Source organism: Crinia signifera, chromosome 8 (assembly GCF_055691185.1).
Source record: "Crinia signifera chromosome 8, ASM5569118v1, whole genome shotgun sequence".
Lineage (NCBI taxonomy): Eukaryota > Metazoa > Chordata > Amphibia > Anura > Myobatrachidae > Crinia > Crinia signifera.
The window spans coordinates 56,249,760-56,311,118 of NC_139224.1; the positions used below are offsets into that span (position 1 = coordinate 56,249,760).

A 61,359-nucleotide genomic window follows, 5' to 3' on the forward strand; every position below is an offset into this window, starting at 1 on the left:
CCTTCGATGTCCATATCCAAAAATAAATTCAGGAGCTCAGGGGCCAAGGATACCACTAAATCTTTTGTATACCTCTCCCGGTAGGCCATCTATCCCAGGGTCTTACCTGTGGCTAATGCGTTAATTGCCGCCTCAACTTCATCCATCGTCAACTGAGAGTCCAGATGGATTTTAGCCTCAGGAGACAACTTTGGTAGATTCATTTAACCTGAATATTTCATAATTTCATCCTTTCCAATTCTTAATTTTGTTTGATAAACCTCAGTATAGTGTTTAACAAACACGTCTGCAATCTCTGGAGTTGATGTCAGCAGTTCCCCTGTGTCGGAATAGATATTTGCCACAATATTCAAGGGTTTCTCCCTCTTTGACAGTGGCGTAACTTGGGGTACTCAGCGCTAGCATTGGCAGGGGGGGGGGGGGAGCCACCTCCCTGGGGGTGCAGGGTCACAGCACATAGAAGCCACAGCACGCTGCCCGGCAAAGCATTCACTATAAATTAGAAGCATTTTCCCCCAGGCGCCAGCAGGGGGAGCTGAGAGGATCAGCTTCATTCTCATTAGTGGTGTGCCTCATGTTTTTCCTGTACTATGTGAGCTCCTCTTAGTGCTACAGATGCTGAAAATAAAGTTTAGCCGCCGTGCCAGAGTGAGGTAAGTCACTGTTATATGGAGGGGGTTGTGCATGCTGCTAGTGACTGTGATATATGCTGATTCTGGGGTATATGCAGTTTGTGCTGATATTGGGATATGCAGTTATTTCATACTTGCCTACTTTTGAATACTAGTTTCAGGGAGATTATAGTTGGTAGTAGAATTTTGCACAGCACCCCATTGAGGTGGCGTGTCATGCTCCACCCAAAGGGCGTGTCTTGTTCCATATATGGAGATATTGTGAAAAGAGTTTGCGAAAGTGGAACCTAGAATTGTTGGTGTGTACTGCTACATCTGTGAGGAATCTTTTAAAATGACTTATATCCAAATGTAGACGAGCCCCAAAGCAGTTAGTAAGAGCTACTATACTTGGTAAAGTGCTTGGAAATGGTACTGATGATTCAATGTAAATGTATCTATCTATCGTTCCTTTTTTCCCCAAAAGATGTAACAGTGTAATGTGGGCTAGGTGGAATGAGGGAGATTGCTAGACTAATGAGGGAGAGAGGGAGATTGCTGCTATTTCAGGGAGTCTCCTGCAGAATGCAGGAGGGTTGGCAACTATGAGTTATTTAGTGTGTGCTGATTTGGGGGTATATGTATAGTTGCCTACCCTCCTGCATTGTGCAGGAGACTCCCTGTAATAGCAGCAATCTCCCTCTCTCTCATTAGTCTAGCAATCTCCCTCATTTCACCTGGCCCACATTACACTGTTACATTTTTGGGAAAAAAAGGAATGAGAGATAGATACAGTTACATTACAGTCAGAGGCGTACCTAGATAATCGTGGGCCCCATAGCAAAAGTTTGTAAGGGCCTCCTATTTAGCAACTGATGGTGATAAACAGGGCTATTTTTGTGCAGGCTCCAGCAGGAACTGTGGCCCTTATTCTAGTTCACTCTTTCTGACAAAATATTTCTTAGATGGACAAAACCATGTGCACTGCAGGTGAGGCAGGTGTAAAACCCCACCCAAATCTAATTATCTCTGCACAAGTAACACCTGCCTCACCTGCAGTGCACATGGTTTTGTCCATCTGAGGAATATTTTGTCAGAAACAGTGAACTAGAATAAGGTCCACAGTTCCTGCTGGAGCCTGCACAAAAATAGCCCTGGTGATAAATGTATGTAAAACATACACTTAGACAGCAAAGATGGGCCCCCTTCAGCTCTGGGCCCCATAGCAGCTGCACCCCTTGCACCTATGGTAGTTACGCCTTTGATTACAGTATAGTAGCTCTTACTAACTGCTTTGTGGCTCATCTACATTTGGATATAAGTCATTTTAAATGATTCCTCTCAAATGTAAAAGTACACACCCACGCTTCTAGGTGCCACGTTCACAATCTCTCCATATATGGAACTAGACACGCCCTTTGTGTGGAGCATGACACGCCGCCTCAATGGGGCGATGTGCAAAATTCTACGACCAACTATAATCCCACTGAAACTAGTTTTCAATAGTAGGCAAGTATGGGTATATGCCGTTTGTGCTGATTTGGGGTATATGCAGTTATTCAGTGTTTGCTGATGTTGTATATATGCAATGTGTGCTGATATGGGGGTATATGCAGTGTGTACTGATGTAGGGGTATATGCAGTTATTCAGTCTGTGCTGATATGGGGGTATATGCAGTTATTCAGTGTTTGCTGATGTTGTATATATGCAATGTGTGCTGATATGGGGGTATATGCAGTGTGTACTGATGTGGGGGTATATGCAGTTATTCAGTCTGTGCTGATATGGGGGTATATGCAGTTATGCAGTTTGTGCTAATTGCCTTATTCTATATAGTGATGCAGTGTGATGTGTGAGTTTCCTGTGTGTGCAGAGAGTGAAATGTCAGCAATAGTGGTGTAGTGATGCAGTGTGTGCTGGGAGTGATGCAGTGTGTGCTGGGAGTGGTGCAGTGGGTGCTGATGTAATGTCAGTGATGGCAGTGTGGGTTGGCATTGTAATGTTGGTGAGGGCTGTATGCGCGCTGGTAATGTTCGATGGATGTGGGGTGACGTATATCTGCTTTGTATCGCAGACACAGACTAATCACATCCATTCCACTGCGCCGTTAGAAAGCATCAAGCCACAACATCACGCTGCCTCCGCGGGAGCCCCGCAAACCCTGAAGTGCTGCAGCCAGAGTGACAAGGTCCCTGCTCCCCTCGGAAGGTGGTGAGCAGGGAGATGTAGGGCTACCCAGCCTTTCATGGCTTCCAGCTCCCTTTCAGCATATGTGTGTGTGTGTATACATATGTATGTATGTATGTATGTATGTATGTATGTATGTGTGTCTGTATATATATATATATATATATATATATATATATATATATATAATTTTATTTAATTTATTTATCTTCTAAAATAATATATAAATAAAAAAATTCTAGTTACGCCACTGCTCTTTGATATATATGTCATGTATTTACCAGCTTTGTCTAGATTTACATATATCTGGTGAGAGTTCATCAACAATCTACAGCTAGCCATTTCTTGCATATGTTCCACCTGCTGAGCCGCTAGCCATTCTAGTCTGGTTAACTCTGTTTTATCCTGGATATATAACTGCTCCAGATCTAACATTCTTGTTTCAAGTATCGTAGCCTTTTCTCTACACGATCTTTTAGTAGACGCAATTTTCTTGATCATATTTCCTCGAAAAAAAAGGCTTTAATTGTATCCCAAACACACATAGGGTCATCAGTGCCAACATTAACTACAAAGAACCCCTATCTAGGCTGCAACCTCCTCCAGCTTACCCACCTGGCCAATCCAAGAAGGATGTAGCCTCCAATAACTATATCCAAGCTGGATCACCATGTCTAACGGTATGGTCATAGGAGAATGGTCAGAAATGTAGACCCATAGTCTACCGACATAACCTTATTTAATAGGTCCTCGGATTCAGACATTTTGTTTGTGCTAATACGAGACAGCCTTGATTTCTGTAATTTCTACTTGTTGCTGTCCATCAGTTAACAATTTTCTCAAACATATTAGCTCTTGACTTGCTTGAGCTGCTGCAACATTCTCTGCTTCAGTGGAAGAACGTGTTATTCATGATTGCTTCCTGCTTGTCCAACTGATTAGTCATTCCCCAAGTAGAAATAGGACTTCTGTCGGTAGAGTCTCCAGCCCAATCTGCATCCAGATATCTGATCAGATTACACTTTCTGCTTGCTGGAAGCTTGAGTCCTAAGCCGATGGTTCCCTTTAAATTGCATATAACCCTTTTCACGGCATTCCAGTCCATCTAAATTGGCTTGGAGACCTTTCTGCTTAGAATTGCTACTGCTGTAATGATGTCAGATCTGGTAATAGTGTCAAAATACAGCAATTTACCTAGTTCTTTTCTGTATTGGTGATTGTCTGGTAGTGGTGTACCTTCATTGTACATTTCCTTTAAGTAATTGGTCTCCATGGGAGTACTTGCTGGTTTTGCATCCTGCATCCAAAATTCCTCAATGGCTTCCTGTATCTTTTTGTCTCTTGTTTAAGGTAAAGTCACCATTTTCTTCTCTCGCTATTGGAATATCTAAATAGGGCCAGATTCTCTAAGCTTCAAAAGTGATAAAATGGAGAGTGATAAACAGCCAGCCAATCAGCTCCTACCTGCCATGTCACAGACAGTGTTTGAAAAATGTCAGACAAGAGCTGATTGGGTGGCTGTTTATCACTCTCCATTTTATCACTTTTGAAGCTTAGAGAATCTAGCCCAGAGTGTGTTATATTTCCTAGGTCTTTTGTTTCAAAATCCTTATTCAGAGTCTGCTGTAATTCGACTTTATCCCCTTCTTGATTGAAACATTCTACAAGATTGTCCACATACTGTAGATCAACAGGTAGACCCACCTATTAGCTTTGATGTATAAGGAGGGATCTGCTTTGCTTCTCACAAAGTCTTTCTGTATGAGTACTTCATTTATTTTTGTGTTCCAGGCTCTTGGTGCCTGCTTTAGACCGTATATTCTCTTCTGGAGCTTACATACTAGGGGGGTTATTCTGGTTGATTCGCAAGGCTGTGAATTTGCAGCCTTGCGAGTCCACCAAACTCCGTCTTGTGAATGGTTGGCTGGCGCGACCCATTTGCAAGCACAATTCACACGCAGGGCATGCAAATGGATGTTACACAGTCCACACACAGTCTATAAATTTCTTTAGAGCACAAGAGTGACCGAGCACAAGAGTGACCAAGCAGAGCTGTTTGATGTTCGTAAGCATGGGAGAAATGGCTCTAAATACGTGAGACGCCGAGCCTTTAAAGACTCAATGTCTCGTAAGAATCCGACGTGGGACTTTGCCGTTCGGCTGTGGGTTTCCAAACAAAGCTGGAAACTCGTGAGCACGGCTCGCGGAAGGCTCGGGGGGCTGTGTTCAGGGTGGTTCAGATTCCATGGAATCCAGACCGCTCATCTCTTGTTTAGACTTTGTGCTTGGGCCCTTTCAAAGGAAGCTTCTGTTGTTCTTCTTTCCATATAGAGCAGTCTTTTTTAAAATGTCCTACTTTCTTGCATCTAAAGCAGGGGTGGGCAATTATTTCAGCTGGGGGGGGGGGCACTTAACACTTCCAGCAAATATTCGAGGGCTGTATTCCAGAAATAGGGGGTGCGGTCACTCAAAAGGGTGTGTGTCTTTGAATGTATTGTAGCACACATATACCCATTTTACACATCATGCAACACAATAGTAGGCCCCTTATACTTGCCCCTTAGATAGTATGTCGCACAGATTCAGCCAAGTCACATTATGCCACATGTAATGAGTAAAAATTGACACTGAAGGAGTCAAAACTCACATTATTACAAACAGAATGAGCCAAAAGTCACATAAAACGAGTCAAATTTCACATTATGCCACACTGAATATGCTAAAATTCACATTATGCCACATAGAATAAGCCAAATTTCACATGGAATGAGTCAAAATTCACGTTATAGACAAAAAAAACACTATTGGGCACTAATTAAAATATATAGACACAAAAAAATTACTGATCCTTCTGATACTAAGCTAATAATGAATCATATATACCTCAGCTGCAGTCCTCTACATGTACAAGTGCGTGTACACACTTCTGCTATACACCTGGACCTACAATATATAGGTATAGGATATAGCAGAAAAATTGTAAAACCAAAAAAAATTGAGTTTCTGTTGAGCACTATTTAATATTTTCAAAGCACCATGGATGAATGCACTCACACAAAACACTTTTAATGATATTAATAATATACTATATTTATTTATAAATGTATATCAGACATTATCTAGGTGGCCTCCTAAATTACAATAAAAAACATTCAGATATTATAAAAAATGGAAAAAAACATTTGAAAAGTGTGGGCCCAGGTAAAATGTACCTGCTCCCCCCCCCCCCTTTCAGCGGCCCTGGCCCCTTACACAATATGCAGCACACCATAGTGCCCATTACACATTATGCCACACATCGTAATGTTCCTTATGCAATATGCTGCACACCATAATGCCCATATGACATTACGACATCACATTATGCTACATGTAATACCCCGAGTATTCCTGCATATACCCACAGTAGTAGCGCTGCTTATACATAACGACAAAAGTTCCCGACAGTAGTAGCGCTGCTTATAAATAATGCCCACAGTTACTGACAGTAGTAGCGCAACTTATACTGTACGTAATGCCCACACCAGTTGCCGACAGTAGTGGTGCAACTTATACATAACGCCCACACCAGTTGCCGACAGTAGTAGTGCTGCTTATACGTAATGCCCACACCAGTTACCTACAGTAGTAGCGCTGCCTATATGTAATGCCCACACCAGTTGCCAGCTGCAGTAGAGCTGCTTATACGTAACGCCCACACCAGTTGCTGTCAGTGAAAGCGCTACCTATACATTAGCCCACACCAGTTGTCGACAGTAGTAGCACTGCCTAAACATATGCCCGTAACAGCTGCCAACATTAGTAGCGCTGCTTATACATAAGGCCTATACCAGTTGCCGACAGTAGCCGCGCTGCCTATACATAATGCCTACACCAGTTGCCGACAGTAGTAGAGCTGCCTATACATATGCCCGCACAAATTGCTGACAGTAGTAGCACTGCCTATACATATGCCCACACCAGTTGCCGACAGCAGTAGCGCTGCCTATACATATGCCCACACCAGTTGCCGACAGCAGTAGTGCTGCCTATACATATGCCCACACCAGTTCCCAACAGCAGTAGCACTGCCTATACATATGCCGATACCAGTTGCCATCAGCAGTAGCACTGCCTATACATATGCCCACACCAGTTGCCGACAGCCATAGGAGAGGGGTTGAGAGGGGCCCTCCTCAGACTGCGCCAGCACCTTCTGCACATGGCAGAAGAGGTCCAGAATGTGTGCGACCTCCTGATCTGAAGACCTTTTTTTTTTACTTTTGTAAAATGTTAATAAATTTTTCCAGTTAAAGTTAGAAGTGGTCTGTGTGTTATTGTATAATTTTACAGTATAAGTATAAATAGTGGTGTTTATTTATGTAAGGTGCAAAAGGGATATACAGTATATATAGATGGGTTTAGTGCATAAAAGTGGTTGAAAGTGAAGGGTAATGTAAAGATGATTTGTATGTGTGTGATTGCAGGTGAAGAATAATTGATGATGTAATATGCATACAAAGAATGTAGTGAACTTAGCATGATGAAAGGGTTAATCTAAAGTGGTAGTAAAGTGTTTAATTATCAATTAGATAAATAATAGATGACCATTAAAAACAATCCCTTTTGAATGAGGTCGCCTAATTGCATAAGTGGGTCATGTTACAGATTTGGGTGTTCTGATAAGAGTGGTGATTTGTGCGTAAATACACCGCATCGGTGCGTTCGGCCAGGTTCCCGTCCGTTCTAACGCGGTAAGACCGAGCTTACGCTGTAAGACCGTGCAGAATCTGTGCGTGCCCAGTTTGCAAGGTTTGTATGTCGTCCGTACACACGGAAACAGTGACAGTGAAACAGTGAGTCCGTCCGAATGCGGAGGCTCGGGGGGCGTTTCTACGGACGATGTCCGCACAGCGTGGCGTGTGGCCCGCTACGTAAGAATTCGGGAAAGTACGCACCGATCAGAATAAGGGCCCTGGAGAGGATGGTCTTGCTCCTCTGTAGCTCCATCATCTATGTCCTGTGTAGCCCTGCCACCTCTGTTTGGGTAGCCCCACCCCTTCTTAGTCCCTGACGCTAACCAGGTGGTTAGGAGCCGGGAGAGAGCTCTGTGCTGCCGGCACCATTGCCTGCCATGCAGTGTGACAGGCGCAGAGGCAGCCACAGAGGACAGCAGGAGATGTAGAGCAGGGAGAGTACATCTACTGCCCGGCGCCTCCCTGCACTGCATCCTCTGCTGAGCGGGTAGCGCCGGCCCTGGCCTCAATCATAGGCACACACCAGAAAGCTCTATGTGATATTCAGAACAAGCTAACTGTATATGAGCAGCATTCACTACATGCTCCATCTCTCCTTCATATCACCTAAAGAACTCCATGTCTACACAGGATTAAACAAGTACAATATACATCACAGATACTAAACACATGAATTCATATTTTGAGATCGGTTGTCTGCGTACATGCTGCAATTATCTAGCCTTGGAGAGAGATAAAGTACACGAAAATCAGCTAACCACAACTATTCTTTTTCAAACACAGCCTGTAATATTAAAAAAACTGTCGAAAGTGCTAGGGAATGTGATTGTGTGATGTAGATCTCAGCAGCCACCACGGTACAACAAAAGTGCAACAATAGAGAAAAAGAACCGTGTGGTGCATAATCATACATGTGAAACAATGACAATAAAAAATTACAGTTTATTAAGGAATAAAAAACAGAATAAAAAGCAAAAAACATATAAATTAAATGCAAAATGATCAAATCAACATAAATATCCACCCGGGGGTATCAATTTAAAATGAATAATTCACACCTCAGTGATATTTCATATATGAGTAGAATTGTGTCACTTTAATGGCAAAGTAGGATATTCTCAATTCTTATATAGATTTTAATCTGTGTATTTTAAACTGTGATTATTTTTATTGTCATTGTTTCACATGTATTATTAAGCACCACAGGGTTCTTTTTCTCTACAGCCTGTAATATGTCAGTTAGGAGCTAGATGGTTGGTACTTTTTTCTCTCCACTCTTTCTCTAAAGCTTAAATGGGCCGCTATGTTTCTTGCACCATCTTATACACCATACTACTAATGCGATGTTGGGAATATTCAATCCCCGTGACGTGCAGGGAATGAACACAGGTTTAAAAATGAAAATAGGCATTTACATGACAAACGTTCATTATAAAAGCATGAAAGTGCTGATTTTACTGTTTATTCTACTGTGAATTTATGTACAGCATCTATTTTATGCTGCATAAATGTACACATTTGCTTGGAATGAATAGATCTAAATGGTAGTCAAAATAGCATCCCGCAATGTAAAATGATGAAATAGTTCACTTAAATATCCTCTATTATAGAGCTATCTTTAGATGTCTGTACTCAAGAAATGCGGTTAAACTCAGTAAATTGCTCTAAAATATAAAGCCCCATACACACTAGGCAATATTGTGAACTATATGGCCTTGTGTGTACACTCAATGTTATTTACAAAGGGTATGACTCATTGGATAAGCAGCAACTAGCTCAACATGCATGAAGGTCGACATGACTGAAAGTCGACATGGTGTTAGGTCGACAGGGTCATTAGGTCGACATGGGGAAGGTCAACAGTCTAAAGGTTGACATGGGGTTTTTCACTTTTTGGGGGGGGGCGTTGGCGGGGATCGGGTAATATGTATGGGGCTTTGAAGACTCCTGCACATATTTTAAGCTAATGATACAAAAAAGAAATATAGCGTATTCAGAGGATTCAGTTATTCTACATGCTTACAGAAAGTACTAAATATTAAAGAGATTTGATTTTGGTTTATCAAATTAGCACTATACCATATACAGCAGTGAGTGTGTGCACTAATGCTAATCCGTGTGCATTTACTGTCATCTAAATATGCAATCTATAGCACATTGGGGGTTATTCAGACCTGATCAATGGGCTGAAAGTTTGTAGAACCCTGCAATCAGGTAATCAATGCCCAGCCAAATGTTTTCACTCTGGCTCTGTTGCAGCCGTGTGATTAGCTGTAATTCCCTTCGCAAATGCTCACCATTGGATAAAAACACTTAGGCATGCCTGCTTTTTCCCTAATACCCCCAGTAAACGCCCATTTACAACCCCCAGATGCCGTCTTCCTGTCAATCAGCTGGGGTACAGCCAGTGATTAGAAAAGACACCGGATTTTAGCACAGGATGTTATCACGCTTGTCGCCTGCATACTGCGAGCCGTAAGCATTTGCAATCGATCAATAATCACCCAATCTGCAAATTCGTAGCCATGCTATCAGGTTAATAACCCCCATAAGGCCTATCTAGGCCTCTTACAACAAAGAGGTGGTTTTACCTATGTGGTGTAAAGGTGGCCATACATACACTTGTATGATTTGGGCCTATTTCACCTGATCCCGATGGATTGGCCGGAGAAATCAGGCCAAATCAGATGTGTTTGACATCCCATCCGACCCGATGCGCAGTCCCGTGCTTGGAGATTAAACCACATCACAGGTACTTTTTAGCAACCATGATGTATTGGGTCCGATTCTGTAGATGTGGCCAGTGGTGTAGTACCTATGTGCTGGTCCGGGCAGCGGGGTACTGGCAGCGGTGAGCGGCAGGGCCGGCAGCAGCAGATGCCGGGCAGAGGTGAGCGGCAGCAGTATTTTAAAAAATAACTTTCAAAAGACTGGCCGGCCGCTATTGGCTCAAATAATTCTCTCAGCCAATCAGCAGCTGCCCAGATGGGAGCCAGCCCTCACGGGGAGCTGCTGGGGGAGCTCAAGGGGAATCTGGACTGACTTTCCTTTGGATAACTTTAAGTATTGTATGGGGGCCTTAAGGGCAAGTTTATAGTACAACGTGGAAAAAAAACAACAATAGTCATGAATTACCAATCATTTTCTAAAAGGAGAAATTACAGTAAATAATATTTGGCAGACTATTTTGTTCTTCCTGCCCCATTCCTACTACAGAATAGATTTCCCACATGACATTCCCAATCAGCTCCTAAAGCGAAGTACACACTAGTAGATATATCTTCATATCAATTGTTCTGCAGATATATCTACAGACGGATCAGGAAGGGAGTTTTTCATACACACTGCCTGATCTGTTGTGATTAACATCAAAACTAGGCGGGGGCATTTGCGCCCACCCAGTGAGCTGTCAATCACTGGCAGCTCATGCAGCGGCTGTACATGCGGTCGGCAGATTGCCCATATACACAGAACGATGCACAAATATATCTTTAGATATATTGGGCATGGGCTGTGTTGCACAGCCAAAGCGATATATCTGTGAATGGTGCCGTTCACAGATATATTGAGAAGAAGTATTGAGTTTACCATCAGAGGAATTTTTTCAACTATTGACCTCTTCTTAAAATGAAAAGAGTCAGATCCATCATGTTTTCCCCAGATATTTGGATTGTGTCTATTTGATAAGACGTTTCCTTAAAGTTCTGTCGCATAATTCATTGAAGGTAAAAGCCACAGTTTATTACAAATGTACTCTTTGGTTTTTATGAACTTCTTTTTTATTTGGTTAAAAGTTATTAAAGATAATTTTCTAAACGCACAAAAGTCAAATAAATGAATATTAGAATACAAATTATACTACACTGGTCAGCACTCAGAGATTTCCAGGTATAAGTGTGGAAATCAGGGACAGTTCGTGACATGATGGTCCCGTGAAGGGTCTTCAGTGCAGTTTGCATGAACTGTCTTTTTGCGTGTGACATACATGTAAATGATCACATCACCAGCTCTAAGCAACACTTGCGTAATAAAGACTATATACAGGTTACGCAACGAATGAACATTTTTAGGTTCGCAAAGTTCAGAGAAATATATTTTGGTTCTACTTTAGACAGGCAATAACACAGGTTGCTATGTGAACATGGTCTATAATTTGCGTTGTCCTGCAGACAGGCAGTTGCGAGGTCCTCTATCTGCAAGTGGTGTATCACTTGCCATTACACCTGAGGCAGGCAATACAGAGGACAGCTATGTGCAAGTGGTGTATCACTTGCAGTGTATTGGAGTAAGGCACTGTAAAGGGGCAGCTCTGGTGTCCTCGCTTCACACACAGAGAGGGGTCCTGCAGTTCCGCGTTGTCAGATCCGCGAGTGTTCGCACCACCACGTCACGGGCTGCTGGAGGTGCCATCAGTTCCCGGGACCCCGGCATGTCCGCTCCACAGGACTCGGACGATGCCTATGATTTCCTCTTCAAGATCGTGCTGATCGGGGATGCCGGGGTGGGGAAGACGTGCGTGGTGCAGCGATTCAAGAGCGGTGTGTTTGTGGAGCGACAGGGAAACACTATCGGTGTGGACTTTACCATGAAGACCCTGGACATCCAGGGGAAGAGGATTAAGGTGAGAGAGAGACAGCAGCAGTTGTGGAACTACAAGTTCCAGCGTGCACTTCTCTTTGGAGAATAAATAAATATCTATTTATCTCCACAAAGTGTGGTATAATCTCTGAGGTTGCCTATATGATGTGACAGGTGTCTCAGGATACCCCCTGAAAACCAATGTGCCGAGCAGCCCATCTCTCCTGTTGTTGCTACAGTCAGGTAATGCATCCTGGAGAGAACTATCTGCATAGTTATGACCCGCACTGGGTTAATTAGGGCTCCCACCTCTGACGTCAGTAACTATAAAAATACTGTATGCTTTGTAAAGTGTAAATCCCCATTATGTGCTTGTGTGTGTGTGGTGTGTTATTGCAGAAAGCTTGCTGCTTCCGTTCCAGGAGGTATACAAGATGAACGTGGAGTTTCTTCCCTTGCACCGTATTGTCCGCCTGTAAATAACCTGTGTCATCTCTCATGCACTTCCATATACAAATGGGGTTATGTACACGTTGTGACTGTGCTAGTATGTGCTTGGCCCTCATAACAGGAAACCCCCTCCTCTACACTGCCTTGCGGATTAGGAAACTCTGCTGACTGCCTGGTTTTATCTGCTCTCTGAAGGGAAAGATTGGGGGATTATATGACTTAATTGTTTTTTTGGACAGCATATGAGTTCCTCATCCATGATCTAGGCAGGCGCTAGCCCCTGAATACCACTTTTACAGATATAATAAATTGCACAATAGATTGTGTAGTGGTGATCAGGGAAGGTGGGTACACAGGGCTGCCAGTAGCGACTCTCTTTACTGTGGCAGTGCTTGCAGATCGTCATATATTTCTGTTTTTTGTACTATCATTGTGACATTGATATCAGCAACCTTCATGTAACAGTGTCCTTAGTTTTTGGATCTGCCCCTGACATTTAATTTCATGGAAATAATGATACGAGTCAAATGATGTAACCTGGGCACCAAGATAACAGAAATCAGTGTCCATGGTGCGTCTTTTCTATGACTTTAAAGTATAAACAATGTTTCAAAACCACTTTTTCCTAATTTAGTATTGTTGGTGTCTTAGATATTTGCTATTGGACTTCCTGATTTTCTTGTTTGCTGGACAAGACAGTATAAGAACAGGTGTGGAACAGGTGTGCCATAGCCTAGTAGATCTGACACCTGGGGAGGGGGGATATAATGGTGTGATAACCAGGAAGTGCGGGACAAATTGATGTCTTGCATAGGAGCCCGTCTGTGGGAGGACAAAATAAGTTAACATGATAGCTTGAGTTCGGACCTGGCATTCTTCCAACTGCGCTATCATAAGAACAATATTGTGTACATTTCTAGGAACACCTGTAAAGGACAATGGATTATTGGTTGCTATGGGCAACATCCCATCTTTAGTAGAACTCTCATCTTGGTAAATTCCCGAACTGAGAGATCCTGTACATTGGGCCTAATTCAAGGCCCCCATACACCCCGGCAATTTGGGCCCAATTTCATCTGATTCTGACAGATCAGGCTGAGAAATCGCAATTGTATGACATTCATTTGGATCCGATGTGCACTCCTGTGCGCGTAAGATGGGCTGCATATCATGGGTGCTAAGCACCAGTGATGTATCGCATACGATACAGTGCGGCAGGGAGGATTGAAAAATCCCATTCTAAAGACTGGGTGGTCGCTGAGAGCGCTCTTGAATAGGATTTTTCAATTCTGACTTTTTTTGTGTGTGTGTTATACAAGGAAAGTATACAGAAGAAACCGGTTTAACATTGCCACTAAAGATGTGTCAGGATATTCTAGCTAGAGAGCTAGAGACTGTTAATCTGTTCTGTTCTGTATGGTAGTGTGGTCTTTTAAATGGTATAGGGCCAGATGCACTAAGCTTCAAAAGTTATAAAATGGAGATAATCAGCTCCTACCTTCCATGTCACAGGCTGTGTTTTAAAAATGTCAGGCAGGAGCTGATTGGTTGGTTGTTTATCACTCTCCTATGCGGCTAGCATCGGGTTGTGGTGACGGAGACCCCCGCGATACCTGTGATGTGGTCTGCAGGGGTCTCCGTCACCTCCCGGCGGCTGCCAACGTCCCCCTGCGTCTCCTCCTCCCCCCTGAAGCCGGATATCCTCCCGGCTGTGACACCCGTGGGGTGGGGGGGGAGATCAAAGGAGGACGGGAGGGGGGGGGGGGGCGCGGACGGCCGGTGGCGAAAGAAGCCCATAGGCTTCTATAGGGTATCGCCACCCTACAATGCGTTGACGGGGGAAATGTATATGTAAATGTAATACATAGGGAAATGCTGTAAAACGGGTGTTTTACCGCATTTTCCCGTTAGTACATCCCTCCCTTAACCATTATTAACGCTTCCTCCCACAACCTCAGCACCTGCCATGGCAAAAACCGCATATATTTTTAGCACTGTTACCTCCAGCACCCCAATGGTCCAAGCCCCTACGGTACTTGTTTCCTAGCACGGCCACAACGATCTTGATCTGGGGCATCACAGGTAAAAAAAATTGCGTCAGTCGCATCGCATGCGGGCTAAAAAAATCGCATGCGATGCGACCGACGCGATGCCTGCGATTTCCCATAGGGAACAATGCAAAATGCCTCAATTTACCCAAATCAACATAGGGAACAATGTTAAATGGGCCAGAGAGCCCAAAAAAAACCCCTGACCAGTGAAATGGCCCCCCAAATATAGTTAACGCCACCCCACGATCAACGTGAACCCGAAGCGTGGCGAGCGCAGCGGTACGCGTCCTCCGACCTTTTCATACCCCCACTATCCACGCCGGCGTGGAGTTGAGAATAGATAGTGTGGCGAGCGCAGCGAGGGGACGCGGATACCTTCACAGGTAATCGCGTCCCTTCGCGGGCTTCACAGGTATCCGCGTCCGCTCGCCACGCTTCGGGCTCGCTGCGCTCGCCACACTATCTATTCTCAACTCCACGCCGACGTGGATAGTGGGGGTATGAAAAGGTCGGAGGACGCGTACCGCTGCGCTCGCCACGCTTCGGGTTCACGTTGATCGGGGGGTGGCGTTAACTATATTTGGGGGGCCATTTCACTGGTCAGGGTTTTTTTTGGGGCTCTCTGGCCCATTTAACATTGTTCCCTATGTTGATTTGGGTAAATTGAGGCATTTCACATTATTCCCTATGGGAAATCGCGGGCATCGCGTCGGTACCATCGCATGCTTTTTTTGGCCACATGCGATGCAACCGACGCGATTTTGACTTTTTCAATGGGAAATCGCGGCATCGCGTTGGTCGCATCGCAGACCATTAAAAATTAACCGCGATGCCCGCGATTGTGGCCGTGCTAGGAAACAAGTACCGCCCCTACCCCTCTTACAATACCCTTCTCACCCACCATGCTCCCATAACTATCCACCCCATTTGCTCCAGGTAGTTACCCATTTGACCCCCCTGTACATGCCAGGCAATAGGGCTGCTGCCAGGAAATGGTAACCACACCAATGTAGTGAGAGGGCTTTGTGTACCAGGGCTGTCTACTTCCTCCTCTCAACATGCATGTGTAGTGGCAGGAGTGGGTGAAAGGTTGCCTGGCAGCTGTGGTGGGCACTGTGCTTATGGCAGCAGGAACTATGTTAACCAAGCAGCGCTGTTGTATATGGGTACAGAGTGTCTGTGAGGTCCAGGCAGCAGCCAGTAAGAAGAGGGGGCAACACATATGTGTATGTTATTGTCAGTGATGGGGGATGTTTGTCCTGAAGTGCAGTGCAGCCACTGTACACTGGTGACCCACGTTGGGCTGCAGGATACAATAGCTCTGCTGTACTAATCCCACTACTGAGCCCAGTGGTGGCCGGACATGCTGCGGCTGTGACAGTGGGCACGGGCGGCCAGTATGTGGCTGAAGCCCGAAGAGGTTTTGCTGAAGAACACGCTGCGGCTATGACGGGACAGCACGGCCAAGTTCACTGCCTGCTGTGCCCCGAGTGACTGTGTGCTAAGAGAATGTCCCTGCCTGAACTGCTCCTTGCGCTGCCGCTCCCACAACTCACCAACAGGAGGCCCCTGGCTGCAGAAATCCTGTGAGGCGGGCGGGAGGGCAGGGTGACCTTTTCACAAGCTGGGACTCATCAGCAGCCGGCTCAGCTCTGCATTTTAAACACCATCTGCACTTTTTTTCAAAGACTTCCGGAAGTACCGGTGCCACTATCACTAATGACACTGGGCCTGCCCTGTGTTCATCCTGCCACTTGCTGCCCAGCCAATCCTCCCGGAGTGTGTCCCAGCGGACCCGCCTGTTCCAAAAAAGTTCATCCCTGGTCAGCATTTGTGGGTAAAATATGTGATTTAGCGCATATTTGCGAACCCTGTACCCCCTACACACTGGTGGGTGGCATGCAGCGGGGTATGGCAGCGCAGGTGGTCCCTGTGGCTTATGTGAAGTCAGCGGCAGGGTCCCTGTGGCAGATGGTAACTAGTAGACCCTGCCACTGATCTCACATATGCCACAGGGACCCCCTGCCTGCCAGCACTACCCGACCCGGTGCTGCCATACCCCACTGCATGCCACCCACCAAGTCAAGCCACGGACGAGCGGGTGCCAAACACATGGGTGGCCAGATGGGAGGTGCAGGTGGGCAACAGTGATCGAGCCACCCGTTTTGCTCAGGCGAGCTACCGGCCGCTCGCGAGCGACGGGTTGGCGACCACTGCACTAGACTATATGCACAAAAATATCGTTAACAAGTGTGGTTAACCTGTATTTCGTTTAATAGTGTTCTGATGTAGGTTTAAGCTCTGTACACACGGAGCAATATGATCGCTGGCAATATATTGCTCAGCAATCATATTGCTCAGTGTCCGGTTTTCATCAGCGACCAGAGACGGTCGCTGATGAAAATGTCACACTGCTGGGAGAAGAGGCAAAGGGAAGTCGCTGGTCAGAGGAGCATGCTCCTCCGACTAGCGACCATTAGGGGGCTGAAAAAGGGAGCGCGCACCCGGCGATTTATCACCGGTGCACACTCCAATCGCTGGCAATATAGTCGCTCAACGACCATATTGCCAGCGATTTTTGCCTGTGTGTACACGCCTTAAGGTCCATACATACTGGGCGATTATGCCCAGCGTGTATGGACAGCGATGACCGCTGAGGGGAAAGCCACTCAGTGCATACACACTGAGCGGTACTTGTTTCCTAGCACGGCCACAATCGCGGCCATCGGGTGTAATTTTTAGTGGCCTGCGACGCGACCGACGCGATGCCCCCGATTTTACACCCGATGATCATGATCGTTGTGGCCGTGCTAGGAAACAAGTACCTACTGAACCACTTTACAACTGCCCCGCGCTGTCAGCAGAAGGTTTTGCATAGCGCAGCGCTATGCAAAGCCGTTCATCTGCTGGTAATACCAGCAGATGAGCGGCTTTCCCATCACTGCTCACCGCTCATCGCCGGGCCATATACATTGGGCGATCAAACTTCCTGTTTTGAGTGGCTTTCAGCTCAAAATCGCCCAGTGTGTATGGGCCTTGATTCGATCTGTTTCTTTTCCTTTAACCAGAAATACCCTCATCATTTTGTTGCTATACTTTCGTTTCCCACCTTTTAGGTAGAATTGTGCTTGTTCAATAACGCAAGGTGTCACAGACCTGAGTTACATAGGTTACCTCATAATACTAAAGGTCCAGTTACACCTAACTGTGGAGGAATGAGTAATGCAAAAACCCTCCCTTTATAGAATTACGTAGTGCCTTAGGCAGTAATACAGTAATACCCGGCATGAGTCAGCCTGCACTGGCTTTAATAGAGGAAGCACAGCAAAACAGTTGTCTTCTATTTACCTATAAAGTACACTAGGAGCTGGAACAGTGTTAAGTTAAACCTTAATAATAAAGTACGGTAAGTGTATGTATAAACACTGTAATTGCATTTGCTATGCAGCTGGTGTTGAGGAGAAAAAATACCCCAATATACAGAGATGTGTCTGACCATCTTCCTGTATCAGTTTCAGTGTAGATTTTTGGGGGTTTGTAAGTGAATTTGGATTTTTGTTTTTTAGTGTTGTGCAATTTCTTGTAATCATCATGTTCTGGTTACACTTAAGCTTTGGCTCATTTCTGATTAGTTGAGGTGTCAGGTAACACAGCTGCATAGATGGCAAGCTCTGGAGAGGGTCAGCATTTCCTGGAAGGTAAGTCAATATACCAGACCTATTGTGCTCATAATAATCTCCACCTGGGCTAAGATGTTTTCATAAGCAAATGCTATGTAAACCCCAGATGTTTCAGTGCTGCATGCTGAGCAATGCTGTTTTGTGACGTGGCGATTTAGGAAAACATGTTGCATTTATTTGATTTACAATTTGCTGTTAAGTGGGGTGTGGATCGTATTGTGGACCCGACTTAGGTCAACAGTCATTAGGGCGACACTGTTGGGTCGACAGGCAGCAAGGTCTACCTGTTTTTTTTTTCACTTTTTTTTTTTTACCCGAATGTTGACACAGTCGACATGGACACAGTTGGAAGTCAATCGCAGCCCCTCGCATCGCTTGCAATGCTTCGGGCACATTATTTTATTCTCCCACCACGCCCTAGTGGATGGAAAGGCATGAAATACCGCCTGTCTGCACATGTCGGCTCAAATAACAGTGAAAAAAAACCATGTCGACCTAATGCATTTGTTGATCTAGAACCCCGTCGACCTTGTTGCCTGTCCCGTTAAGTGAAACCTTATTTAGGAACATAGGTGACCTATACTGGCAGAAGCCTGTACACCTAATAAGCAGAAAACCATTGTCTGTGTATTGCCTGTACACACAGTGTGAGTGTGACTAGCTTTCGATTCGACTTTGACTATATCGTCAAAATCAAATAGAAATTGAATAAACATCGAACGGTTTTCAGCCGCATTCAATTCCGATGCACAGCATCAAAATCGAATAGACTATGCAGCAAGACTGTATAGTACAGATCCGTACTACATAGTCAAAATCCAATGTGTTTTGCTTGCCGTGCGATTGGATCCCATTGGAATAGCAAGGCAATCACACCCTGTGTACATCCCTTATGATGTGCAAAATCTGAGTATTGTGAAGCCTACACTTCTCCTTACTGTACATGCGTGTGCTGCAGGCAGGGAACTTGGTGGCAGTTGCACATTACAGATGTTGGTCTGTTTTTCTGCTCCCCAGTTGCAGATCTGGGACACTGCTGGACAGGAACGTTTTCGGACCATAACGCAGAGTTACTACAGAAGCGCCAATGGTGCCATCATCGCCTATGACATTACCAAGAAGAAATCCTTTGGGTCCATTCCTCGCTGGATAGAGGATGTCAAGAAATACGCTGGCTCCAACATTGTGCAGCTACTGATTGGTGTGTTAATGTTGACATGTTTTACTAGGTGTTTGTATTTAACTTGCTCCTTTTTTACTACTCTGATCTTCAAGTGCATGTCTGTCCGTTGGCTAGAACTGTATAATGAAAACACCTGCCTAAAATTGTCTGAAAAGCACAAAAGGGAGCAACAAAATCCTTTAAAAAACACAATAAAAACATTAAGGTTAATACAGGATAGGTTTAGGTTTGGGGTTGTATCGTTCTTGTAATGTATATGCTTCAGGGATACTATACAAATCCAGGTGCAGACGAGTAAAACTCAATTCAGTCATTTGTGGCTGAGGATGTGAAACAATGTAACGAATGTCAACATATTGGCAGAACTATGGGCTACAGTTGCGCATATGCTTGTCTGTTTTCAGACTGATGTTTTGTAGCAGGGATAAAGCTGGTGTGACTGTGCACTGCTAATGGTGATGGATATGAAGTGTAGTGTACAGATAAGGGTGGCCCTACAATGATACAACTGGGCATACAGAACCCTACTTCAGCTGCCAAAAAGCAATTACTTTGGGGTTGTGTTAAATTCTCTATCAGGCTTTGGTTGCACAATGATCTATACAAGGTGGTATGTTATTTCTCTGCAAAATCTTAGTATTCTTTAGTCCGATTAATGATCTGATTAATAATTATGGGTCGTTTCAGACTTGATCGCTGTTGTGCAAATCAATTTGCAACTTATGCACCATCTAAGAATTTTCCAAGTCTGTGCAAATGAGCAAAACTTTGATCTTTTCTACAACTCAGAGACTGACTAGCTGATGTCATACGCCTTCCCTGAGAAAGTTTGAGCATGCCTGCGTTTTTCCTGAAACAAGCTGTTTACTGCACCCAAACGGCAATGTCCTGTCAATCAAGCAGCGTTTGATTGACAGGACATTGCCGATATGTACTGACACCTGCTATCCTGGGACAGGACCTGGCTAACCAATCGTTTATTCAATGTGTAGTGCATGTGAGAACTGGCTGAGCATTTATATGCCCACGTGGTTGAAATGTCCTTCTGTATTCATATGACTTATCATTCATCAGTAAGGCTTTTTGTATATTGACCATTTGGGTGCCATATCGCTCTATGTATCAAGCTTAAACTGTTATCTTATGGCCTTCAGTGAGAAAGACTTATGCTCTTTACTATCTCTATAATAATAATAATTTTATTGAAAAAAAAAAATTGTAGATAGGCCCTGATTCACATTTGATCACGATTGGTTGAATTCACAATCTGACAGAAATCGTAAAATTATCAAAGTGCAATCTGACTGACAGGAAGTAGGAATTTGGGGATGCATACTGGCCATTTTCTGAGAGCGTTAGAAAACACACAGCCATGCCCAGGCATTTAAGGTAGGGTTAGTGACATCGGCTTCGATTAGCCTGTCTCAGAGCCGTGAAAGGCTCAGACTTAGGACAGTATTCAATGAGGCCAATTCGCCATGTTTTATGGCGAATTTGTGCTATTTTGGAAGGTGATTTTTTTTTGTGTCAGAAAGTGAATCACCCTATTCAATGTACACTTTTCGCCGTCTTTCTAAGTGATTTTCGCTGTGTGTCGCAAATCGCCATCTTTTCATGGAGAAGTGGAATGCGAACTTTTAAAATAAAGGTTTTTTTTACATTTGGTGTCAAAAAATCTGAAATGTTATTCTGTGAATGGGCATGTTATTTTTATTCATGTGCTTATAGCAGATGAATATATATTTAATTTAAAATTTTTTTTTTTTTTTTACACATAACAGCCAGCAGGGGGCCGGGAGCCGAGCCGATATTCATATATTCACTGCTCCCGATCATTACATATGCACGATCAGGAGCAGTGAATACCCGGTCCTCTGCTGGCTCTCCCGGGGGGGGGGGGGGGGGCAGCTTGTGCTGCCTGGGTCCTGGGGAGCCCTCCTCCCCTCCACATACATTCTGGAGCAGGCAGAGAGACTTCCATCTCCCTGCCGCAGGGGTTAAGATTCGCCGTCAGGGGCAGCGAGCCCCTGCTACGTTGAATACGGGGACAGCGAGGCTCCAGAACACGGCGACTGAAGCAAATCCTAAACAGGATTCGCTGCACATCGCCATAAAACTCATTGAATACTGCCCTTACAGTTGCACAGATTGGAAAAATCCTTTGAGGGTGAGTAAATTGTGTGTGGATGTGCGACAGGATAGCAGCTAGCGATATTTTTACAATTCACTTGCATAATTAGGCAAGGCAGCAACAAACCGTTTGCAGTCATCTGTAAATCAACAATCCTGCTCATAGAAGAAAGGCGTTATAATTCCGTCAAACTTGAAAGCATACAGAAATAATTAAGAAAAGCTAAACCTAGATAACACAATAAGTATACTGCGGGTTGGTGCTGAACAATATACACACACTACCCATGAAAAATACCGGTGAGGCAGCCATCTTGGGCATGCAATGTAGGCTTACCCTGGGTGGAATTCAGTCAGTTAAGTTAGAAATCTATTGAGAAACAGGTTATTTATTGAATAATGCTGGACATAACAATGCCACGGGTATGGGTCATAGGGTTGACACATGAAATATATAGACATGGTCATTACGCCATTTTTTGGTCTATCGACAAATTGACATGGACAACAGTACAAGGGTAAAACTCAACATCCAGGCTAGCAGAAATTGCCCTATGTGTATGGAAGAGGTCACATCATTTGTCAGGAGTCAATTAACATACCGGTATAATTTTAGATTATGGGAGAAAACCGGAGTTCCCGGAGCAATCCCATGCAAGCACGGGGCGAATATACAAACGCCACATGTTAGTTGATTACAGACTACCTGAATGGCCACAGTTGCTCTCATAATAAATGTAACTTGAACGTTTTACTCCCACAGTTGCTTAGTACTTCGCCCTGAGGTCTAAATGAGTCAAAGGAAAGACCGTTACGATGCACTAATAAGAAAGGCTATACTTTAAATTTAAAGACCCAATAACCTTTGAAAAACGACCACAGACATTCTAATACAAAAAAAATGTACAGGTTATGGCAAGCTGAATTTGGGCTAAATAGGAAATAGTCTGGTAGGAAGCAGATCATTTACACAAGGAGGATAGGTGGAATCATGGACAATCTGTTGCTCTCCATTTGTCACACAACTACAAGTCCCAGCATATCATATTAGCTAGTAGTGCATTCAAGACACTGTTCAGGCCTAGCATTAGGCAACCATATGCTTGATAGGACACATTCCTTGGAGCAAAAAATATGCAATTGATGTGGCAGTAAAAAATATGTTCTCTGTAAGAAAGTACACGGAACCTACATTACATGTGGAGAAATATCTTTTGACAGAGGGAAAGAGAGTTCGAGGATAGATTTCAGTGTGGGGTTTTAAAATCTCAACATTACTTTTTTCTTTCAGCAAAAGGGGACACTGAAGAGACCATGGGGTATAGTTGGTGCTGAGGGAATCTGACCAGTGAGAATTTAAGTTTTACGGCAGCAGAGGGTCCTCCTTCCTTCACTCTTACATAGGCCAGATCATTTTGTAAAGCCCCCATACACACCTACAGCTTTATCTGTCCAATTTGTCTAGTGCAGATGTTCTCAAACTGTGGGTCCTGACCCCAAAGTGGGTCCCCACCACCTCAGCAGGGGATCATGACTTGTTGCTGACCATCAGGCTAATATGGCTGTGGATGTGGGGAGGACAGGTTAAGTCATTAAGTAAACACCCACTGCCTCCCTCTTCCATCCCTGACACCCTCTTCCATCCCACCATTAACCACTGCCATCCTGTTAATATAGCGCTCACTTCCATTACCTTACATGTGGTGGCCATTTTTCAATAACCCCATAATTTTTTAGAACCCCTGGGTCTAGTGGGAACAAATGTTTAATTCTTATTTGCTCCAATAAACACTGAAAAACCGACAATGGTCATTAGGTGTGTACACACGGTGCGATTTCCTTGCAATTCGATTGAGATCGAATTGCACTGCAAGCAAAACATTTGATTTTGACTATATATATGACAGATCTGTACTATATACTTATGCCTGCAGTTTATTTTTCTGTTCGATTTCCAGTAGACGGGATCGGCATAGAATGCGGCAGAAAAGTGTTAGCTTTCAATTATATAGTCAAAAGCGAATACAAAATTAGTCAGAATCGCACCGTGTTTACACTACAATTCTGACAAAGTGGTGAAATCCCTGTCGATTACACATTTATCCAATCATTTTTGTCCATTTCTATGTGTTTGCTAGCAAGTGGTTGACTGTCATTTGCTTCCATATATTTCCAGATTTTTGTTCCCACCAAATAGATTGGACAGCCTAATCTGTAGGTGTGTACTCATACAGTACCATATGTTTTTTCCAGCTGCTACGCAACTGTAATTATGAAATAATAAAAAAAAAAAAATGATTTCACACTTGAGCCGGTGGAGCTATTACAAATCCGCACTAACGCCGCCCGCCCAATGATTGCGATAAGGATCCGCAGCAGAGGAAGCAGCACTTGGATCTTGCAGAAAGTCTGATCTCCTACAAACACCCCCTGCAGCATTTGCACAGATGCTTCCCTTGAATTAGGCCCTAAGTGTGTACTTGGTCATTATTAAAATAAAATAATAAAAGTGCCAGGTAGAGATTTTAAATACAGTTGGAGCCCCTGTCAACTTTGTTCCTTAGGTAGTGGCTAGCCATGGCTATCCTATTGTTCACAGCTGCAATACAATGCATAGATCAATGCAGTAGGGGATTAGCATAGTAATCCTATCACTCATTTAATCCAATTAACAGGCTAAATGAGGAGGCCTCTATCTGTATATTTGACAACTGGAGCTATAAAATACATTGACGTAGGGTATTCCTAAGACTTTCAAGGAAAACATTTCTGTGTCTAGAACTGAAGCCGTTTTAGACACGGATACCCCATTTTTACCACAAATGCTGGGATCACTCCCAGGATTAGGACACGAGTCCATAACAGGAACGACCTGGCATTTGCGTTCTGCAAGCTCCCAGTGTGACACTGCTTATTGATGTGTCGGCACATCGTCAAAGGGCGGGAAGGAGGCATTGCTTGGAGCTGACAGCGTTGCCTCCACCATGCTTTGAACGGGACCTGGGTTGCTCGGTCCGGGTTACCCATTCACACTGCACCTAGGAAGATCGTGGGAGCAACCCTTGTAGCTACCAGGGTTGAAATACCAGAGCATGGCTCCTGGGATTTTGGCCCAGGACCCATTCACACCAGCATTACACCCAGGTGGTCTTGGGGGGAAAAAAGGCTGGGGTGAATGGGGTATGGAGAATATAAAATATTAGTTCTCTAAAAGCGTACATTATTTTTGCTTGGGGGTGGGACAGAGGTAAAGAAAAACATAACATGAATGTCCACTGTCTAACTATATCCTCTTACCCCACAGGAAACAAGTCTGATATGCATGAGTTTCGTGAAGTCCAGCTTGAAGAAGCGGAAGCCCTAGCCAAACATTATGACATCATCAGCGCCATTGAAACATCCGCCAAGGATTCCAGTAACGTGGAAGAGGCCTTTGTGAAGATGGCCACAGAGCTGATGATGAGGCACGGCGGGCCAGTATTCAGTGAGAAATCCACAGACAGCATAAAACTTGACAGCAAAGACATGGCTGGAGACTCCTGGAGCTGTGCCTGTTGATGACTGCTCTCATTAGCATATTTTAGGTAGCTACTTCTATACTTGCCTGAAATTAGTATGGCTATAGGATTGTCATCAGTGCTCCAGTTGTCTAACTACCTTTCCCAGCATGTTTGATTTCATGCTGAGCGTTGTAGTTCGACCACAGCTTGGAAATACTGGCTAACTCTGTTCAACTTTTTATTTTTTATTTTTCAAAGTGCTACCTGAATCTGTACATTATCTATACAAAAGAAGGAGATGGGGACCAACAAGTGAAATGTTGTGGGACTGGTTTCCACAGCTGTGAATTAGGCAGAGCCTGGTAACCCTGCGCGCTGTAGATGTAGAACACCAAATGCCTTTAGTCACTGGTTTGCTCTGAGAATTCAGAACTCTAGTTGATTCTTTAAAATTCCACATGATTTTAATAACTTTCCTGGATGATATTCTGGTATGTGGCAGGCAGCCACAGAAATCACTTTTAGGACCACCTGCGTTTTTTGCAGATATTTTTTTCTAAAGTTTGTACAATTTCTAAAAGGTTTTTTTTGCTCTTGCCCATGGCTTATTCCATGGAGACATTCCTGAATTTTTAAAACATTTGGGGTTATGTATGGAACATTTCAAGACTGGGAATAATGTGCAATGTCTTAATAATTAAATATCATTAACATTTCAGAAGATTTGACATGTTATTTTGGAAAAGGTTTTTTTCTTCTCTTAAATAGATATATATTTATCACCAGCAAATGAATTTTAAATAAATAAATTTTAAATGTACGTGTTACTGAATCGAGTAATAAATTTAAAGAAAAAAAAAAAGTGATTACTAATAATATGCGGAGTCTGTTTACTAAGGCTTGGAGGGTGATCAAGTATCAACCAGTCAGCTAATAAAAGGTGTGTACACACTGGCCAATACATTGGCCGTTCTATTGCATGAACGATATATCGATGCACCATTGGCCAGTGCTTATGAGCGATATGCTTGTAAATGTTGTTGTTTAGATATATCGGGCATCTGCTGGCACAATATATCTAAAGACCCTTGGGGATTCATTCAGTCATAAATCCCCACTAACTGGATCAAGATGGCGCAGTAATTAGTGCAGGACTAACTAAATAGGCCTTCACTACCTTACCAAAAACATTGAGGGGGTTATTCAATGTGCCGCCCTGCTATTCCTGAAGGAGGGGGGGGGGGGGGGGGGGGGGGTGTTTTGGAATGGGGGCATTAAAGAGGGATCATGGCAGAATGGTCACATTCTGCCAATCACGGCCGTGGATTGTTGCAATCCCGGCCGTAGATTGACAATCCACGGCTGATTTAGCGGCCACGCCACTCTTTGCGTTGATCGGCAGGCTAGACATTGAATCCTACCTGTCGATCAAAACAAGCCAGGATCACAGCTGGCGGGAGGGATCGACAGCCATGATCCTAGATTGAATACCCCCCCTTTGCCTAAAAATTTAAATCTGAACACTAAGGGCCAGATTTATTAAGACTGGTAAAGCAATAAAGTGTTATGTGATTATATAGCAGCCAGTCAGCTCCTGTCATTTTTCAAACCCAGCCTATAACGTGACAGTTAAGATCTGATTTGCTGGTTTGTTAGCACCAGCCACTTTCACTTCACCAGGTATAATAAATCTGCCCATGACTGCGCTCTTCTTTAGATCCGGTACAACAAACTATTAGCTGACCCATATGAACAGAAGATCAGCAGCAGTTTTTTTTTTTTTTTAAATGGCTTAAAGCCTCAAAAGGTAAAATAATATGAAAAGTAAATGAACAGTTTTTTAGATACAGTGGTAACAGAATTTCTGCGGTCTCATTTGGCACATAAGCATATCAGTGAACGTATAGTCTCATTTTAAATCACCTACGTTCACTATTCACCTATCCTTAACCTTTAAATATTTTGCTTTTAGTGGGTATCTCTTGTAAGAACCTTTAATATTTAATTCATAAAATAAAAACTTATGTTTTACCATTATCAAAATGCAGGATAGATCATACATATATCCTGCATTTGGCTAACCAATGGGGCAGACCGCAATCATCAGTATTGTAAATGGAGACAACTTGCCCTAAAACCATAGTTTTTCAGAGCTTGGGCCCATTGGCCAACACCAACCGGAAGGTCATTAGCCACTTTGCTCACCTGCAAAAATGCAATAGGAACAATCTTGTGTTCCCTCTGGCAGCCTCCTTACATGTGACCATACAGCTGTGCATATGCAGTGTCAGAACTTGCAGTTACCACTATTACTACATTATACAGCTCTTTGCTGGGGCAGCATCTTATACAGATAAAAATCCGTATTGCCACAATAAGGAATGATCAGTAGTTTAACCCTATTGCTTTGAAACAGACACCTAATGCTCCAAGGCTTTTTTTTTTTTTTTAGTAAGTCAGAACAATTTGTGCTGCCTGGGTCCCGGGAAACCCACCTCCCCTCCACATATGTTCTGGGGCAGCCAGGGAGACTTTAATCTCCCTGGCTGCCCCCGGCTCCCTGCCAGCTCCCTGCCGCGGACACTCGTCCGCTGCAGGGGTTAAGACTCGCCGCGAGTGGCGGCGAGTCTTAACCACATTGAATATTGGGAGCAGGAGTGGCAGCGAGCCCTCCGGAACAGGGCGAGTGCAAGAAGAGAATAATTCTCATTGAATACAGCCCATAAACAATCCAATTCCTCTAAGCATTACATCAGGTCATGTGCCTGGTTACCATGGTAAATCAGATGACACTCAATTGTAATCAATGTCTCACAGATCAGCACAGCAATGTGATGCTGAATACATTTTTCCCTGTGTGCTTTAATCTTTAAAAGGGGTTTAACATTTTTTAATGCAACAAGACTGTACCCCTCTGCCTTTCCAAAACTATTAATTTAGTGGGCGGTTACTTTTTCCAGACAGCTTTCATTCAGTTACTAGTCTGATCCCTTATGCTGCAAAAACCTTCACGTGAAGGTCAGCCTATGCCAGGCATGTCCAAACTGCGGCCCTCCAGCTGCTGTGAAACTACACATCCCAGCATGCTTTGCTATAGTTTTAGCATTCCCTAATAGCAAAACTGTGGCAAAGCATGATGGGACGTGTAGTTTCACAACAGCTGGAAGGCTGTAGTTTGGACATGCCTGGCCTATGCCAAGGATGCATCTGTACCCATTGAATGTCTTGTTTACATTTACCATAATTTAACTGTATTTTACCTCACTACTTTCATACAGCTCATAGTGGCCCATGGCCTCTGCATGCTAGCAGTCCTATTGGTGGCCACTATGATAGAAGGCTGTTGAATCACCATGCTGAGTTAGGAGAACGTGCTACACCCAAAATAGAAAAAAAATGTATAGAATATATTTTGTGGTTGATCCGAGAAATCTGTAAAAAGGATAGCATATACCAGTACCAAAATATATAAAAAGTCTGTTTGTAAGGTACAACACACCAAAAGAGAATGTGCCATACTAGTACAACACACCATTAGAGACCATAGGGCTGTAATCAGTAACATCACAGAAACCTTTGCTTGGGTACTGCTTCATCAACATTAGCCAAGGATACTTCATAGGCCAGCGACGGCTAACCTGGACACTCCAGCTGTTGAACTACACATCCCAGCATGCCCTACATCAGTAGTGTCAAACTCATGGACCTCCAGCTGTTGTGGAACTACACATCCCAGCATGCCCTGCCAACAGTTTTAGCAATCTAGCAATCCATTATATAAATCTGTGGCAGGGCATGCAGGGACGTATAGTTCCACAACAGCTGGAGAGCCATGAGTTTGAAACCACTGACCTACATCATTTTTAGCATGGCCAAATAGAAAAACTGTAGCAGAGCATGCTGGGATGTGTAGTTAAAAAACAGCGCGACTGTCACGGTCATAGATCTTGCAGATACACACAACACGGCAACAATTCCAATATAATTTTTTATTTAATATTTTCTGTGGCATAAAACCCATTTATGCTACTTATTCTCTGGCACATGCCTAGATCTCATCTTCCATAAAGCTGGTTTTCCTCAAGTCCAGTTTTTAGCACCAAATAAGCCCTATGTGATTATGAATGTGATAGTATTAAAAGCAAGACTACTACTACAGTAAATGGTTCTCCAAAACACTTTTAATAAAACCATAAAAAGGAGAAACTATATTTGTTATGTAACAGACTTCTAGAACATATGATCTAGGATTTATATATAGTAAAATGGCACATTAAATACAGAACAAAAGGCAGGCATGAACACACTTTGGAACATGTACAATTCAAGTCACGAACTGGGCGGATGGTGCCCTGGTAGCGGTCCTTAAAACCGTAGAAAAACAAAATGGTTTCAATATCAATAAAAATGCCCCTTGAAAAAAATACTGGAAATGTCCTGAAGGAATATCTTCAAATTGTATTGAAACATTAGCTGCAGTGTCACAGTTTTGTAAACCTGGACTCTTAAGTAACACATATTCTAGACCAGCTTATTGACAGTAATCCGATATCCAGAACCCATTTTCTATCGGTTTATAGTAGGCAACTGGTGAGCTGCATATTTGTGCATAGAATACAAGTCACAAGAATATATGTATAATAGACGCGCGCACGCACACACACAATGAACAATACAAGAAAGAATTTGCAATTTTTTTCTAACCAGAAACAAGTAATCTTCCGGTGTCTTATAAAATATAAATATAGAATGTTTTAAAACAAATGAGGATTGGGAAAAACTTACATATATTACTATTATTTTTTTTTTTTTTTACAAGACTTTAAAATGAGAAAAGAATTAAAAGATGAGAACTTATAAGTGGGGAACAGTAAAGTGCAGTATAAATAAAAATCAGAAGTGTTTGAGGTTAACTGGGTCATAATATTCCGATACCGTATTATGTATATATAGCTCTATATAAATCTTCAGGCAGTCCGGTTGCCGCTGGTGGGTGTAAACGTTTCTAGTTCAAAAATCAGGTCAACTGCGGCGTTAACATCAGGAACAACGTGCCCTGGTTCCACCAAGGCTGGGTCAAACCTGAAATCCCGGTGACCGTGAAATACTTTTTCAGTGACTGACACCGAGGGGTCAGCAGGCACTTCGGCGTGAGGGTTGTAGATCCCGGTGCAAACCAGAACAGACTTACACAAATTGGCACTGGGACATGAGAGCTCACTTTCCCATGCTGCGTCCTCCTCCTCTGCTACTGTAGCGACTCGCGCCCCAGAGCCGGCCTGCAAAAACGCCTTCGAGCCTTCCCTACAGTTCATTTCCTGAAGGTAGCGATTGTAGAGGTTAGCACCATAGATATCGGTCATAAGGTTGTCCCTGTAGAAAAGGAAAGAGGTCATACATCACTCAAGATATTCTATATATGATCTAATCATAAAACCATTTATTCAGCCTTACAGCTACTAGTGAAAGATTCAGCTTTCTAAACCTACTGAAGTCGGTGTCACGAGAGCTCTTGATCTGCACAACACAGACACTAGACCGTTAATTAACAGTGAGCAGAGGCCACTAGATTGGACATTGAGAGAAATTATGTAACTAAGGGGACATTTCCATTACATGGGTTACCGCAGAGGTAGCGCTTAATGTTATTTATTAATTATTTCTTCTTACTTTATTGTTGTACACAAGTTCAGGAATCCAAAGTCTAAATAACTTTGCTCATTGGACCTCCAGTGTAACCGTTTACTACTGATGATGGGATGTGTCCCATTTACTTTTCTGGATAATGTTCTATTGCTACCTATGAATGACTCACAAGATTACTGAATGCTTGGATGAGGTCTCACTGTGACAGGCATCTATCAAGTGTTTTGGGGGCGGTTCAGACCTGCTCAGTGAAGTGCTAGAGTGAATGCTTTTGACGAGTTTCACACTCACTGAGGCATTCGCTCAATGGAGGGTAGGAAGGGGCGGGCAGGGGTCTGTCCAGCGTTTTATGGATGTGATGGCCCATGGAAACACTGTGTGTACCCATGCAAACGCTGATGTGCCCATGCATCCTCGGGGTGGCTGACATCACGTGAAGTTAGCGCCAGTCCCCAATTTGGCAGATAGCAGCCATCTGAAAAGCATAGACTCCAGAGCGAAGGCTGGAAAAATCATTCGATGGTGAGCGACCATCGAATGATTTCACCTCTGAGCAGATGTGTAAGCGTACACATCCGCTTGCATGTTAGTGTGTGGACGTCGGCGTGTGTTCTGTGGGCCAGTATTTGCCTGCTTGCTGGGCAGTGTACGGTCATTGCCTAGCGAGAAGGCAAATACAGAATGGATGGAGAGGAAATCGTCACGTCATCGCAACACCTGGAAAAATTGTGAGTCTGGTCGGTTTAAACACTTAACACATCTATACTTTGTCTATAATTGACATAGTAACAAAGACCAATGGTGAGCTAAACATTCATTGGAGTCGTCATATTCAGAGACATGGTTATAGTGTAAGCACCACATTACCCTATGGCATAAAGGGTTTGGACAGGCGTTTTCCATTGCATCTCTGCAGCCTTGCTCCGGATGAGGTATTCTGCATAGTGGTACGTCACAGCACTGGGTTTACCCATTAAAACCTCGTATTTCAGCTCCTTTCCTGTAATCTTCTTATAGATGTTTTCTAAACAAACCATGAATATTCCATGACCAAACCTATATAAAATAAAAAATAATGTTCGTTTTCTGCAATGGTGGCAAAGCAAAAACAGGTTTTTCTACTGTGAGGATTCAAGTCTGCTTGAGGCCCCAATGTACCTGGAACTGCACATTGAGATCATTATCAGTAGAGGTGCGCAGGAATACTTGCAATGCTGGTGCCTACCATAATAGGAAATTAAGTGCTCAATAGTGGGATGTTCAGCCGCACAATATGTAGAACCGAACCGCTCTGGAGTTTACACTGTATTAAGAAAATATTAAACTCTTATGGGGTCAATCCTATTATTTACGAGGAGCTGTTCCAACGCCAACCGATTTAACCCAATCTCGCACCCTTTGCAGGCCTGAATTCGCTTAAAATTGCTTGCAAACCTATAGAGCAGTGAGTGCTTTAAGGCAAATTCCGCCGGACATAAAATGCATCCGGTGCCGTAATGATTTACACTCACGGACCAACTGTGGCTAAAATAATCGACCCACATATTTCCCTGTATGTGGTATAGTAATAATACACTAGAGGGAGCTGTTCAGTCATAACTAGAGCAAACAAATAGTGACGGGAAGCGGTCATCTATTAGAATGAACTTAGGTCTACAGTCATTAGGTCGACCCCACTAGGTCGACTGGCAGGAAGGTTGACCTGACTTAAGGTCGACATGGGCCAAGGTCGACATGACCTAAGGTCGAATTTGCATAAAGGTCGACATGAGGAAGGTCGACATGGGGTTGTTCACAGTTTTTTGAGCCGACATGCGGTATTTCATGCCCTACCATCCACTAGGGCGTGGAGGAGGTTATTAAAGCTGTGGCGAGCGAAGCGAGCCACCGTGCCCGAAGCATTGCGAGCAAAGCGAGCGATGCGAGGGTCCGATTCTCATTGCCAACTGTGTCCATGTCGACTGATCAAAAAACAGTGAAAAACCCATGTCGACCTTATGACCAGTCGACCATCCTCATGTCGACCTTTATGCAAATTCGACCTTAAGTCATGTCGACCTTGGCCCATGCCATTCGACCTAGTGGGGTCGACCTAATGACTGTAGACCTAAGTTCATTCTGACAGATGTACCGATTCCATAGTGACATGCTTTCTTCTTACCTTGGTGAGCGGGCCTCGGCCATCCACATTAGATCCATGTTACATGCCAGCAGAGGAATATGTGGGTAACTGTCACATTGATGGGGATTTGCAGGATAGCCCCCGGTCAGCAATACATCGATTATTATTTGTAGATTGGTTTCCCATCGTATCGGTTCTCCAAAAAGAATCACAGCTACAAACAAACATTTCATTGTAGAATAATAAATTTTATTTATATAGAGCTTTCTCCAAAAGGACTCAATGCGCTTAACAGATAGAATGAATGTAATAAAGTACATAAACAATGAAGTACAGAAAAGCTTTTCATAAACTATACTTAAAGGAATTATGGAGATGCTTTAATAAACAGGAAAGTCTTTAGTGTGTTTTTGAAGGATTCTAGAGTTGGGGGGGGGGGGGGGGGGGGGGGAATCTCTCGACCTGTGTTGTGGAAGGGCGTTCCATTTCTAAGCTCTAGTACAACAGTGACCTATGCAAACGTGTTCTTTTTCTGCTTTTAGCATGTCTTTTAAAAGATCAGTAATTTTTTTTTTATTATTATTTCACCAATGAGCACCTTTCAAGTTCTAGTAAAAGGAAAATTCCTGTATCATATAAATAACGACTAGGCCACTCTTGTAGGAGCACCACAAGTTCATATCTATGGAAGAACATCCTATGAATACTAACCTAAATATCGTAAAAAAAAAAAAAAAAAAAAAAAAAAAAAAAAAAAAAAAAAAGATGATTTACATGATCTGATTATTTTTTCATTGGAACGTCAGATATAAGTTTATTCTAGTCCCAATAAATGTCCCAATGTTTGGAATGAGAGTACGGATAGTGGTCTTCAACCCAACATTAAGATGCTACTCCTCAATGAAGTCACTGGGAAATACACTGGTTATGCATACCTTATCTAGACCTAGTCTATGTAGATGTAGTAGTAGTAGTAGAAAGAATGGGTATGGGTTGAAATCAAGGTCCACATGCATTGGGTTGACCACTGAAGGTGGACACAAGCATTAGGTTGACAGTCAAAGTTCAACCTGGGTTTTTCACATTTTTTGTCCCGAATGTTGATATGGACACCATATCTGTGCACGGCATCCGCTGGCCAGGCTTCATTCATCACACTACTCTATTCTCACTTCATGCTCTAGTGGATGGTAGGGAATGAAATAAAAACCCATGTCTACCTAGTCATTGTCAAAATAATGCCTATATCGACTTTCCATCCATCATGACAACCTTCAGTGATCAATCCAATGCATGTCAACCGAACGGGTTGGGATCATTTGGTCTATTGCATTATGGTCGAAAGTCATTAGGTCGAATCCATTAGGTCGAATCCATTAGGTCGACATGCTAAAAGGTCGACATGACTCTAGGTCGACATGGGAAAAGGTCGACATGATTCTAGGCCGAAAGGTCATTAGTTCGACAGGTCATTAGTTCGACATTGTCTATGTCGACATTCACAAGGTCGACATGGGGTTTTTCACTGTTTTTTTACCTGAATGTCAACACAGTCGACATGGACACAGTTTAAAGTGCACTGCATCCCCTCGCATCGCTCGCTGCGCTCGCTATGCGTCGGGCACGGTGCCTCGCTACGCTCGGCACACTATTTTATTCTCCCACCACGCCCTAGTGGATGGTAGGGCATGAAATACCGGCTGTCGGCACATGTTGGCTCAAAAAACAGTGAAAAACTCCATGTCGACCTTGTGAATGTCGACATAGACAATGTCGAACTAATGACCTTGTCGAACTAATGACCTGTCGAACTAATGACCTTTCGAACTAGAATCATGTCGACCTTTTCCCATGTCGACCTAGAGTCATGTCGACCTTTTAGCATGTCGACCTAATGGATTCGACCTAATGACTGTCGACCATAATGCAGTAGACCAAATGACCGCATCCCAACCGAACGACCGTATACCCTAATAATAATAATCAGTCTCCATTCTGGACTCAAAATAAAAGGAGAAAGGCCTCTTCATAATTTTTTCCACCCATTAAGCGGTGTTCTGTTTACAAGGAGGGGGATGTTCATATGTTTTTCAACTGGATTTTGGGGACCCTCGTTATCAGCATTCATGGTATGGCGCTTAATGATCATTTAGAGCAGTCTGTTGTGCCAGTATCAATACAGTGCAGTAAGGACAGTACAGGGACCAATAGATTACTATTAGGAAGTTAACCATTACCAAATTCATGTTCAGGGGAAAGAATCACATGACAGCGTACCACAGAAAGGGTTACTGTGTCAGCTACTCACTAGTATTTATTGCATTGTCTCAATGGTTTGTGTGATGCTAAACACCATCCTCTCCTGCATCACTTGGATAATGTCATCAGACCGATCCAGAGTGCATACATGCTTTATTACAACCAAGCCAGCACAGATTTCAGTTTAGCTGAATCATTTACCTTCTATCCTGGGAAGAGCCACAGCTGTAGATGGCTGTAATAGGAGAAAAGTATGGATGAAACAAGAGAAAAATGGGATACGGGTCTAGGTCAGGCATGTCCAAACTATGGCCCTCCAGCTGTTGTGAAACTACACATCCCAGCATGCCTTGCCATAGTTTTAGCATTCCCTAATAGCAAAACTGTGGCAAGGCATGCTGGGAATGTGTAGTTTCACAACAGCTGGAGGGCCATAGTTTGGACATACCTGGTCTAGGTCAACATGCCATTTGGTCAACAGTTAAAAGGTTGACATGTTTTTTTTTACTGTTTTATTGAGTCGAAAGGCAGTTTTCATGCCCTACCATCCACTGGGGCATGGTGGGAGAATAAAATAGTGTGCCGAGCCATTCGAGTGGACGCGGTGCTATGTTTCAGTGTCCATGTCGACATTCGGGTGAAAACCCCCATGTCGACCTATTGACTGTCGACCTTGCCCATGTCGACCCAATGCATGAGTCGACCTTTCTGCATGCCGAGCTAATTGTGTCGGCCAAATGCATGTCAACCTAACTGCTGGAGATCCAAGGATCCATACCCGAGAAAAAGTGATCTTTTGCTGACTAAAGAGGAGAACATTGTACATGAGTTTTAGCTCCCACCCAGGGGAATCACAGATTTCGATGTGACGCTTGTTATGATCTATATACAAGTTACCAACAACTTATGTACATGTAAATGGCGATGGTTCTAGAGCTAAAGTAAAGGTCACAGACTGGTGAGAGTGTGTATTATTTACAGGACACTCCAGCTGGCACGGTCTGTAGGTCAGGGTGACACAGGGCAATGGTGCATTGAAAGAGTATCAATATGTCCCAATTGCCAATATATCCAGCTACTCCCCATTCAACAAGTCAGTGCAATGCATTGCTAATGTCTAACAAACTATCACTCTTAAGTACCTTGATAAGAGATCTATACTGTATTTCATAGACACAATTTAACCGACCCACTGTGCAGAATATAAAGTGGAAGATTTACAGGATGCTAGGTCTATGCTGCTTATTTAAATGCAGCTTAAACCACAGCTCAAAATAGGCATTGTGGCAAGGGCAAGATTCAAATTTTTTTTGTGCCGCCAGCCACAGGAGGGCACCCACCAGAGTTAATCAAATGTAGCTCCGTTCATGTGCGTGGGTGGAACAGTCAGCGGTTTCACTATTGACTATTTCTGAACGATCTCCCATCACCTCAGACGTGAGACCAGGTGCGATTAAACTAATGAATCTGGCTTTAGAAAGTTAGACATCGCAAAATACATTTGCATTTTTTAAGAGAAAAGTCGGTACTTGTTTCCTAGCACAGCCACAACGATCTTGATCTGGGGCATCGCAGGTAAAAAAACCGCGTCGGTCGCATCGCATGCGGGCTAAAAAAAAAAAAAAAAAAAAAAAAAAAAAATTGCATGCGATGCGACCGACGCGATGCCCGCGATTTCCCATTGAAAAAGTCAAAATCGCGTTGGTCGCATCGTATGCGGATAAAAAAAGCATGCGATGGTACCGACGCGATGCCCGCGATTTCCCATAGGGAACAATGTAAAATGCCTCTATTTACCCAAATCAACATAGGGAACAATGTTAAATGGGCCAGAGACTCCAAAAAAAAAACCCTGACCAGTGATATGGCCCCCCAAAAATACTAAACGCCACCCCACGATCAACGTCAACCCGAAGCGTGGCGAGCGCAGCGGATACCTTCACCGGTAAACGCGTCCCTTCGCGGGCTTCACAGGTATCTGCCTGCGCTCACCACGCTTCGGGCTCGGTGGCTCGCCACACTATCTATTCTCAACTCCACGCCGACGTGGATAGTGGTGGTATGAAAAGGTCGGAGGACGCGTACCGCCGCCCCTCGCGGTCTCGCTGCGCTCGCCACGCTTCGGGTTGACGTTGATCGTGGGGTGGCGTTTAGTATTTTTGGGGGGCCATTTCACTGGTCAGGGGGGTTTTTTGGAGTCTCTGGCCCATTTAACATTGTTCCCTATGTTGATTTGGGTAAATTGAGGCATTTTACATTGTTCCCTATGGAAAATCGCGGGCATCGCGTCGGTACTATCGCATGCTTTTTTTGGCCGCATACGATGCGACTGACGCGATTTTGACTTTTTCAATGCATTTCAATGGGAAATCGCGGGCATCGCGTCGGTCGCAACGCAGACCATTAAAAATTACCCGCGATTGTGGCCGTGCTAGGAAACAAGTACCGAAAAGTCAAATCATTATAAAAGCAGTAGGAAAGCACTAAATGATGGAAAATGGAAATGACCATTTTATAGGACATAGCAAGTGTGAGTCACTAAGATTTGTCAGTAGAAGCCGATGTATGTTTGGCTAACAACGTACTCACGTCACTTATCGCCAATGTCCCATATATGAAGAACATGCTGCTTAAATACTTACCAGAATTTTAGGCCTCCTGCTGTGGTCCACCATATCCAGGAAAGGATAAGACTCGCGCACAGAGTCTACAGTGATAGGATTCGAAAATCCTAAACTAAGAATGCTAGTTAAGGAAAGCAGCAGCAAACAAAAAGCCTGGAACTCAAAATATGCTGCTGCACGGAGAGTGCAGAAGTACAAAGCTTGGCCCTGATAAAAACAACAACAACGGCATGCATTCAATGCGGCTGGCAAAGGGTTTTGTATGGCAATGATGGCTTGTTTTCGCCGAGGATCGGCTAAAACAAGCCATCCTCGCCGTTTAACCCCCTAGCCGGCAGCTCACCCTATTCTACGTTCAGAGGGTGGCGAGGAGTTCCCCAAATGGCGAGGTTCGCAGCTAATGCAGCGAGCCTCACCGTTTTGGTGGCAGCACATGCCCTCTCCACCTCGCTTTTTAGAAATATCAAGGTGGAAATGGCGAGTGCAGGGGGTCAGTTGAATACTGACGGCAGGCTATAATGGAGAGCAATAGGCACTGCTCGCCGTCATAGCTCACCCTTTACAATTGAATATACCCCAAAATGCTCGCTTGACAATCTCTCTCCACCACACACAGTGTGTACCAGGGAACCACCAGGAAGCGGTGTGATCACTTCACTCTACGACACAGCTTCCAGGTCTTCCACAGGACAAGCTCTTATTTAAAAGACAATGGTCATACATGCCCCGATATCCATAAAGCCCAAGTTATTTTCCTTAAGTGCTACAGAACCAGGAGACCACACCACAATAGAAAGGATACTATTTTGCAATGTCCAGAACTGGTCCTTGTCCAGATACCAAAACACACTTGTCGTGATACTGTTTGAAGATGCGCAGGGGGCTGTGCGACATCATCACTTGGTCCTGTGAGATCTATAGGGAGAAGAAAAAGAAAAACACACAAATATTAGTATGTGCACCACAAGCTCTTTATATGAACATGCAAATAACTTTTTTCCCCAGCAATCTAGTTCAAAAAGTACGGGCAGCACATACTTTATGTGCTATGGGATGTGCGCAGGGGCACGCATCTCATCGCAACCCATACATTGCACTGTAGATGCGCAGCATAAGAGCTGAAAACAATCAAAATCGATCTTTAGTACATATACAAGTCTTGTGCAGTGCTTGCTCTTTGTGTTGAAGAAAGAATGTACTGACTGATCATTTATAGAAGAAAAGATAAATGTACACTCACTGGCACTCCAAGTATGTCTGACAGCTGGTCAGCTTTGGTCTGGCGAAGGCAGTTTCCGGCATTAGTGACAAACACAACTGGCACCACAAATTGACCCTGACTATTCACCAGCTTTTGAAAGGCTTTCTTGGCTGCGGGGATTGGGGTCTTTCCTCGGACAAGCACTCCATCAATATCAAATAAGAGGCCAAACGCAGGCTTGAACAAACAAAAGAAAAAAAAAAAAGGACAATTAATATATTTCGATTGCAAACACTGAATAAGCATTATTAGTACAGTCTAAAATAATCATACATTTCTGAACAGAAATTCTACAATAGGTCAGTAAATAGAGATGGTGTTGCAGAACAACAATGATATCCAAGCATTAACATTTTTGGAATCAATAATTTATAAGACAGTGACTGGTGTGTAAACTCAGAGACCAAAGCTAGCACCGCAAGCTCTACAAATAATAGAAATGGTATGCAATTAGTTTCCGGGTGTGTAGTGCACAGGTAGCGGTGCACGGAATCTGAATGACAAGGCAGAGAGTAGGATATAAGCAGCACTGCTCACTGAACAAGTCTGTATGTTGACTGCCTTCAGGAACTTCTTAGCGAGCTCACAGAGGCCATGATCTTCTAAGATTATAAGAGTAGTCTGTGACAGGAGAGTGTTGATGGACTGAGAGCTACTTTTATGGAAACGGGTTGATATTCAAGGGAGAATATCAGGAAAGAAACTCCCGGGTGGGGCACTGCCTTCTATAATATAAACGTATCAGTCTAAAATATCAACTTTATTAATACTAAAATTGATCCTGTTAATGGATCAAGAGACGAACATGAGACGAGGACATACAGATAACATGAATAGAAAAAATTGAGAAAAGATCGTGAAAATATGATATCTGGGTCTGAAAATGGGCTAAATGCCTCTGTTCAATATGGCTGTAATATCAGCGTATTCCTGTAAAGGATTATTTCAGACTAAGCACGTCTTCAATTAACCATATTGGTTATCATAAGCACATATCTAATAAATGCGTAACAAATGGCACACTGTCTGGCAGTACAACTTATTGTTATCTTAATTACTTTCTAATGGTCGAAAACTGTGTATAATCTCACTCTAATTGGACTGCAAGATCCAAGAGAAATTGAGAATTGTGGTGAAGTACCTGGGTTGAAAACCCAGGTACTTCACCACAATTCTCAATTTCTCTTGGATCTTGCAGTCCAATTAGAGTGAGATTATACACAGTTTTCGACCATTAGAAAGTAATTAAGATAACAATAAGTTGTACTGCCAGACAGTGTGCCATTTGTTACGCATTTATTAGATATGTGCTTATGATAACCAATATGGTTAATTGAAGACGTGCTTAGTCTGAAATAATCCTTTACAGGAATACGCTGATATTACAGCCATATTGAACAGAGGCATTTAGCCCATTTTCAGACCCAGATATCATATTTTCACGATCTTTTCTCAATTTTTTCTATTCATGTTATCTGTATGTCCTCGTCTCATGTTCGTCTCTTGATCCATTAACAGGATCAATTTTAGTATTAATAAAGTTGATATTTTAGACTGATACGTTTATATTATAGAAGGCAGTGCCCCACCCGGGAGTTTCTTTCCTGATATTCTCCCTTGAATATCAACCCGTTTCCAATTGTACTTACCATACTCCCCGGGAGCACCTCCACAACGAGATTATAACATAATTTACTCACTCACATGTTGACTGGAGTTTAACCTTCTTACCTGCTAGCAAATTAGTCCTGTGCACCTGGCCCCCATCCCCTCCCCCTTTCCCAGCTACTTTTATGGGAAAGCACTGTCCCAAACCACTTTGAGTGGTTTACAGAATTTCAGTGTAGAAGATGGTCCCTTAATGACAACCTGTGTCCACCATCACTTGCAGGCCATCTTAAAAGTGGACACCAGGGTGACCATGGCTTGGTTATAGAAGGAAATATGCATCTCATTGGCATCCACATGCTTGATACTCTGCGAAAAGCTGAGTCTGAACAAGGTTTTTGCACACCCCATCAGCTGACTTGAGAGCAGGAGGAGGCTTGGGTGACCTAGTGTTGAACATGCTGGCCAGGTTTGATGGCATTCGCGCAAACTCTGAGATCAGTAGTGATGAATACTAGATCTTCAGTTTCAACTCTGACCAAATAGTCTGCCCAGTGGACCACACTTGGAAGTGTGCTGCCACATAAGTTCCAACATGAGTGCAGTGTGGCCAAGAAGATTGTGACTATTTTTGTGACCAAGACTGGTCATGTAGATACCACAGGACATGCATTCAACCAATGCCTACTGCAAGTGCTGAAAGCCATTATACAAGATGGTGACCTTGTCCATCATGACTGGTCCAGCCGCATCACCAAGTGGTTTCAGCACATGTAACTTTGCCTAGACTCCTCTGACAAATGCTCTATATACAAAAAAAAACAACAACAACCCTTAATGTTCACTTTGTAAATAGAATAATTGTTGTGCACCCAGAAACTTATTGCACACCCCTTGTAATGTATTGTGAAATGTATTTTGCGCTAACTGGCCAAATGTTCACAATTTCGTTCTTGCAATTTTCCAGAAATACAACCTACAGTAACAGGCACAGCTCAGATGAGCCCAATTCATTTTGCAACATGATATCAGGAGTAATTACAGGGTCTCAGGTCTATAATTTTATGTCCTGTTGAGATCTGATGTTCCTCTTAATTACATATTACACCTGATTGAAGACCGTTCTCAACATGCAACTTTAGCAATAAATCTAGTCCATGTTACAATATAAATCAACTTTAATCTCATGATATTTCTTCATTACATATATGTATTTCTTTTTCTAAGCGCTTAGTTTGGCAGTTGCTTAGATAATGCCCCTACATCGGTGTGTGTTTAGGGTCCCCACACATCGCTGTCAGTGACCATCAATCTCACTGGCTGCCAGTGTCACTGGTAGCTCGCTCAGCACACATCGCTAACAGCTTGTGCTGTTTATGGAAGGTCAGTCAGCGCTGTGTGCTGAGCGACATCGCTGCAGCAGAGGCCGACCTAGCATAGCTAGGCAGCCACACACACACACACACACACACACACAACTGTGTGTGTATGGTCCATAAGGGTCCAAACACACTGGTTGGTTTTGCCCAGCGTGTATGGACAGTGTTGGGGTGGGGGGGCACCAGTGATGATGCGGGAGTGCGCAACAGCGCTCATCACTAGCCCGTACAAACTGAGCTGCTTTCAGCTCAAAATTACCCAGTGTGTACGGGCCTTAAGCCAAGCTGTCATGTGGCTTGCCAACAAATAAATAACTTTTACAATATTTTTTATTATTAAATTCTATTTAGAAAAAAAAAATGGATTCTTTAGCATATAGTCAAGAATGCCATTAAGCCACTTAAGATCACATTCTAGCTATAACTAAAGTAAAGACCTATAGGAGTCAATCCTATCAGATGTCAAGGGTGCCATACGCCGTTGCTGCAGTGTTTAAAGGCCAGCAACAGCTCCAAATCTGGCACCATATGCAGCTATCGAGCAGCGAGCACTTTTGTGCAATTTCTGACCGCCACAATTCGCACCCGCAAATTCATGAAGCCAATAGGATCAACCGCAGAGTCTGATCTCAGAAACTTGCAAGCAGCACTTACCCAAGACTGCCTTGTAGATATGGAGATGTAAAGTATATAAATACTTAACCAGTCATATGCACAAGTGGATGGACAAAGGCAGGTTTGTCTTATATTAAAACAAAAAAATGGTTCTGCATGCAATTTAGTGTACTTAACTTGTCACAAAATATCAGACGTTGATTGACAAGTTCAGAAATGGTTTCCACCTGTTTGTCATTTCATCAACGGAATGGACGTTTGTTGTAAAACACAGGCAGCATAATCAAGTCTGCGGTTCAGAGGTCAGATGTATTCTTCTCACTGCATGCTTACAAACAGACCCCAGCCCCAGAATTGGCACCAGAGCAAAGGGCACGCAACAATACAGAGGTCACAATCTTGGAAATTAGTTAGAAAAAAGATGTATAGGTGGGAAACCATTTATAACTGCAATATCCTGTGACCAGATAGAAGCTTATATAATCTTGCATATAAAACATCCTTTTTGAGAGCCAATCAAGTTTGTAAAAGTCTTACATAATGGACTATTGAAGATGATGCTCCCCTAAGCACATTAAACAGGGACCTTTGGTCCCAATTAGTAGAGACAGTTGAGAATTATCTAAAACTTCCTTAACCTTTGACATAAATTAGAAGTTTAGTTGTTTTTAATACTTTCCAATAAATTATCATCAGGTAATCCACTTACGGTTATTATTTCTAGAGCTCTCTATTTTATTAAACATTCTGCATTCACAATGTTGGAGGCAAGAACTGGGAGAGAACTCCTTGAAAAGAAGGTCCTGCTGGTCAACTTGCATTTGCAAGTTTATCTGAAGGTGCCCATACATGGTGCGATGCGTTCCGTGTGTTTTAAACTAGATTGCATCTAGTGCAAAACGCATGCAATGGGCTAAAGAACCGTTAATATTGAACTAGATGCGATGTGATCTAGTTTAAAATGTACAGGCAGCACATACTTTATGTGCTGTGCGCTGGTATCTGTGCGGGAGCACCCATCGCACCAGTAATGGAGAATCATTGCAATGTTTAATCAATACCAAAATGCACACTACCTAAAAGATGCTGCAAGGTTTAAAAAAAAAAAAAAAAAAAAAGGAATATTAAAGGGAAAACAAATCACTCTATATACCTGAAGATCTATTTATTATGAATATCAAGTTGGGTGAATGTTTTTAATATGTAATCTCTCCGTTCGTTTACCGCAGGGGTGGGGAACCTTTTTTGTGCCAAGGGCCGTTTGTATGGGGAAAAAATCCTTCGGGGGCCATATGTAAAAAATTATCTTACAAATTGTCCTGCTGCAGCCGTCACAAGCTGCGGCGGCTGCTGCTGAATAGGACTGACAGTCTCCGGCTGCTATTGATCAAGAGGAATCTTTCGAAAACTACCGACCTCTCGTGAGAATTCCCCTGTACTTGACTCCCAGCAAAGCCGCCGGGCGGGTGGAAGGGCCACTCAGACCGGCTACGGGGGCCGCATACGGCCCCTGGGCCTGAGGTTCCCCACCCCTGGTTTACCGGAAGAGAACAGCAATATAAACATTACCATCTAGTGATCAAACTACCGTTAATTGAAGACAGGTGATGCTGACTTAATTTAAATAGTTAATGAAATGGTTCACAATGAGCGATGCAATTTAATTCTATAAAAAGGAGAACCCAAGAACCAGGCAATCACCAAAGCAGCTACAATCAAAGGCTCAACTGTAGCCAAACCCCCATGGTATTCTGTTCATTCATGAAAGTGCACATTTTCTACTCCTAAAACAGGGAGGGATATCCTCAAACCAATCTCACACTCCCAGAGTATATCAGGCAGAAGTGTGCAGCGTCACTACTAGGAAGCGGCTGGTTTATGTCAGTTGCCGATGCTTTATGTAGAGAGCTACCACAGTGACTGTAATATCATGGAACCAAACATGCTAGTCAGTCACTGTTTTATGTGCACCGGCAAAGCACTGTTACTACTGTATGTTTGTAGGTTTATAAACTACTGAACAAATAAAATGTGAATTTCGATTACACCAAAACAAACAGCACATAAGGCGCTTAGATATAGTCAGGTGGTAATATCACAAGCTGTGAGCTAAAAAAATAAGTTTGATGTAAAGTCCACGTCTTCAGCCCACTGCAGCAGTCTATGGAAACCTCTGTATAAGTTTCCCTAATATTAAAGAATAACAAAAGGAGAAATAAGACTGCGCTAAAGGGCACAAGAAGTGTGGTAATTACTTCTATAAATAAAACAGATAAAAGTTAACTTGTATCTATTTATAGAAGTAATTACCACACTTCTTGTGCCCCTTAGCGCAGTCTTATTTCTCCTTTTAAAATAACTGTGAATGTTCAAATATTCTGTGTAAAGCGCTGCATCGATAAGTGGTAACAAAAACATCTCCTAATCCCAAACAAGAAAGATTACACAATTAGCAGATTCATTTAATCCAAACCGAATGATTGTCTGGCTATTACTTAAAATCCATTAAGGACTAAAAAGGGAAGGGAAACACGAGAGAATCAGATGTTTGACAACTATTTCTCTTGGCGTATTAGAGAGATCATTATGGCCTCACACCCAGCAAATGATCTATCAGCCACTGACAGTATACTTGGTTTGTGTCACTAAGCCATTCTTTTCAATACAAATTCTGTTTTAAGCTGGCCATTTCAATAACAAGTGAGATTTATATCAAGGAATAAACACACACCTTATTTAGCTAATAACTTGCTACGGCCGCCTACAAAAATGTATCTTCCGTACTACACTCTGAATGCAGCGCACTGCTTACAATCAGTAAGATCACAACAGCATGGCACAAAGAAATCCAGACAAAGCCAATGAGAACAAACGGATTATTAGCTGATAACATACAAGGGTACACTGTGCCAGGAGCTCCAGAAGAAAGAGATTGTAGGAATAAAATAGAATATATCAGTCTGAATGCATTATTAGTCACCACCCTGGCATAGATGTTGTAAACCTCGGAGAGAGCTAAAACTGTGAGGAAGCTGGCCTAGAGTACCCAATCAGCTGACAGCTGTCATTTCATTGACTATGCTAAGCAAGTGGGAGAACCTGAATGGTTGCTTAGAGAAACTTCTCCTTTTAAAGGTTTGATAAACCTCCCCTATGGCAGTGCAATCAGACAACTCATAGCAGTCAGTTGTACAAGTTTGTCTCATGTATATTGTGAGTGAAAAATGTAAGAAGCCAAATAATAAAAATCTGTGCCCCCCTCCCCACACCACCAGGTGTTACATACAGCCAACATCTGTCACATTACTATACTACTGCCCTTGTTCTGTTTGGGGTGGCTTCACATGACTACTGTCACCAGGGAGAATAAAGTCTCCCTGTATGGTCTGGGCATGTAGCAAATACCAGAACGGTCCGGACCACACGGGGAGGCTGTAATCTCCCCTTCCCCATGTCCCTGGAGACAGCAATCAAAGGCATCAACCTGGACCATACACTAGACACCGGTCTTGTCCGGTCCAGTTTTTACATAGTCCCAACTTAAAGGTCTCTCATACACTAGGGTTATTTACATGCAATGTGGGCACTTTTCATTCGATTGTGGAGATCAATCCCATGAAAAGTGCCCAAATTGCATGTCATTGACAGCAGCTTCAGAACAATCTGGTAGATTGCTTCCGAGCCAGGCAGGCTTCACTGGGATTGCATGTAATAGAACGCATGCAATTCTGCTTCTCAGGCAGCTCAAGGGTGACTTTTTTAAAGAGGCGCAGTTTCCTAATGTATGCCCAGCTTAAAATAGAGCACGGGTAACAATTAGCAGCACAATTTTTAGTAAGTTTTATTTATATAGCGCACAATACAGCAGAGATGTAGGGAAGCAGAGGAGCCGTCTACATACTACCAGGGGCAGGTTGTCTTTGACAGAAATGAATAGAAGTGAGAAGAGATGCGGGTATACATGGTAGGTGAGTGAGAGAGCTGTAATGGCAATGCAAGAAGAGGGCTGTGAGAACAAGAGGGTAGAGCACCATGCCCCAAGGAGCTTACAGTCTGATTAATGTTACTCAGAAGAAGTTATATGTATACTCCACTTTCCCCCCCCTCTACCCTGCAAAAGAGGAGGAGGAATATACAATAAACCAGAACCGCGGGCAGCCGGGTATACAGGAGGTTGGTAAGCCTCCGCTCCCGTCCATACTATGAATGAAGTGAACCACCCACCACAATACACAAATACACGAGCAGCCCCCTCTGTGGTCACCGTCGTTACCTGCTGAGCCTCTGCAGACACGCACAGCCCTGCCCGGTGCTCCCCGGTCACCGTACCACGTGCCCCCAGGAGCCGGAGCCCCCGACAGAGCGGCCGCAGTCCCCGCATCCTGCTCGGGACCCCGCACTGGTGGTTATAGCGGAGGACGCGCCACACCAGGACGCGCTGAGGCCTCCGGGTAAAGGGGGCTGCTGCTCTCCGTAGTCGATGTTGTCCTGTAGTAATGGGGGAGGGATCACAGCGTTTTCCGGGGGTCTCTGTCTGTACGCTGCGCTCAGGTCCGAGTCCGGTATATAGCTCAGCTGTGCGGAGAGCTGCAACCAATCACTGGAGACAGTAAGGGGCAGAGCCAATCAGCAGAGAGGCACGTGTCCCGGTCCGTCCCACTCCCTCCTGCCCTGACCGAAGGAAACTTCCGTCCTTAGCTGGCTAGCTGCCCTACTGAGAATGAGAGAAGAGTCGTAAATACTAACCATACCAGTCTGACCAGTATGTTTCTCATTCCCAGTAGTACACACTTCCCCTATGCCCCAGCTAGCCAATCCGGTATTACTATAGAGGTTAGGATCGTTTCCGCAGGATATCGGTGCCTGCACTAATTGCAATGATACAGGGAAATGATAACTAGGAGGCTAGGCTTTCCGTTGCAAATGTATTAAGCCTGGTGAAATGATAAAGTGTCCATTGAAAGGTCGACATGGGATTTTTCACTATTTTTTTTACCTAAATGTTGACACAGTTGACATGGACACAGTTTGAAGTAAACCGCTTTGGTCGCAATGCTTCGGGCATGGTGCCTTGCTATGCTCAGCACACTATTTTAGGTACTTGTGTATTATCACGGCGCCCGCATGCCATCATCGCATCGCATGCCACTAATTAAGGTACGCGATGGGACCCAATTTGAGCTTTTCCCCGGACGGGAGTATAAAATTTTAATATCGGGTCACATCGCATGCCATTAAAATGGCATGCAATGCGACGCGATCATGCCCAATTTGGGCTTATGCCCATGTTAAATGCCCCCCCAGACCCGATTTTTAATTGTATACCCATCCTGATGGGTAATGACTATGTTAAATGCCCCCCCCCCATTGTTAACGCCACCCCACTATCAACGCCAACCCGAAGCGCGGCGACGGTACGTGTCCTCCAACCTTTTCATACCCCCCACTATCCACGTCGGCGTGGAGTTGATCATATATAGTGTGGTGAGCGCAGCGAGCCACCGAGCCCGAAGCGTGGCAAGCCCCGCGAGGGGACGTGGAATATATGTGAGTTCATCCGCGTCCCCTCGCCACACTATATAAAATTAACTCCACACCGACGTGGATAGTGGGGGTATGAAAAGGTCGGAGGACGCGTACCGCCACCCCTCGCGGGCTTGCTGTGCTTGCCACGCCTCGGGTTGGTGTTGATAGTGGGGTGGCGTTAACAATGGGGGGGGAGGCATTTAACATAGTCATTACCCATCAGGGTGGGGGTACAATCAAAAATCAGGTCTGGGGGGGCATTTGACATAGGAATCAGGCATCTTGGTGCCTGTACGATTAAAAATCGGGTCCAATCCGACATGATTTTTTGGTTGTACGATGCCCTACGATGGAAAATGTGGGCGCCGTGATAATACACAAGTACAAGTGGCCAGGGGCGTGGTCATATGACACTAGGGGGAGTGTCTGGAATATTGCACACCGAAGGCATACGGCCAAAATGTACACAGTAATGTCTGTTACGCATCACACACCCAATACATATGACCCATGCCACAATTGCACCGCACACCTGATGCCCATTACTAATATGCCCACAGTGCCAGATATGCCCCAAGTGCCAGATATCATATGCCCCCACAGTGCCACACATATGCCCGTGGCACCAGATATCATATGCCCCCAGTGCCACACATATGCCCCAGTGCCAGATATCATATGCCCCCACAGTGCCACACATATGCCCCCAGTTCCAGATATCATATGCCCCCACAGTGCCACACATATGCCCCCAGTGCCTGATATCATATGCCCCCAGTGCCTGATATCATATGCCCCCAGTGCCAGATATCATATGCCCCCACAGTGCCACACATATGCGTATGCCCCAGTGCCACACAAACAGTTTAAGTACAGTGAGCAACTCACTGTGTCATATCCTGTGTCCTGTCCAGTCCTCCTGCCGCCGCTGCATGTTTCGGGGGAGGGGAGGGGAACGCATCTCGCATCTCTCCTGCCCCACGTCTATCTCGCAGGCTGGCTCCTGATTGGCTGCCAGCCCGCGAGCTCTGATTGGCTGCCAGCCGACTGTGTCACAGTGACACAGGGAGGGGAAGGAGAGATGCACGATGCGCTCTCCTCCCCTCCAAAGGCAATCAGCTGTGGAGGGGCGGCGGAGGCCACACCCCGCCACTTCCATATGCGCGCATTGCAGATATATTTGGCTATTTGTTATGGCGGTATGGGGTACCGGCAATATATCTTTTACCGGTACGCCGTGCCACCCCATACCGCCATACTTGCACCCCTGGTAAGGGGTGACGGGTGTTACTGGCTGCCGCTGTGTGATAGGTGCTGTGCCGGGGGAACCGTGCTGGGTCTGAGGTACCAGTTGCACTGCCACATACCAATGTTGCACCATCAAAGTGCCTTTGATAAAGCTGCAGTTGGCAGTGAAACGCGTTAGTTGGACAGCTAATCTTCATGCCCAGGACCTAACAATGTGGACCACTTTGCCTAGCGTGAACTTATCGATACCAGGTACCCTGTGTTCCTATTGATTCATTGTGGCGGACACTGCTCCCCGAATCATCCAGTGGCATAATATCATCTAGCCAACAAGGTGGGAGGACATTGTTTCCAGCGAGCAGAAGCCTTTCCCCAGTTTCTATTTTATCCACTTGGCGGACACCGCACTCTGGATTACCTTGGTGGCTGTGGTCCAACATAGACCACCAAGTCAAATTGTCAGCTAAAGCGGAAGCCCACGGTTCTTTTCCTCCAACGGCCAATACAACGCCGCAACAACTAGAGAGGACAACCATCATCCCCATAAAGTGGATCTCATTGGACTACAAAGGTCACCCTCAAAATCGGTAAAGTGCACTTACCTGTGACCAAATATATTCCCCAATTTTCTTGTTCCCCATGGCCATCCCCACACTTTATCCATCTTCCCGTGGCGTGATTTTAATCATATATTATTATTGTGCATCATATTGTGTATTGTTTATATATTTGTTTTTATTTATTGACAGTAAAAATTATTATCTTTATATAAAACTATTGGTTTAATTCATTAGCGCTGCTCACATGCCTTGTGTGTGATTGGTTTTGTGTGCCTGCACCTGGTTTAGCCTAATTAGGTATAGAATTAAGACATCAACGGTACTTGTGGATAATCAAGGCTTCCACGATGTGCATCGCATAGCAAAAAATCGCATTGCATGCGTTTTTTAACAGAAAAGCATCCAAATGCATTGAAATTAGTATCAAACATGTTCAATGGCCCCCAAATGTCATTTTTGAGGCTGTACCACCCCCACTATCAACGCGAACCCGAAGCGTGGCGAGCGCAGCGGTACGCGTCCTACGACCTTTTCATACCCCCACTATCCACGTCGGCGCGGAGTAGAGAATAGAAAGTGTGGCGAGCGCAGCGAGCCACCGAGCCCGAAGCGTGGCGAGCACAGCGAGCCCCGCGAGGGGACACTGATACCTTCACAGGTATACGCGTCCCCTCGCCACACTTTCTATTCTCAACTCCACGACGACGTGGATAGTGGGGGTATGAAAAGGTCGTAGGACGCGTACCGCTGCGCTCGCCACGCTTCGGGTTTGCGTTGATAGTGGGGGTGGTACAGCCTCAAAAATGACATTTGGGGGCCATAGAACATGTTTGATACTAATTTCAATGCATTTGGATGCTTTTCTGATAAAAAACGCATGCGATCGCATGCGATTTTGTAAAAAGAAATGGTAAAAAACTGCAAAAATCGCATCCAATCGCATGCCACCATATAGGGCATGCGATGGGAGCCGTGATAATCCACAAGTACCCATCAACCAACTGGATTTGCTCATGGATGGGTACGGTTCACTATATATTCCCACTTTCGATTATTACTCTTGAAAATATTCAGCTGAAAACATAGAGTTCAGCAGTATGTCCTATTGGCAATCCAAGCAACCGCAAGCAAGGATGAGAAAGAACAAGACAGGTTTAATGATTAGTGAAGCTCTACATTAGTATTTCTGTGGGCTGGAAGATCGTCAGAGTCTGCTACGTCATGCCCTGTGAGGCAATTATTAATTGTAACTGTGATTGAAAAACAGTAAGTGAATCTTCTGTATTACGTAACCAGCTACATGCAGATCTATAAAAAAAAAAGTAAGATATTTAGTAAATCTATACATGCATACATTTATAAAGGAACCTTTGGTAAGGAGTCATCCGAGCTACCCAATACATCTTTTCTATACTGTAAAAACAGTAAAGATTCCTGCAAGGACATATTGTTATTCTTAAATAGTGGATTACTATATTGGGAATTGGTATGGAATCCCGGCGGTCAAAATCCTGATGCCGAAATCCCGACAAGGGTGTGTGTGTGTGTGTGGGGGGGGGGGGGGGGGGGGGGAACGCCCCAACTTGCGGGCCTGGTACAATAATTTATCCTCCCTCTATGGGAGGGACAAAGTACCGGGATTTCGTCGGTCAGGATTTTGACGAAAGTGACTGCATCCCTATATAGAACCACCTGGGGATGAATATGTATGCAAGAGTCAGGGGTGGTAAGTGCAGCCAAAAAGCTAAATCAGCATAACTACTAGTCAAGGAAGGAAACCACGGCATAATGTAGGTGTACAATTTAAGTTACAAATATATACAACAATTATGACAAAATGTAAAAAGTACTAAACAGGCCAACATATAGTACACTGAAAAGTAACAATGCTTTAGGATAATGGGGTTGCGATGCAAAAACATTAAATAAAAAAATAGATAAAAATATTGAAACAATTCCAGCAGTAAAAAGGGTCCTGTCAGGTCACCTATGCAGATTAAATTAAGTATTCCACTATAATGAAGTGGAATATAAAGAATTAATGGCGTTCAAAAACATATTGACCTGTTTAGTTTGTGACAGTACTGTATAGTATTTTTATATTTCTTAAAGTGTTATTATTTCTTAACATAGTAAACATATAATAGTAGTTGAGTTTGAAAAAAAGAATTTCAACCTTATACAGGGACCATTGGGTGTTATAGACTAGTGCTGGGGTAGCCAACCCTAGTCCTCGAGAGCTACCAACAGTGCATGTTTTGCAGGTCTCCTAACATAATCACAAGTGAGCTAATTAGCTCCATCTGTGTATATTTTAAAATGTGTCAGTGATTAATGAGTGCATCTGTGCAGCAGCTAGGTTGTCTGGAAATTGTGAACTGTTGGTAGCTCTCGAGGGCTAGGGTTGGCTACCACTGGACTAGTGTGATATTCCCATTTAAGTTTAACCATTTGTTCCCACTATGGGCTGAATAGTGATTAGTTGTACCCCTGAATGTTTTTTTTCAAGAAAATATTTGTCCAACCTTATTTTAAATGTGTTCAATGTGTCTGCCTTCACAACCTTTTCTGGAAGAGTTCTATAACTTTACTTCCCTGACCGTAAAAAAAACCCTTTGCTTCTAAGGCAGTGGTCAGGGAACTCGGTCCTCATTACCCCACACAGTGCATGTTTTGTTGGTAACCCAGCAGGTGCACAGGTGTACTAATTACTCACAGACACATTTTATAAGGTCCACAGGTGGAGTTAATTATTTCACTTGTGATTCTGTGAGGAGACCTGCAAAACATGCACTGCGTGGGGTAATGAGGACAGAGTTCTAAGGGTACGGAATCTTCTTGTCACAACATTCAAGATTTGTTTGTTTCTTACCTGCTTTGTGATTTCTCCTGTCAGTTCAGCTCTGCTCCATGCTGCAAGGAAGTTCTGTGTTGTCTGAGCTTTGCTGATTGATTACAACATCTGAGAACTGCTCAGCTCTTTTTGATTGTGGCACCTGTGAGATTCCAGCAATTAGCTCCCTATATAAAGCAGTCAAACCCTGCCAGAGTTTAGGCTCACAACCTGCTCCTTGTACTGTGTTCCTGATTACCAGATACTGACTTCGGCTTAATCCCTGTGTACCGTGATGTATGACCTCAGCCTGCCTTCTAACCTCTGATCCTCGTGTACCGTACCCAGTGACTACCAATGAATGACCTTGGCTTGCCTTCGGACTGTCTGATCCTTGTGTTCCAGAAAGAGAATTTGTGACCAACCACCACCACCGAGAAAACAGGGAGCAGCGCTACTACTGTAGGGGCATAGCTTCACGAAGAAGGGGGATGGCCACATAACAGTACGAATAACACCATTATTACATATTATGCCACATGTCGTAATGCCCATTCCGCTTCACAGTAGGGCCCCCTTACACATAATGAACACAGTAGTAGCGCTGCTTATGCATATAATGCCCACAGTATTAGAACCCTTATACATACATAATGTCCACAGAAGTGGGGCCGCATACACATAATGCCCACTATTGGCCACAGTAGTAGCGTTGCTTATACATAATGCCCAATGTATACCACAGTAGTAGCATTGCTTATACATGTTGCCCTCATTAGTAGCGCTAACACCCACACCAGCTGCCGACAGTAGTAGCGCTGCTTATATGTAATGCCCACACCATATGCCGACAGTAGTAGTGCTGCGTAACACCCACAGTTGCTGACAGCAGTAAGGCTGCTTATACCTAACACCCCCACACCAGTTACCAACAGTAGTAGCGCTGCTTATACCTAACACCCACACCAGCTGCCGACAGTAGTAGTGGTAGGAAATTGAGCTGCTGCAGAGCCCTGTTGGTGGGGACCGAGTACAGAGAAATCAGTTGATGCAATGCACTGTGGATCTGGGAGGGAGCTGATGCTTCTACTTGTCACTGTGTCCTGGAAGGTACCAGGGGTGCCACTGCTGGGATCTCCAGACATGCTGTGCTTGCCGAATATATATATATATATATATATAGTTATATAGTGTGTGTATGTGGGGGGGGGTGTCACCAAAATGATATTGACTACAGGTGGCTGGAACTAGTTTCCCATATACAGAATGCCCCCTCCCCTAGTGGTTACTTACCTTCTTCCCGGCACTCAGCAGCACCTCCATTGCTTCTGAATCCAGTCTTGCACCTGCCTCCTCCTCCTGGCTGACCACAGCAGCAATGGCCCACTGTAGTATACTGTGAGGGCTCTGCTCCGCTGCCTGTGCGCCGCGATGAGCCTGCTGCCGGCGCCGATGCCTGTCATATTTTGACAGGCGCAGGCTGCGTGCAGCACTGTGTCAGGGTAAGTTGTCGGGTGCCGGGCGGGACTCGGGGCGCCTCTCAGGGCCGGCGCCTACCTGCTTTGCAGGTTGTGCTGAGTGGGTAGCGCCGGCCCTGCCTGTGTACGACCCGGCTAAAATGACTACGTGTAATCCACGCTGCCTGTTTCCAGGAGTGTGCCAGTGCCACATGGAGAACCTGTTCAGGGGACTGCATCCGGCGCGGCCATAGCAGCGAAGCCCAAATCCCAACTGGAGGGTCACTGGTGAACACCTATAGTGTGATAACATTCCGCACTCCTGTATCGGGTCTAGCCAATCCCCGGCCTGGTGACCAACATCATGAGATTGTGACACTCTTCCCTAGTCTGAATTTACACCCCTCTGTCCTAGTTTCCGAGCTCATAGCAAAGAGGTTGTACCTGGTAGTTTAGAATATTGACCCCTGATATATTTGTACATGTTAAGAAGGTCTCCCCTTAAACGTCTCTTTTATGGCGTAAAAATTCCTAATTTGACTAGTCTGTATTCGTAGTTTAAGGACTCCATCCCTTTAATAACTTGGTTGCTCTTCTCCAGACTTTTTCTAGTTCAAAATGTCCTTTTTGTAATGTTAGGCCCATAATTGCACTTCAGATTCCAGGAGAGGTCTAATCAATACCTTGCAGCGTTGCATACTTACATGGTCTTCCCTAGTTTCCATTCATCTTTCCATACATTCTAATATCCTGTTGGCCTTTTTCCTATTCTGATTTGCCCAATTCTACTACATTTAGTATATAAGTTGCACACTGGTTATGTCTTCAGAGATGCAGAACCTTACATTTATTTACACTGAACCTCATTTTCCATTTATCAGTCCATTCATTAGGTTTATCTAAGTCCCTATATTGAATGGAGACACCCTCAACTATTGTAACCACCCTGCAGTTTTGTGTCCTCCACAAAAATGGAGACTCTGCTTACTACAGTCGTCTAGATCATTCATGAATGTTAAATAGAAGAGGCCCTAACATCGAACCCTGCGGTACTCCACTTAGTACTGGCATTCAACTTAAAAATGCACAGTTTACCACCACCCCCCGACTGCTCTATCCTGTAGCCAGTTTCTTACCCAGCTACAAATATTAAACCCTAGTCCCAAATCCTTTTTTTTTTTTTACCAGCTTCTTACGTGGCACAGTGTCAAATGCCTTTGCAATATCCAGGAGGACACCTACACCAATGCCAATGTCTAGGTTTCTGCTAACATCCTCATTAAAACCTATTAGGTTTGTTTGGCATGAACAATTCTTTACGTACCCATGTTGTGTCCGCTGCTCATATTATTAATCTCTAGTTATTTCTGGATACCATCAGTGACCATTAAGTGTCACTCAAATAATATCCCTATGATCGAATTTAAGCTCACAGGTCTAAAATTCTCTGGGTCATCTTTTTCCTTTTTTTAAATAGCTGTACTACTTAAGCAATTCTCCTGTCCTTTGGCACTGTACTAGACACATAAGATATATCTTTTGATAAATCTTATGCTGCCCATATATGTGAGATATTGCATGCAATCATTCGATTTGGGCCACATCTGGCCGATAAATGTAATGATTGCATGCATTTTGAAGGGGACATTCGATGCGATGTGCTGCACATAATATTTATCGAATTGCATGAGCAATCGCATGTGGTTTTTAACCACATGCGATTGCTCAAACGCAATCAGTGTGGGGACTGGAGCAGGGACCGGAGCTAGTGGAGGAGCGGGACAGGAGTGCTGGCGGGGAGCGGGGTACATACCTGGCTGGGGACCGGAGCTGTCAGACGGCGGGACTCAGCAGTGGCAGCATATGACTTTGAAACACTGGATGGCCCTCTTATTGGCTGAGGCCGCTGAAAGAGAGCTCTCAGCCAATCAGCGGCCGCCTGAATGTGAGGCCACTGATTGGCTGAGAAAGCTCTGCCTCAGCGGCCTCGGCCTATTAGAGGGCCGTCCAGTGTTTCAAAGTCCTGCTGAGTCCCGCCGCCTGACAGCTCCACCGCTCTGGTCCCCAGCCGGGTACGTACCTGCTCCCTGCCAGCTCTCCACACAGCCTCTTCCAGCACCCGATGTCTGGCATGCATCATCGGGTGCTGCACTGGGCACCACTTGATGCGATCAGAAGTGATGAGGCATCGCATCTGATCGCATAAGTGTATGGGCAGCATTATTCGTAGTAGAGGATTTGCTATCTCCTCCTTTAGTTCCATCAGAATCCTTGGGCAAATCTCACCTTGACCTGGTGATTTATTTGTTTTTATTTTCCCCAGCCTCTCGAGGATCTCCTCTGAGGTAAATTCTATATTTAATAGTTCTGCTTTATCCTTATCCTCAATAATGTGACTTAAATTAGCCTTGCTTAACAAACATATACTCTTTTTTTTACCTTTTGTTATTGATGTATTTAAACAACTTTTTGGAGTTTGTTTTGCTTTCTATAGTTATAGAACATCCCATTCTATGTATTTTATAGATTCCCTAAAAAGACCAAAGTTTTCTTTCCCGAAGTTAAGATTTTTAGATGGTCTGTGGTCACTGTTTCCCAGGTGTTCTATTACATAAGTATTTTATATCAAGTCCACATTATTTGTTAAAACCGATGTCCAATATGGCCCCTTTACGATTAGGTACATTTAGAAATACCCCACTTTTAGTTAGTATATAGTTAAAATCACCCAAAATTAGTACCTGCCCCTGCTCTGCTGACTTTTTAATTTGTTCTAAAAGAAGGGCTTCAACTGGTTCTTTAATGTTAAGGGGTTTGTAGCATACTCCTATTACCAATTTTTTTTTTTATTTTGCTATTTCCAACTCTCTCTGCCCCATCCTCTTCTATTTCCCCAATCTTTTCTGAAAAGGGAATATCCGTCCATGTTTAAAGCCCAGTTGTGTGTCTTGTTGCACCATATCTCAGTTATACCAATTATGACATAATGGTCCCTTGAGGCTTGAGATTCTAGCTCACCCATCTTGCCTGCCAGGCTTCTTGCATTAGCCAGCAAGTATTTACATTTATTGTCCCCCTTTTCCATTAGCAAGGTTTGTTTCCTTTATGTGTTAATGTTTTCTTACTAAATCCAGGTTTTTCTCCCAGACTACAAGCCTAGTTTAAATGCTCTTCCATCCTTCTAACATCCTGTCCCCTAGCTTGATCGCCCCGTTTCCATTCAGGTGCGAGACAGGGTGAGGTGCCAGGGGGCGAATGGGTAAGGTGATGTGGGTAAGGTGACCTGGGGGTGAGGTAAGTGGGTGAAGCAACAGGGGGTGATATAGGGTGAGAGAGTGAGGATATAGGGTGAGGTGACAGAGGAGTAGGTGGCAAGGTGAAGCAAGTCTTCTTACCAGCATCAGTGGATCTCCTGGTTGCCAGCCTCTGCTCGGCTCCTGCTCCCCAGCCACTGCTTGTCTCTTGATCCCCGGCTCCTGCTATCCCACGCAGGATGTCTGACAGCTTCCACAGCTCCAGCTGCATCAGATCGTGTCCCCGGGGACACACTCTATTTGTAAAACAAACAGAGTCCTGTGTCCGCAATTTAGAGTAATATATACGCCATAGTGCGTATTTGCAAACACCGCTACCATTACACGGACATATTGCAATTAGACTAGTTCTTAAACTCTTTGTTATCATCCAGACCGCAACCTACATTCTGAGAATCCCACAAACCACCATCACTTCAACCCTACAGAGACGTTTAGGAGTTCATCTTCCCATTTTATCACTTGCTAATAACCTAACAATTCATGAGCCTAAAGCATTAATTAGGCAAACAGGTCCCACCCAGTAACACAGTCTTTATTGTGGATGTGCGCTTCTGTTTATTACTAAACAATCCAGTTATTTGCAGGGGATGAGGGGAAAAAAAAGAAAATATATGCACACATACATACACATAATTTGCAGCATTTTTTGAGAATGCTTTAAAAGATAGAAGTGTTAAGTTTATTTTTTTCCAATTAACACAATTCTAAGTGAATGAACTGAAGAGGAATCTAGAGCAAATCAATATTTGGTATTACCACCCTTTGCCTTCAAAACAGTATTAATTCCCTGTATAGTTTCCCTGCACAGAAACTAAATAACTCACCAAATCTAATTCTCTCTGCACATTTTACATCTGCCCCCCTGCAGTGCACATGGTTTTGTCCATCTAAGAAGGAATTTGCCAGAAGGAGTGAACCAGAATAACCCCCAAAGTGAGGGAGTTTGTACAATTATAGTCAGGTGTATGATTAACCAATCAAACCAAACAGGCGATAATGATCATTACTTTCATATGTAGGTTAAAACACAATCATTAACTGGAACAGCTGTGTAGGAGGCTTAATCCTTTGAGTGCCAACATTGCTGTGAGCTCAAAATACATATAAATAAATAAGCCAGCATCGCTCACAACGAGCCTTCTTTTTTTGGTTGCAATAATTTAACTAAAAACTTCAATTACTTGACTTAACTGTATTTGTCTTTATTTATACTAAAAGAACAGCCGCTGTATTTTATTGGATATTGCTCAGCAATATGTTGCTGAGCAATATATTGCTCATCTTCTCCTTTTCATTAGTGACCAGTGATGGTCGCTGATGAAAAGGAACCTCTGCCAGGGGAGCCGCAGAGGTAATCAGCTGGTCTCAGGAGCAAGCTCCTGCGACCAGGGATTAGAATGGGGCTGAAAAAGGGAGCGCGCACCCGGCGATTTATCGCGGGGGCACACTCCCATCACTGGCAATATGGTCGCCAGCGACCATATTTCCAGCGATTATAGCCCATATCGCTGCTGTGTGTACACAGCTTTTCTTCCCTCTATAAATCAGGAGACATCCAGCAGTGCCATCAGCTGAGAAGTAGCAGAAACCAGTGAGACCCAAGTACACCCATCTACTGTTTGGAGCAGTCTGGCCAGAAGTAGTCCTCGTGGAAAAATTTTGGCCAAAAAGCCATACCTTCAATGTGGGAACAAGGCCAAGTGACTCATCTATGCATGAAAACATAGGAACTGGGGACACAGAAAAATGACAGCAGGTGCTCTGGACTGAGGAGTCAAAATTTAAAATATTTGGCAGTAAAGGGGCATACAGCAACCATACCTGCATCCAGTGGTTTGTTCTCAAAGATGTTTGGAACATCTTCCCTGCTGAGTTCCTCCAAAAACTTTGGTCAAGTGTAAGAATTTATTTATTATTTAGTAACACACACACACACACACACACACACACACACTCACTCTGCAGCGCTTTACAGAGAATATTTCCATTCACATCAGTCCCTGCCCCAGTGGAGCTTACAATCTATATTCCCTACCACATGCACACACATTCATTCTAGGGTTAATTTTGTTAGGAGCCAATTAATCTATCAGTATTATTTTTGGATTGTGGGAGGAAACCCACGCAAGTACGGGGAGAATATACGGTACTTATGAGTTATCTGGGCGCCCGATTTTTTGATTGTATGCCTTAAGTTAAGGCATACAATCAGATGCGATGCGATATCGCATCGCATCGCATGCGACCATCGGATGCGATGACCCGATTTTTCCATAGGAATCAATGTTAAAATGGACTGAGTCCATTTTAACATGGAATTCAATGGGAAAAGGGGTCCTTTTCATACCCCTACTATCCAAGTGGGCATGGAGTTGGATATAAACCTGTGGCGAGCGTAGCGAGCCACCGAGCCCGAAGCGTGGCGAGCGAAGCGAGCCCCGCGAGGGGACGGTATTCTGTGTCCCCTCGCGGGGCTCGCTACGCTCGCCACGCTTCGGGCTCGGTGGCTCGCCACAGGTTTATATCCAACTCCATGCCCACTTGGATAGTAGGGGTATGAAAAGGACCCCTTTTCCCATTGAATTCCATGTTAAAATGGACTCAGTCCATTTTAACATTGATTCCTATGGAAAAATCGGGTCATCGCATCGCATCGCATCCGATGGTCGCATGCGATGCGATGTGCCCGATCCGACCCGATTTAGAAATCGGGCGCCCAGTTAACTCACAAGTACCGAATATACAAACTCTGCAGTTAGGACCATGGTGGGAATTGAACCCATCACCTCAGTGCTGTGAGGCAGTAATGCTAACCATTACACCATCCATGCTGCCCCAATTAATGCCATGTTGTCGGCAACGGTGGACACACCAATTTAGATTAAGATATTACTGTACATTTAAATTGCATTATTTTAATAAAAAAATCCAAACTATTAAAACACTATTTATGAAAGCATTCTTGCTTTGCAAAAGTATTAGGCAGGTGATGAAAAAATGCTGCAAAGTAAATATATTCCTGTTCCCCTTTAAGTATCCTCAAAAGTTCAGTCACTGCCTCCATGTTTGTTTGTACCTTCTCTCTTTATAAATCTCACCCACATTAGTCAGAGGTTCTTCACTGAAGTAACCCCCCCATTTCACAAACGTTATTACTAACATCGCAGTGCACCACTTAAACACTAGGATGCCCTTTCTCCCATTACCTTCCCCACCACTAATTGCACCTACGTGCCTGCGATGGGGCTGCATAGGTTACAGGTAATGGAGAAGCAGGAGTCCATAGGTTCAAAAACAGCTAAAAGATATGGAAAATTATTTAGAAGTCACTGGAGCTGAGCAGGCAATTTGGTTCATTATCAAGCAGGCAAAACCTGACTGTCAAGTAATGAACCTGAGTGATGGGACCGGCAGTCCTTGAAGAACTGGTGGAAAGGAGGGGAATAAGACAAGAAGAACAGTGACTGGCTATGGAAGTTGTAAGCAATTACTAAATTACTGACTGTATTTGGACACAAGCCTACGGCAGAGGTAGCTAAATTCTAGTGGGCTAATGGACCTTCATGCCCAGGGGGAGGAGCAAGGCTGTGGTGGGGGGGGGGCTTGCTCCTTCACTATCCTCGCCACCACTGGTTGCCTTTAGTAAGCAGGTGGTGAGCTCTGCCCGCCACCGTACCCAAAGCATGGCAAGTGAAGCCAGTAAGGGTCCTTTTGGGTCCCTTGTTCTGATCTTGCTCCTCCTCTGTGCCCTCTCTCCTCTCCTGTCACGTCAGGAGCTCCTTCAGCCCACTTGAAAT

At 44.0% G+C, this 61,359-nt stretch overlaps 2 protein-coding genes across 2 annotated transcripts; one reads left to right on the forward strand and one right to left on the reverse strand.

Moving 5' to 3' along the window:
* The first annotated feature begins 11,661 nt into the window (after nt 1-11,661).
* Nucleotides 11,662-25,934, forward strand: RAB43 (RAB43, member RAS oncogene family). The gene is made up of 3 exons (XM_083156442.1): nt 11,662-12,156; nt 19,312-19,495; nt 24,912-25,934. The coding sequence occupies exons 1-3, from the start codon at nt 11,677-11,679 to the stop codon at nt 25,163-25,165; spliced, it is 918 nt and encodes a 305-aa protein (XP_083012568.1). The 5' UTR covers nt 11,662-11,676; the 3' UTR covers nt 25,166-25,934.
* A 3,336-nt stretch (nt 25,935-29,270) lies between these two features.
* On the reverse strand, nt 29,271-47,252 carry LOC146026076 (haloacid dehalogenase-like hydrolase domain-containing 5). Its single transcript, XM_083156443.1, has 8 exons — nt 46,895-47,252; nt 38,999-39,196; nt 38,561-38,673; nt 37,777-37,870; nt 35,336-35,369; nt 32,915-33,089; nt 31,621-31,809; nt 29,271-30,480 (listed from the first exon to the last, which is right to left on the reverse strand). The coding sequence occupies exons 1-8, from the start codon at nt 47,000-47,002 to the stop codon at nt 30,075-30,077; spliced, it is 1,317 nt and encodes a 438-aa protein (XP_083012569.1). The 5' UTR covers nt 47,003-47,252; the 3' UTR covers nt 29,271-30,074.
* Nucleotides 47,253-61,359: the final 14,107 nt, after the last annotated feature.

Coding starts and splice junctions, on each gene's coding strand:
- LOC146026076 (XM_083156443.1), bottom strand. CDS start 47,002: ATGCGGGGACTGCGGCCGCTCTGTCGGGGGCTCCGGCTCCTGGGGGCA. Junction 35,370..37,776: donor GCAGGAGGCCTAAAATTCTG/GTAAGTATTTAA, acceptor CTCCTATTACAG/CCATCTACAGCTGTGGCTCT. Junction 31,810..32,914: donor GCCGAGGCCCGCTCACCAAG/GTAAGAAGAAAG, acceptor TATTTTATATAG/GTTTGGTCATGGAATATTCA.
- RAB43 (XM_083156442.1), top strand. CDS start 11,677: ATGGTCTATAATTTGCGTTGTCCTGCAGACAGGCAGTTGCGAGGTCCT. Junction 12,157..19,311: donor TCCAGGGGAAGAGGATTAAG/GTGAGAGAGAGA, acceptor TCTGCTCCCCAG/TTGCAGATCTGGGACACTGC. Junction 19,496..24,911: donor CATTGTGCAGCTACTGATTG/GTGTGTTAATGT, acceptor CTTACCCCACAG/GAAACAAGTCTGATATGCAT.